The sequence below is a fragment of the Salarias fasciatus genome, chromosome 18 (genome assembly GCF_902148845.1).
Source record: "Salarias fasciatus chromosome 18, fSalaFa1.1, whole genome shotgun sequence".
Taxonomy (NCBI): Eukaryota; Metazoa; Chordata; class Actinopteri; order Blenniiformes; family Blenniidae; genus Salarias; species Salarias fasciatus.
Window position 1 is genome coordinate 1,864,849 of NC_043762.1, and position 68,517 is coordinate 1,933,365.

General features: G+C 48.8%; 6 protein-coding genes across 6 annotated transcripts; 3 read left to right on the plus strand and 3 right to left on the minus strand.

Moving 5' to 3' along the window:
* Positions 1–391: 391 nt before the first annotated feature.
* Positions 392–2,190, minus strand: LOC115405171 (pyruvate kinase PKM-like). Its single transcript, XM_030114661.1, has one exon. The coding sequence runs from the start codon at positions 2,120–2,122 to the stop codon at positions 527–529; it is 1,596 nt and encodes a 531-aa protein (XP_029970521.1). The 5' UTR covers positions 2,123–2,190; the 3' UTR covers positions 392–526.
* A 5,617-nt stretch (positions 2,191–7,807) lies between these two features.
* Positions 7,808–14,339, plus strand: LOC115405376 (potassium voltage-gated channel subfamily H member 2-like). Its single transcript, XM_030114942.1, has 17 exons — positions 7,808–8,037; positions 8,376–8,448; positions 8,686–8,805; positions 9,009–9,181; positions 9,288–9,426; positions 9,576–9,713; positions 9,820–9,974; positions 10,061–10,302; positions 10,419–10,618; positions 10,736–10,823; positions 10,915–11,079; positions 11,219–11,340; positions 11,964–12,035; positions 12,413–12,503; positions 13,097–13,295; positions 13,477–13,858; positions 14,304–14,339. Exons 1-17 carry the CDS (start codon positions 7,808–7,810, stop codon positions 14,337–14,339), a joined length of 2,625 nt encoding a protein of 874 aa, XP_029970802.1.
* A 6,763-nt stretch (positions 14,340–21,102) lies between these two features.
* On the minus strand, positions 21,103–22,901 carry LOC115405175 (pyruvate kinase PKM-like). The gene has a single exon (XM_030114665.1). The coding sequence runs from the start codon at positions 22,831–22,833 to the stop codon at positions 21,238–21,240; it is 1,596 nt and encodes a 531-aa protein (XP_029970525.1). The 5' UTR covers positions 22,834–22,901; the 3' UTR covers positions 21,103–21,237.
* A 5,018-nt stretch (positions 22,902–27,919) lies between these two features.
* On the plus strand, positions 27,920–34,439 carry LOC115405377 (potassium voltage-gated channel subfamily H member 6-like). Its single transcript, XM_030114943.1, has 17 exons — positions 27,920–28,149; positions 28,488–28,560; positions 28,798–28,917; positions 29,121–29,293; positions 29,400–29,538; positions 29,688–29,825; positions 29,932–30,086; positions 30,173–30,414; positions 30,531–30,730; positions 30,848–30,935; positions 31,027–31,191; positions 31,331–31,452; positions 32,076–32,147; positions 33,048–33,141; positions 33,213–33,411; positions 33,575–33,956; positions 34,404–34,439. Exons 1-17 carry the CDS (start codon positions 27,920–27,922, stop codon positions 34,437–34,439), a joined length of 2,628 nt encoding a protein of 875 aa, XP_029970803.1.
* Positions 34,440–40,533: 6,094 nt separating this feature from the next.
* On the minus strand, positions 40,534–42,321 carry LOC115405177 (pyruvate kinase PKM-like). The gene has a single exon (XM_030114669.1). The coding sequence runs from the start codon at positions 42,251–42,253 to the stop codon at positions 40,658–40,660; it is 1,596 nt and encodes a 531-aa protein (XP_029970529.1). The 5' UTR covers positions 42,254–42,321; the 3' UTR covers positions 40,534–40,657.
* A 6,344-nt stretch (positions 42,322–48,665) lies between these two features.
* Positions 48,666–61,353, plus strand: LOC115405379 (potassium voltage-gated channel subfamily H member 6-like). Its single transcript, XM_030114945.1, has 17 exons — positions 48,666–48,732; positions 48,859–48,950; positions 49,188–49,307; positions 49,511–49,683; positions 49,790–49,928; positions 50,078–50,215; positions 50,322–50,476; positions 50,563–50,804; positions 50,921–51,120; positions 51,238–51,325; positions 51,417–51,581; positions 51,721–51,842; positions 52,466–52,537; positions 53,438–53,531; positions 53,603–53,801; positions 53,983–54,364; positions 61,333–61,353. Exons 1-17 carry the CDS (start codon positions 48,666–48,668, stop codon positions 61,351–61,353), a joined length of 2,469 nt encoding a protein of 822 aa, XP_029970805.1.
* Positions 61,354–68,517: the final 7,164 nt, after the last annotated feature.

Below are 68,517 nucleotides of genomic sequence, written 5' to 3' on the forward strand. Positions count from 1 at the left end.
TTTTTTTTTTTGCTCTGCTCCCACTTTCTCTTTGTTGAGCTAGGGACTGTCTTCCTCTTCCTCCAGCATTTTTTTTTTCTCTGCTCCCACTTTCTCTTTGTTGAGCTAGAGACTGTCTTCCTCTTCCTCCAGCATTTTTTTTTCCTCTGCTCCCACTTTCTCTTTGTTGAGCTAGAGACTGTCTTCCTCTTCCTCCAGCATTTTTTTTTTCCTCTGCTCCCACTTTCTCTTTGTTGAGCTAGAGACTGTCTTCCTCTTCCTCTTCCTCTTCCTTGTTTTGAATGAAGAGACTCGACGTGAGAGGAACGGAAACGTTATGTGGAATCGTTCCGAGCAGGGCTCCACTCCCATCCGACATGGCTTTTGGGCCACGGATACTGAACTCCACTTCTTTTATAATTTCCTACGTGCCTGACTGTTTAAGGGTCGAGTCTGTTGGCCCGGGTGTTGGATGGGAAGGGAGGAGAGTCGTGTTGTGGAGCGCTATGGAAGACAGATGAGGTGGAGATGGAGACAGCGGAGCCACTTAGACCACCAGGACCACGCGCATGGTGTTGGTGTAACCGGAGCCTGGACGCCAGCCGGTCAGGACGATGACCACGTCGCCCTCTTTGAAGAAGCCTCTGACCTTTCCCATTTCCATGGCGAAGTTGACGCGCATGTCGACGTCCTCGGCCCACACGTCGTCGGCGGGCTTGGTGTAGAGGACCGGGAAGATGCCGCGGTACAGGTGGGCCTGGCGGGCTGTCTGGGCGTTACGGGTCACGGCGAGGATGGGGGCGCGGGGCCGGTACCTGGAGATCAGGTGGGCGGACCTTCCGGAGCCCGTGAGCACAATGATCGCTGAGGCTAAGCTCTTTAAGGAGGCCTCCACTGCGCCGATTGCAATGGCCTCGGCGGAATCTTTGCAGTGCGGCGTGGAGCGCTGCAGGTCCTCAAACACCTGCCGGTGGAACATGGCTGCCTCGGCTTCGCGGGCAATCATGTGCTGTGTGCGCACCGCCTCCAGAGGGTAGTCTCCCTTGGCAGTCTCGCCACTCAGCATGACGCAGTCGGCTCCGTCCAGGACGGCGTTTGCTACGTCGCTACCCTCGGCACGAGTGGGTCGGGGCTTCTTGATCATGCTCTCCAACATCTGAGTGGCACATGTGATGGGCTTGCCAGCCCTGTTGCAGCGACCAATCATCATCTTCTGGGCGAGGAAGACCTTCTCTGTGGGGATCTCGATACCCAGATCGCCACGGGCCACCATGATCCCGTCGCTGGCGTCCATAATCTCATCGAATCTGCGGACACCCTCGTGGTTCTCCAGCTTGCTGATGATCTTGATGTTCTTGCCCTTCTCTCCCAGCACTGCCCGGACGGCGTGCACGTCGTCGGCTTTGCGGATGAAGGAGGCAAACACCATGTCGACTCCCTGTTCCACACCGAACTGCAAGTCCTTGATATCCTTATCGGAGACAGCAGGCAGGTCCACGGCGGCTCCGGGCAGGTTCACACCCTTCTTACTGCCCAGAGTGCCGCCATTCTCAATCTGGCAATTGAGGAAATTGGAACCAATCTCCTTGACCTGCAGAGAAATGAGTCCATCGTCAATGTAGATCTTGCTGCCGATTTCCACCACTTTGGTAATGTTTTTGTAGTCGAGCCAGAGGATGTCTTCGCTGCAGTTGTCTTGGTAAGAGTCATCCAGGGTGAGCTTGATCATCTTGCCCTTCTTCAGCTCCACCTCAGCTGTGCCACTTCCCTGGATAAGGCCGGTCCTGATCTCTGGGCCCTTGGTGTCCAGGGCAATGCCGATGGGCCTGTACTGAATGCTGCCGGGCTCGAAGCTCTCGCATGCCTCACGCACATTCTTGATGGTTTCTGCATGGTACTCGTGCGTGCCGTGGGAGAAGTTCAAGCGAGCAATGTTCATTCCAGACTTGATCATCTCCTTGAGCATGTCCACAGATCGAGAGGCCGGCCCGATGGTGCAGATGATGCCGGTGTTACGTGCGGTGGTGGGCTCAGAGTCGATGTCCAACAGGCACACGTGTTCCAGGAAGGTGTCTGCCATGGCAGCGTTGAGCTGCTGTGTCTGGACGAAGGCAGAGCCCATGTCACACTTTGAATGAGGCATGGCGATCACTGGTGCAACCTGAGGAGTACTTGAGGCGCTGAGTGTGCCTCGACCGCAGTTCGTGTCGTAACACTGAGGGTCGTTGCCCTCTTGTTCTTCTTCTTCCTCTGCTGACACAAACTTGTCTTTGTCCTCAGAGCTGCAGAACTTCTGCAGCGCTGTCTTCATCTCTTCACCTTTGTCGCAGAGCCCAGAGATGTCCTGAGGGGCAGTCTCTTCAGGAGGCTTCATGTGAAGATAGTCATGTCCCAAAGATAAGAGTTTTCCCACCTGCTGACTCAAGCGCTCGTACACTTGTTCAAGACCTCTTGTCTGGTCGCACAGCTCATCCATCTCTCTTCTCAGCTCTTTGCAGTCCTTGAGACAGGAATGTGCATTTTCATACTGCTGGCAGAGGGCAAGCATTTCTATCTGCAGTTTGTAATTTTCCTCCAGCTTTTCATCCCTTTCCTGCTTCACTTGTGAATACTCCATTTCCATTTGTCTGTGGTTCTTCAGTTTTCCATTAATCTCCTGAATCTGTCCCTGGAGGGCTGCGGTGACTTGCTCTAACGCTCGGTTTGTCTCCTTCTTGCGTTTGCATTTTTCCTCCAAGTAATTTTGCTTGGAGACTTCCAGCCGGAGGTCTCGAGCTGTCTTCCCCAGAGTCTCATTTCGTTTTCTCAGGGTTCGAGTTGCCGCCTTTGCTGCCTTGTAGTCCTTTTCCAGAGCTTTTCTGTGTTTCTGTGTTTCTGTGTTTGACGTTTCTCTTCGATGCAGCCTATGATCAGGTCAGCTAGGGATTCTAAACTAAACCAAACTAAACTAAACTAAACTAAACTAAACTAAACTAAAACAAACCAAACCAAACTAAAGTAAACCAAACTAAACTAAACTAAACTAAACTAAAACAAACCAAACTAAAGTAAACCAAACCAAACTACAGTAAACCAAACTACAGTAAACCAAACTAAACTAAACTAAACTAAACTAAACTAAATTAAATTAAACTAAACCAAACCAAATTACACTAAACAAAATTAAACTAAACCAAACTAATTTAAACTAAACTAAACTATACTAACTAAATACTAGTTTAAACAGTTAAGTATCCACAAAGCTGCCCCAGGAGCTAGAATGCTGTGGGAAGTACGGTGCACTGAGCCCTGTCCTCTAATGTCTGAATGTTATTCCCTTTAGTCCGTTCATTGCTTTTCACCTGCTGTCCCCCCCTTCGAGGGGGAGTCTTCTCCAGTTTCAGTTGCTGACTCCACTATTACGAAGGCCTATGAACAAGCTCCGTCCGGACCGGGAGGACACCCCTGTCGGTCCTGCCCGTGGACTGGCTTCGGTTCTACTGCTGGGATCCGTGGTTCTTGTGCTGGACCGTCCAACGAACTGTCCTCAACATTGTCCTAGGCTTTACTTCTTATTGTCTCATGCTAGCTGTTGCCAAAGCTGTCCGTCCCTGGGAGAGGGATCCCTCCATACTGTGGTTCTCCCCAAGATTTCTTCTTTTCCCACTGGGTTTTTGGAGTTTTTTCTTGCCGGATGTGAGGGTCGAAGGCGGTGGTTGCTTCGTTCTGTCTCGTTACTGTAAATATTGACATATTACCATTATGCTTATTCACTGTTTTTACTTTTACCGACAAATGTAACATCTTGAAGCCCTCTGAGGCAACTGTTGTTGTGATACTGGGCTATACAAAAATAAATTGATTGATTGATTGATTGATTGATTGTTTCAGTTTGCTGCACACCTCCTGGATTTGCTCCTGGAGAGTTTGGTTGGCCTGCAGGAATTGATCTCTCTCTTTCTGTGCAGCCCTGCATTTCTCCTCCAAGGCTATCTGAGCCTGGAGTCTGCTGCTGAGCTCCTGCACTTGCTTATTCAGCAGCTTGTTTAAACTGCTGGCCGCTTCCCTCTCAGCTTTCAGCTGTTTGTACCTGTACTGGGCTTCCTGGGTGCTGGTGAGCTGGCTGTGGAGCGCCTCCTTCTGGACACTCAGTGCTCTGTTCTGTTCTTTGATGGCTTCTGTTTCCTCAAGAACAGAACAAGACTTTTTGGCGTTCGCTGTGTTTACAGGCTCGCCTCTCTACCACGTTAAGATCTTTCCCATCAGAGGACCCCATTACAGCGTTTACATCAGGGGTGTCAAACTCATTTTAGCTCAGGGGCCACATGGAGTAAAATCTAATCCCAAGCGGGCCGGACCAGCAAAATCATGGTATGTAACTTAAAAACAACAGCTTCAGATTGTTTTCTTTGTTTCAATACTGTCCAAAGTAGGACAAACACAACACTGGCATTAATCATAAAAACTTCAAGTTACTTCAAAATTCTGAGGACAAAGAACACACAAACACACAATGCCTCAGCGATTCACAGAACCAAAACAGTATCACAGACCACAGAACTATATCAGGGTGTTATTTCTCAGGCAGAAATGTTGATAAAAATGATAAAACTCTGTTGCCCAAACAAGTGCAAGAACCACAGTCACAAATCATACATAGGTTCAATGTGCAAAACAATAAAATACAATAAAAAAAAAATTGCACAACATAAAAAACATATGAACATAAAGCTGGAGCCTGGGGTCAGTGCGTCCAAAATAGTGCAAACACAACATCACTATTCAGCATAAATCCCATCAAGTTATTTAAATATTCTGAGGACAAGTAACACACAAACACACAATGCCTCAGCGATTCACAAAACTGTATAAAGGTGTCTCGGGCAGCAGTTTAAGTGGGGTTGCATTGTTTATTTGACTCCTGATACCTGGCGTCTTTCAGCTTTCACCAGCGCATCAATATCAGGCGTCTCATTCTGAGTGACAGCCAGCTTCAGGATGTGATTCAAGAGGCTGTGCGTGAGCCTTGAGCACAGCTTTGTTTCATTAATGCTCATTATAGAGAAAACCTGCTCACAAAGATGTGGTTCCAAACATGGACAACAGCTTTGCAGCGAGGGATGTCAAGTTGGGGCAACCTGGCAAGAGGTTCTGGTAAAATGTCTCCAAGCTGACTGCGGCAAATTTGCCCTTCAAATCTGAGTCGCACTGCAAGTTAGTTATTTCAAGTTGGATGTTGACGGGCAGATCAGAGGGATTCACGGTGAATGGCGAGCAAAACACTTTGAAGTCTTTCTCCAGTTCACCAAAGATCTGAAAACGTTGCTCAAACTCCTGCAACAGTCCCGTTATTTTATCTTTGAACCGCTTCATGTCCGCGACACGTTGGCTCGCGCACACACGTTTCAGACGGGGGAAGTGCGCCGCATCGCCACCGGAGAGTTGCGTCTCCCACAGTGACAGCTTCAACTTGAAAGCGGATGCTGTCGTAATACTGTGTGACAACTTTGTTGCGCCCTTGTGGCTGTTTGTTCAAGTTCTTCAGGAGCTCGGGAACATCCACCATAAATGCAAGGTCCTGCATCCATTCTTCAGGATGAAATTCTAACACCGGTTTGCCCTTTCTTTCCATGAACTGATGAGTTTCTTCTGGTAAGTCACAGAAACGCCTCAGCACAGCACCTCGGCTTAACCACCTTACCTCAGTGTGGTATGGCAAGCCATAGATGTGGTCTTTCTCTTTGAGAAGGCTGTCAAACTGACGGTGATTCAGCCTTCTGGATCGGATGAAATTCAGCGTTTGGATGACCACCTTCATGACGTGATCCATGTTTAATGACTTGCAACACAAAGCCTCCTGCTGCAAAATACAGTGAAAAGTCCAAAAATCACGTCCTCCATTTGCAGATTGCACTTTCTCTTTGAACTTTGTCACAACACCTGCTTTTCTCCCGATCATTGAGGGCACACCATCCGTAGCCAGGCTGACAGCGGGACCAATCCACTCCCACCCTGTCCAGGGCGCCGACGAGTGCGGTGAAAATATCATCGGATGTTGTTGTACCTGACATTGGCACCATCTCCACAAACTCAAATTGAGGCAATGAGAGCGAAAAAGCATATAATGGTAAAGGTAGAATCTGGCAGGCAAAATACAAAGGAGCTCACCTGATTGGCTCTTGCTCAACCGACTTGCTCTGCCCTGGTATAAACAGTTTGCTTGCAGAACACAATTGCTGTTGCGCCATCCAGTGGACACATTTAGAACAGCAGTTTATTGAAAAATTGCAGCTCATATGTACTTGACATAATCATCTCTCGGGCCAAATTAAATCCTTTTGCGGGCCTGATCCGGCCCGCGGGCCGTACGCTTGACACCTCTGGTGTACATGAAAACTGAATGTGGTAACTGGAATACTCAGTTTTTATGGCGTAAGATGTGACCCCATCAACTGACGGGGCTGACATACGCATGAAGCTCCGACTGTAGGAAATAGCCCCATGTGCTGTTTACATGGACTGTGATGGGGTCAAAACCTGACTGACATTTATCTCTCAGCTGGATGAATTCCACAGAGAACATTGCTGAACTTCAAATATCTCCACAAATAAAGCAACAGCACACTGTTTGAACCTTTTAATTCATTTTAGTTTGAATTTGTGTTTGCAAATGTGCACGCTGTAACTTTTTTATGCACATATATGTGTGTGTGTGTGTGTGTGTGTGTTGTCTCCAGTCTCACAGCTTTTAGCTCTGTTTCTGCTGTGTATTTTATGCTCTGAATGTGTCTCAGAAGAAAGACTGTTTCCTGTTTGAACCTGATCTGCATGTCGAAATGATGGAACCTGTGATGACAACAAGTCCGATGAGCCACATAGAGACCAAAGCAACACACTGTTTGTAAGACGCTAACATGTGATCCGAGGCTGTTAGATATGCCAGTCTGGTTGTCTTGTTTCTGATACAAGTGTTTATTCCATCATTCATGCAAGTTAGGGACACATTTTTATAGTCAGATTAACTTCTGCTTTTTTAAAATAGTCTCAGTAAATGAACTGTGCAGGAATCACTCTCAGTTTTGAGTTCCCTCCCGGGAAAAACAGAAAAATGAAAAATGGCAGCAATCCTAAACAATAACTCTTAATGTCTTGTGAAAATGGATAAAAAGATGGATGTTTTTCATTTGTTCTCTCACCACAAGGAGTGTGTTTCCAGTGTGCGATCGATGTTGTTCCAGTTAAGAATGAAGACGGTCTGGTCATCATGTTCATTCTGAACTTCGAGCTTCCCACTGATCCCAGAGTACCCAGCAGCTCTCCGGTTCAGGAACTCAGCAGAGTGCTGCAGATCCCCTGGCTGACCTCAGGTACGCTCCAAACACTCTGCTGTCACTCCAGGAGTGTGGACAGTGTTCGCCACTCTCCCACACTGCCTCATGAGTCTTCTCATCTCCTTGGTTTTTTCTAATTCTTCCACCATTTCCAATTTGGATGAGCTGTAGCTCTACACAGAAAAGAGAAGAATAAATAGTATTGAAGGTAAAATATCAGAATGACAGGGTAAAGCTAAGAGTAATGTTAAATATTTGAACCAATCAATCTGTATTTTCATTCTTCAGCCTGTAGAGTAACTTCTCCATGTTTTCCCTCCGTCTGCCGTCCAGCTCGACGTCGACGTCTCCGCCGCCTCCTGCGCTCCCTCAACCCCAGCGTGGGGGTCCTGTCACAGGACAGCGAGCTGGGCGCTCCCCACCCGGACCTCCTTCCTCTGGGACACGAGTCCGTGGCCCTGGACAAGCTGCTGTCCCTCCCTGAGAGGCAGCAGCTGGGAGAGGCTGCAGCCGAGCTCATGCTGTGGGACAGCGAGGAGGACGAGGACGAGGACGAGGAGCCGCCGCTCAGACCCCACGACTCCCGCCCTGCCAGGCGACGGAGCGAGGGTGATGGGAAGAACAGAGATAAAGGGGAAGGCTGTGGGGTGCCGGTGGACACCAGGGCAGCAGGTAGAGCCGCTGCCGCCCCGGCTTCTGCCCCCCCGACAGTGGCGCTGCCGCTGGCCTCCGCCCACGCTCCTCAGAGGTAACCCCACCTCCAGAGGCACAGCACACACTGGTCAGGGTACATGTGTGAATCTGTGGGAGTTTCTGGGATGGCCACTGGCTGTCTGGGCCCTGAGGGCCTCTCTGGCCTGCTTCTGATCTTCACAGAGGTCAGAGGTCGTATGCATGACCTTCAGTCACTCTCCGTGGCCCTGGTCAAGCTGCTGTCCCTGGTGAGAGGAAACACACTTCATTCAATAGACTGTCATCAGCAGTTACCACTGCGCAGAATGCAGTAATTTTACCCTTTGAGCTGAATGACGTCAGTAGTAAAACACTGAGGCTGTGCTCTCCCTCAGTCGGCATGGTAACCATTAGAAAGAGCAGCGTTCCCGTCGGGACGTCGGACTCTGATCTGCGCTGCCGGACAAACAGCCAGGTACACACACCAGTCAGAGCCATTCAAGTACTGTTTAAATGAAATGCTTTGGGAGCGTGGAGCTTGACTTCAACTTCTCCCAACAAGATTCTGTCCTTTTAAAGTTTGAGAATGAATCTTACAAAGTCAAGGAGAGCACAACCATGCTGTGTAGAATTTTCAAACGCTCGTCTTGTTGCTGTCAGTGAAAATGCTGAACTTTCTCTCTGATGTTTGGTATGTTCTTTCCTGGCGTTTGTACGGATTCAGCAAATGACTCAGAGCTTACTGGACACCAAGACTGAGGCCTACGTGACTCTGCCCGATGGGGAAATCAGACCTTGCAAACTGATGGACAGAACGCACCACGTCACAGAAAAAGTCACCCAGGTTGGTCCAGCTGATGCGCCACACACTTTTTCAAATATCCCTCTCACATCAGTGCCTTCACCGAGGGCCTGGAACCGCCCTGAGGCCACCAGAAACTTCAAGGAAGATTAGAAATGTCTTGAAATGCGGCCTTTTGGCCAGGAGAAGCTCCTCTTAAGTGTGTTTACCTGAGTGTAAACTCTGTGGCCGTTTGAGCTGTGCAGGTCCTCTCTCTGGGCGCTGATGTGTTACCTGAGTACAAGCTCCAGACCCCGAGGATCCAGAAGTGGACCATCCTTCACTACAGTCCCTTCAAAGCGGTGTGGGACTGGGTCATTCTGCTTTTAGTCATTTACACCGCCATATTCACACCGTACTCTGCTACCTTTCTGCTGAGGTGGGTCCAGATTCTCTCCAGCCTCCAACCGCTTGAAGATGAAGCTGCGTTTTAACAGGTTTGATTTCTCCACTTTGTCTGGATTCCTCCTTTTCCTGGTGCTCAGTGAGCAGGAGGAGGCAGCCATGCAGAGCTGCGGTTACTCCTGCTCTCCGCTGAGCGTGGTGGATTTCATCGTGGACATCATGTTCATTGTCGACATTATCATCAACTTCAGGACCACATACGTCAACTCCAATGATGAGGTGAACTGATCCGATTGTCCGAGTCACTTCAGATCCTGTGCTCTCCTCACAGCTGAGATCTAACTGGATTTTTCTGTAGATGTATTAAAGGATCGTGTCCCTGCAGTGAAAATGAGGCTTGCTGTTTGTCTGTGGTGGATTGTTGAAAGGTGGTGAGTCAGTCGTCTCGCATCGCCGTCCACTACTTCAAAGGCTGGTTTCTCATCGACATGGTGGCAGCCATTCCCTTCGACCTTCTGATCTCGCGCTCTGGAGAGGAAGTGGTTCGGGCCGGTGGCGAGGGAGAGGTATGAGCAGGGTGAAAAACAGTGATGGCGGGTCAAGAATACTGAGAAGAAGCACAAGACTTTAGAGGACGGGATGATTTCTGTCATCTGGACCTTTTCCTTAAAGACCACCACTCTGATCGGTTTGCTGAAGACGGCTCGGCTGCTGCGGCTGGTGCGTGTGGCGAGGAAGCTGGACCGTTATTCAGAGTACGGCGCCGCCGTCCTCTTCCTGCTCATGTGCACGTTTGCCCTCATCGCCCACTGGCTGGCCTGCATCTGGTACATCGCTCCACCTCACCAGCCAAGCGCATTCACTCGTGTGTTTCACTCCCTGGCGGTGAACCGGTTTGCTTCCTCGGCCTCAGGTACGCCATCGGTAACGTGGAGCGGGCCACGTCGGCCGGGATCGGCTGGTTGGATAACCTGGGAGACCAGCTGGGGCGGCCGTACAATGACTCGGTGCTGGGTTCGGGTCCTTCCGTTCGGGATAAATACGTCACGGCTTTGTACTTCACCTTCAGCAGCCTCACCAGCGTGGGCTTCGGAAACGTCTCACCAAACACCAACTCGGAGAAGATCTTCTCCATCTGCATCATGCTGATTGGAGGTGATTTCATGGAGGGTGTTGGAGTGGTTCCTCCTCATATTTTGGGGTTGTGGACTCAGCAGACCCCCCTGTGCCTGCAGCAGCTGACTGATCCAGCGCTCGCGTCTCTCCTGCAGCTCTCATGTATGCCAGTATTTTTGGAAACGTGTCCGCCATCATCCAGAGGCTTTACTCCGGCACGGCCCGTTACCACGCTCAGATGATGAGGGTTCGAGAGTTCATCCGCTTCCACCAGATTCCCAATCCTCTCCGGCAGCGGCTGGAGGAGTACTTCCAGCACGCCTGGTCCTACACCAACGGCATCGACATGAATGCAGTGAGTTGGATTTGACTGGTCTTTGGAGAAGCTATCCAAGCCTGTTAGGCTCAGACGGTCTTTGAATCAAAATGAAGCGAGACGTTAACCTTCTGTCTCTGACGTCTACATTCGTAGGTGCTGAAAGGCTTTCCAGAGTGCCTGCAGGCAGACATTTGTCTCCACCTCAACAGGACTCTGCTGCAGAACTGTAAAGCCTTCAAAGGTCGTAAATGAAGCGACAAGTATATGAATCTCTAAATGTTTCTGAATTCAGCTGTAAAAAAGACCACGCACTTGTTTTTGCTCTTGTCCAGGATCTACTAAGGGCTGTCTTCGGGCCCTGGCTATGCGGTTCAAGACCACCCACGCCCCTCCAGGAGACACTCTGGTCCACGCCGGAGACCTGATATCGGCGCTCTACTTCATCTCCAGAGGCTCCATCGAGATCCTCAGAGGAGACGTGGTGCTCGCTATCCTGGGTATGGCTGTATGTTCTCTCAGTCTGTGGATACATGAATTTGTCTTGTTGAAATAATCTGTTGGTTTTGAGATTGTGGGTTCAGCTCCAGCAGGCCATGAAAGTCAAATTGAACACATCCACCGTTTCTCCTGCTCCAGGTAAGAACGACATATTTGGGGAACCCATCAATCTGTATTCACTGCCTGGGAAGTCCAGCGCTGACGTCCGAGCTCTGACCTACTGCGACCTGCACAAGATTCAAAGAGAAGATGTGCTGGAGGTAACAGCTGTCGCAGTCCGGCCGGAGTGTGTTTGGGTGGTGGCGTCAGTAGCCTCCGCACGCAGAGGCTGTACTCATGGATTTGAATGTTACGTTTGGTTTCAGTCAGGACTTGAACACGTCTGCAGGAGTCAGATCTTTCCTCAACCTCGACTCTCTCTGTGACTTCATTTCTCTCTGAAGAAACCGCTGATAAATGCAGTGACTGTTTCTGGTGTTTCGGAGACTCGCGTCGCTCTGGGAAGCTGTGACTCGGTGCCCTTGAGCATTGCGCTGAACCGTCACCGTCACTGTCTGTTTGACGAGGTGACTGACTGATGCTGTGGGGCTGCTGCAGCAGAGAGGAACCAGCTGGATAATGAAATCCTGATACTATTTATACGGCATAATATAGTCAGCATGGAACACAGGGCTATATAACAATAACATGAAATAAAACAAAACTGAGTTTCATAAAGAAATCAATTGATCCAATAGTCAAATGTGTAAAAGATTACAAGAAGGTGTTAAACAAAGACAAAAAAACATGCAGGGATCCGTTTTTATATGCAGCCTTTACTGCCCATAGGTTTTTTTCTTTATTTCAATAGTGCAGCTCACTCTGGTCGGTGTCTGTGTTGCAGGTTCTGGATATGTATCCTGAGTTTTGTGAACACTTCTGGTCCAACCTGGAAATAACCTTCAACCTGAGAGATGTATGTTTCACCGGCGCCTCCTGCTGGACACATCAGACTGTCTGTCAGGGAAGCTGCTGGAGGTTTCAGTGATCTTGACTTGAAAGGCATCCTTTCTTCTGCAGGGACAAATTCATTCGTTTTAAACTCCACTTTTTCATTCAAGCTGCTTTTTAATTCATGATTTCTTTAAAAACAAGAAATAAACGATGGTCAAGTCAATCAAAGCCCCTCTGCTGTCTTCACCTGCTGCACCCTGCTTGTTACTGATTCTGCTTAGTGCAGTCCTGATGGATTATTTCCGGTATTAACTGAGTGAACCTGGTGAATATTGACCCAAAGGTTGTGTAGTTTGTGGCAAATGACCACGTTGTTCCCGTGCTGGTGCTCCTGTGCAGGTGAATAATGACGCTGTGAGTCTTCTCAGCGGAGACGACGGTGACGGAGGAAGCCGGCCTCACAAACACAAACTGTCCTCCGCTCACACAGGTCAGGACTCCGGCCTGCTCGTCTAAAATGCTCCTTTTTTCACATCCGTGGCTTATTAAGTGACATTGAGTTGAATATCGAGACGGACCACATCACCGTCATCACAGTGTATTTTCACTGCTGTGTGTGTTTGCAGGGGACAGCGTTTCCATGAGGGGTCAAAGAGCGGCGTCTGGATGGAGGAGGAAGCAGTGGGAGCACCGCGGCAGCAGCAAACCAGACCAGCATCAACATATCTTGTATGTTTTGTTATTCACGTCCTAAAAAGTTTAGTGTCTCCATTTTAAATAATCGTGACCATGCTTTCTCTTTTCATCTGAGGCCATGATTTTTACATAACTGACCAAACTGTCAACTCTTGAATGAGGAAGCAGCAGTTTGTAAGAGAGAGTGTGTGCAGATACGGCCCGGTGTTCTCCGGTGAGGAGGCCCACCCGGGAGATCCAGAGGGAACCAGTCCCGTCCAGACCTGCAGCACCAGGGGCCGCTCCAGCTGCAAGGACGAGTCCCACAGAACAGGCGGTAAACGTTCAGAGACGATCTGAATCACCGGCACGACGCCACACTCGGCTCAATACCTGCTTCACCTGCAGGAGACTCCGGCGTCTGTCCGCTCTGGAGCGCAGAGCCCCCCAGGACCCCCTCTCCACTCTGCCCTCCTCCTCCCCCCCGGACCTCCCACTGGCCCTCCAGCCCCACCACCCCCCCCTGCTCTCCTCCGCCTGTCGTCTCCTGGAGGCAGAAGGTGGATTTAGGCGACCGACTGGAGGCCCTGCAGCAGCAGATCAGCAGGTGGGCTCAAACTCTCATCCACCGTCACACCCAACCACTTCCTGTTTCTCTGTAGAAAATAAAAGTTGACTTCATCTAATAAAGTTAAAGGACACACACACACACACACACACACACACACACACACACACACACACCGTGGAAGCTGATCTGTATCCCATAGATGGTGTCTGTGTTGCAGGCTGGAGTCTGGCATGTCAGCGAACATCGGGGCCATCATGCAGCTTCTTCAGAGTCACATGTCCGTGGTCCCGCCTTCCTACAGCACCATGACGTTAACCCCCACCCTCCCCTCCTCTGCGTCCCCCGGGGACCGCTCGGCTCCGCCCTCCCCCTCGGACCGATCAGCAGACTCCGACTTCCAGCAGCTCAGAGACGATCAAGCCTTTTTTCCCCCCGAGTCAGACACCTCCGCCTCCCGACCCCGTCAGACCCGTCAGGACCCTTCCTTCCATCTGTCGCCCCTCGTGGCCCCCCTCAGCACCCAGACCCCCCCGCTGCCCGTCAGCCTCCAGCCGTCCTCCGCTCCGGTCTGCTCACACAGCTCCGTCTCTGTTCTGCAGGTAAGAGCGACATTAGAGCTGTCAGCTCGCCACAGATAAAGAAACTTGACTTATTTCCACAAAACCTGAATAAGAGGAAGAATTTAAAGAGCAAGAAGTTCAGTGTCAGGACATTTTCTCTCCTGACTCCCATTCCTTCAAATGTTTGCACACACCTTCTAATTCAGTGTTTTTACTTTATTTTCTTGATTATTCACCGAAGGCATCAGAACTATTGACGAACACAGATGGAATTATGTTGTGAACACGAGTGTGAAATAAGTGAAACCATCTTTCATATTTTGGTGATATAAGTTACCATGACCGACCGTCAGCCTTAGAGGTGTGAGGCATGAAATGAATGATTCAAATAAAGTCAGCATGATGGAGCTTAAGCGTTTGCTATTGCAGATGGGCGCTGATATAACCAGGATCTCTGCTTGATGGTCTTTCTCTTTGGTCATAGAGTGGACACAAGGCGCCAGAGGAGCAGGGCCTGTGAATCCTGAGTCTGGAGGTCTGCCATCGTCTCTGGAGAGCAGCAAGGCCCGGACACCACCTCAGGGGTCTGCAACTTCCTGCTCCACAGCCCCTCTGGTGACTGCTTCCCTGCTGCTGAACATTATGTGTAGATACTCAGAGTATTTACTTTCATTTTCTGCATTAACATGTAACCGGCACGGTGAAACGTGTCTAATAAATCAATATTCACCTTGATGAAGAAGCCAGAAACGTGATATTTACTTTTAGTTTTTGTTGTAGGCAACGTGCAACATTTTTTTATCATCAATTCTTAATTTATTTGAAATATTATGAACAAAATCAAACCCCATGAGTTGAAATGTTAGAAAAAAAACATATTTTGGTACTCTATTGTTGATGATTTTAAATATGAAAATGTTTTCTGTCATTTATTGTATTTTTTTTCATGAACATATTGTCATTTATATGAATCCAAACTCTGAAATGGTCCAAAGTGATCTGGATTCAAGTGATTTGTGTTTGAGTTCAGTGGAGATTCAGCCGAGAGGTCATGAAATGATGACAGCCCTTTGATTGCATTTTGGGGGCCTGTTTCCACGACAACGGCGCTCCTCAGGTGGAACTTTCCTTATGTGTTTTCTTTCCAAAAACATCCAACAGCGCCCCCCATTGTTTACAGAATTTGTGCTGTTGTCATGGAGACAGACATTGTTTTGGGACCTGAAACTGTCTCCTGATCACAGTGAATGTGTTTTTCTTTCTCGTGAAAAGTACAAATAATCAAGTCTCCGCCATGTTTCTAGTTTTAAGTGAACTTTTGTAAAGTTTCTGGAGCTTTGTTTCAGCTCTCTGTCACTTCCGGTTCATCCTTGTTGTGAGGAAGACGATGAGGGAGGAGGAAGACGAGGGCGTCTTCATGAAGTTATAAATGTACTGTGTGTTTCTGGTTGACTGGAGTGCTTTCAGTTTTCTCAGATGACATTCCCTATGTTGCATGAAAACTTTAGTTTGTTCCAAATAAAACGAAAGGATTTCACTTAAAAGATTTCACATGGATCATACCTCTAACAAATTTCAACCGGAAGAAAACTCCACTGGACAGCTTGACCTCGAGTGTCTGACTGTACATCGAGCATGGAAGCTCGAGACAAGACGAAAGAATCAAGAATCAAAATCAAGACCAACACTTAAAGGTGTAATACAGGATTTTCTATTTGCTTTGAGTTCCGGGTGGATCATCAAAATAACTGGTGGGTCTGTTTGTCAGTCATTCTGACGAGCTGCTTTCCTCAAGCCGTTGTGTGCTCGCTCCCAATCACGTTCTACGTATTGCGCATCCAGAGTGTTTATGTAGCCGTGAGCCTCCGTTTCAGCTAGTGCTTACCGATGGCGAGTCTGACATAATGAAACTGTAACTTTTTCGGAAAACAAGCTTTATGAGCGAGGCCGATCGCAGAAACTGTAAACAGAGCCGTGCACGCCCGGAGAAGATGAGGACGTGCTCGCACGCTTCCGCCATTGATAGGCGTTCCCTGGGAGAAGCAGGAGAGCCGGGCGGATGGTCTGGTAAATGCGTGTTGTTCAAAAAGTGAGTAACAGACGTTTGGCTTCGTCTTTTCGAGACAATCCAGTATTACACCTTTAAGGGACTGAGACCAAGTCAAGACCATGGTCTTAAAAACGACTGCTCTCCACAACACTCTATCTGGTCTTTGCATCATGAGGCTGAATCTCTTGTATGTACGCCATAGATTTGGTCAGTGGTTATTTTTGGGAATGATTCCTCTATCCTCTGGTGGGCTCCACCCGCCGAGGGAACCGTAGGGGCCGGGTGCAGTGTGGATTGGGTGGCAGCCGACGGCAGGGTGCCCGGCGACCCGATCCTCAGACACAGAGACTGGCTCTAGGGACATGGAATGTCTCCTCGTTGGGGGGGAAGGAGCCTGAACTTGTGAGGGAGGTTGAGAGGTGCCGGCTAGATATAGTCAGACTCACCTCCACACAGCCTGGACTCTGGAACCCTCCTCTGGAGAAGGGCTGGACTCTCCACTTCTCTGGCGTTGCCCGCGGTGAGAGGCGGCGGGCTGGTGTGGGTTTGCTTATAGCCCCACAGCTCAGCGCCAGGTGTTGTTCGCATCCCTGGTCCTTCAGGTCGGGGACAGGTGCCTCACTGTGGTCTCGGCTTACGGGCCGAACAGCAGTGCAGAGTACCCGGCCTTCTTGGAGTCCCTGGGAGGGGTGCTGGACAGTGCTCCGACTGGGGACTCCATGGTTCTACTGGGGGACTTCAACGCCCACGTGGACAGCGACGGTGAGACCTGGAGGGGGGTGATTGGATCACACGGCCTCCCTGATCTGAACCCGAGTGGTGTTCTGTGGTCCGGTTCGGGGACCACAGGATTTCATCTCTGCTTTTGCAGATGATGTTGTCCTGTTGGCTTCATCGAACCTGGACCTACAGCATGCACTGCGGCGGTTCACAGCCGAGTGTGAAGCGGCAGGGATGAGGATCAGCACCTCCAAATCCGAGGCCATGGTCCTCGACCGGAACAAGGTGGCTTGCCCCCTCCAGGTCGGTGGAGAGACTCTGGCCCAAGTGGAGGAGTTTAAGTATCTTGGGGTCTTGTTCACAGTGGGGGGCGGGCGGAGGTGAGATTGACAGGCGGATCGGTGCAGCGTCTGCAGTGATCAGTCGTTGTATCGGTCCGTTGTGGTGAAGAAGGAGCTGAGCCGAAAGGCAAAGCTCTCGATTTACCGGTCAGTCTACGTTCCCACCCTCACGTCTGGTCTTGAGCTTTGGGTCATGACCGAAAGGACAAGATCCTGGATACAAGCGGCTGAAAGGAGCTTTCTCCGTAGGGGGGCTGGACTCCCTGAGAGACAGGGGGAGGAGCTCAGCCACCAGGGAGGAGCTCGGAGTAGAGCCGCTTCTCCTCCACATCCAGAGGGCCAGCTGAGGAGGCTCGGGCATCTGGTTAGGACGCCTCCTGGACGCCTCCCTGGGGAGGAGTTCTGGGCATGTCCCACCAGGAGGAGGCCCCGGGGAAGACCCAGGACACGCTGGAGAGACTATGTCTCTCAGCTGGCCTGGGAACGCCTTGGGATCCTCCCAGAGGAGCTGGAGGAAGTGTCTGGGGACAGAAAGTCTGAGCATCTCTGCTGAGACTGCTGCCCCCGCGACCCGGCCCTGGATAAGCGGTTGAAGATGGATGGATGGATGGATGGGTGATTTAAAAAATGTAGCTTGTATTTTTCACAGACTGTCACTGATACCTTATTTCTACTGCTCCACTCTGGACTCAAAATAAAAAAACACCCCACATATTTTTGAGCTGAATTATTATTAAATTGCAGGGTAAATTATAACAAAATGGTTTCTCTTCTGTACTGTAGTGGTTACATTTTCTGACAGAGTCCTCACAGTCCGCGAAAGGCAACAGTCGCTGAAATCAGTTTTGATTTTGTAACCCTCCCCTCGTGTCTGCACCAGGTTTTGGTGTGGTCTAGGTTCGGGAGGGAGGTTGGTTGGAAATTTCTTTTATCTATTTAACTGGACCTTCTGTCCTTCATTCAAACACGACAACAATTGGCAGTTCAAAAAAATATATTGAAGGAACAACAAAAGAATCAACTATTTACAATAATCATTTCACCCACATCTTCTTGTTTCAGTCAAGATAAATGTCCAATACACACTGGCCGGCCAGGCAATCAAAACCAGAAAACCAATAAAGGAAAAAAACTATTGAGTGCACTCAGAAAAATCCTACCGCCCCTTTAAAACGAGTGTCCATGGGATGGCCCAAGATGGTGGAGATGGGGGATGGAGACGATGAAGAAGGGGACGAAGATGGACATCACCCAGAGTGGCACGCTCTGAAGAATGGGGTCGCTGAACGGGATCCAAAAAAAACCAGCCGGGACATCTGTTCACACGGGGTTCAATGGGGGTCTGGTGCATCTGGTCAACTCCTGCAGTCCTGGAGTCGATCTCGGTCACACAAATAATCTGAATCTTATCTCTTGTCTAAAATAATCAAAGCTTCTGCTCAAAAACGTCTGAATAGTCTGGCGCAGGCCAGGGGAGAGAACCAAGATGGCGGATCTCAGTGAGATAGCCACTCCCACCCTTTTTTTTTCGTGCACCAGAATCTCTTTCTAGGGACAATGACAGCTCTCTACTGACACCTAGTGACCAACTTGAAGCACTAATTTTGAACAATCAATGGGAAATCAGAAATATACAAGAACAGACAAAATAATTAACTTCGGGGTCATTAACCCTGGTTACAATTTGAATTATTTATTTATTTATTTTTGGACATTAAGAATTCAAGGAATGTATTGCAGTAAATGTCCACAGTTCTCAAACTGGGATCATCACACAGTTATCTCTGTGTTGGCAGAGAATATAGTGAAAAAGAGAAAACTATCCAGTGAGAGGAGGATGGAAAGGGATGAGTTAGAAATGATAGAAAGGCAACAGCAGCTCAAATGAGTTTTGATTTGAATTATTTATTTATTTGGGACATGCAGAAATAAAGGAATGGGTTTCACGTGATCCTTAAAGGGGCTGCATCATGCAAAATTCACTTTTTGCATGTTTCAACCTTGTTATATAGTTATTTACTCAGCACCCCCCCCCCCCCCTCCCAAGCGGGTTTTTCCTTTGTGCCTGTGTGCTTGAGCTTTCCTTATTTTCCTCCTGCTCAGAGAGGCAGCCCCTCCCATACCCGTGAAAACGGTCTGTCTCTTCCAGTTACGTCACTCGGAGAAGAAGAGTTTTTTCTGACCATATTTATGTTCTTCCTTTAGAAATTCCAGACATTTCATTTTTTTCAAGCTTGTTGTGTCACTTTTTCTCTCATTTCTTGTGGTTGTAGCTATTTTTCCCAGTGTTGCTTGTACATTATTTTGAATCCCTTTTTGACTCTGCATGCGCTGGAAGTGGTGATGGTTCCACTCTGCTCCTCTCACATCATGTCTGTGAGGCGTCCTGTTCACGCTATGTTTGCTGCCTCTGTCCCCTGATTGGTCAGGTTGTGTCCTGGTTGTTACTCTCTAGGATCTGACCCCGACCCCATCTCATCAGGCTGGTACAGCTTGTCTCCGTTTTCCTCTGACATCCTTTTGTTCTGCTCCCACTTTCTCTTTGTTGAGCTGGAGATTTTCTTCCTCTTCCTCCAGCATTTTTTTTTGCTCTGCTCCGACTTTCTCTTTGTTGAGCTGGAGATTGAGATATTGAGGACATCGGAGTGCCGTGGACCTCTTGTTCTCTTTCTTTTAGAAATTCCAGACATTTCATTTTTTTCAAGCTTGTTGTGTCACTTTTTCTCTCATTTCTTGTGGTTGTAGCTATTTTTCCCAGTTTCCCAGCATTCACTCATAGACTTAATTACACCAGTGTCTGAGTGAATAAATACAGCATTTTCTGGCCAGGGTGCATCAGCTGGAGATTTTCTTCCTCTTCCTCCAGCATTTTTTTTTTTGCTCTGCTCCCACTTTCTCTTTGTTGAGCTAGAGACTGTCTTCCTCTTCCTCCAGCATTTTTTTTTTCCTCTGCTCCCACTTTCTCTTTGTTGAGCTGGAGATTGAGATATTGAGGACATCGGAGTGCCGTGGACCTCTTGTTCTCTTTCTTTTGGAAATTCCAGACATTTCATTTTTTTCAAGCTTGTTGTGTCACTTGTCTCTCATTTCTTGTGGTTGTAGCTATTTTTCCCAGTTTCCCAGCATTCACTCATAGACTTAATTACACCAGTGTCTGAGTGAATAAATACAGCATTTTCTGGCCAGGGTGCATCAGCTGGAGATTTTCTTCCTCTTCCTCCAGCATTTTTTTTTTTTGCTCTGCTCCCACTTTCTCTTTGTTGAGCTGGAGATTTTCTTCCTCTTCCTCCAGCATTTTTTTTTTTCCTCTGCTCCCACTTTCTCTTTGTTGAGCTGGAGATTTTCTTCCTCTTCCTCCAGCATTTTTTTTTGCTCTGCTCCCACTTTCTCTTTGTTGAGCTGGAGATTTTCTTCCTCTTCCTCCAGCATTTTTTTTTTCCTCTGCTCCCACTTTCTCTTTGTTGAGCTGGAGATTTTCTTCCTCTTCCTCCAGCATTTTTTTTTGCTCTGCTCCGACTTTCTCTTTGTTGAGCTGGAGATTGAGATATTGAGAACATCGGAGTGCCGTGGACCTCTTGTTCTCTTTCTTTTAGAAATTCCAGACATTTCATTTTTTTCAAGCTTGTTGTGTCACTTTTTCTCTCATTTCTTGTGGTTGTAGCTACTTTTTCCCAGTTTCCCAGCATTCACTCATAGACTTAATTACACCAGTGTCTGAGTGAATAAATACAGCATTTTCTGGCCAGGGTGCATCAGCTGGAGATTTTCTTCCTCTTCCTCCAGCATTTTTTTTTCCTCTGCTCCCACTTTCTCTTTGTTGAGCGAGAGACTGTCTTCCTCTTCCTCCAGCATTTTTTTTTTCTCTGCTCCCACTTTCTCTTTGTTGAGCTAGAGACTGTCTTCCTCTTCCTCCAGCATTTTTTTTTCTCTGCTCCCACTTTCTCTTTGTTGAGCTAGAGACTGTCTTCCTCTTCCTCCAGCATTTTTTTTTCCTCTGCTCCCACTTTCTCTTTGTTGAACTAGAGACTGTCTTCCTCTTCCTCTTCCTCTTCCTTGTTTTGAATGAAGAGACTCGACGTGAGAGGAATGGAAACGTTATGTGGAATCGTTCCGAGCAGGGCTCCACTCCCATCCGACATGGCTTTTGGGCCACGGATACTGAACTCCACTTCTTTTATAATTTCCTACGTGCCTGACTGTTTAAGGGTCGAGTCTGTTGGCCCGGGTGTTGGATGGGAAGGGAGGAGAGTCGTGTTGTGGAGCGCTATGGAAGACAGATGAGGTGGAGATGGAGACAGCGTAGCCACTTAGACCACCAGGACCACGCGCATGGTGTTGGTGTAACCGGAGCCTGGACGCCAGCCGGTCAGGACGATGACCACGTCGCCCTCTTTGAAGAAGCCTCTGACCTTTCCCACTTCCATGGCGAAGTTGACGCGCATGTCGACGTCCTCGGCCCACACGTCGTCGGCGGGCTTGGTGTAGAGGACCGGGAAGATGCCGCGGTACAGGTGGGCCTGGCGGGCTGTCTGGGCGTTACGGGTCACGGCGAGGATGGGGGCGCGGGGCCGGTACCTGGAGATCAGGTGGGCGGACCTTCCGGAGCCCGTGAGCACAATGATCGCTGAGGCTAAGCTCTTTAAGGAGGCCTCCACTGCGCCGATTGCAATGGCCTCGGCGGAATCTTTGCAGTGCGGCGTGGAGCGCTGCAGGTCCTCAAACACCTGCCGGTGGAACATGGCTGCCTCGGCTTCGCGGGCAATCATGTGCTGTGTGCGCACCGCCTCCAGAGGGTAGTCTCCCTTGGCAGTCTCGCCACTCAGCATGACGCAGTCGGCTCCGTCCAGGACGGCGTTTGCTACGTCGCTACCCTCGGCACGAGTGGGTCGGGGCTTCTTGATCATGCTCTCCAACATCTGAGTGGCACATGTGATGGGCTTGCCAGCCCTGTTGCAGCGACCAATCATCATCTTCTGGGCGAGGAAGACCTTCTCTGTGGGGATCTCGATACCCAGATCGCCACGGGCCACCATGATCCCGTCGCTGGCGTCCATAATCTCATCGAATCTGCGGACACCCTCGTGGTTCTCCAGCTTGCTGATGATCTTGATGTTCTTGCCCTTCTCTCCCAGCACTGCCCGGACGGCGTGCACGTCGTCGGCTTTGCGGATGAAGGAGGCAAACACCATGTCGACTCCCTGTTCCACACCGAACTGCAAGTCCTTGATATCCTTATCGGAGACAGCAGGCAGGTCCACGGCGGCTCCGGGCAGGTTCACACCCTTCTTACTGCCCAGAGTGCCGCCATTCTCAATCTGGCAATTGAGGAAATCGGAACCAATCTCCTTGACCTGCAGAGAAATGAGTCCATCGTCAATGTAGATCTTGCTGCCGATTTCCACCACTTTGGTAATGTTTTTGTAGTCGAGCCAGAGGATGTCTTCGCTGCAGTTGTCTTGGTAAGAGTCATCCAGGGTGAGCTTGATCATCTTGCCCTTCTTCAGCTCCACCTCAGCTGTGCCACTTCCCTGGATAAGGCCGGTCCTGATCTCTGGGCCCTTGGTGTCCAGGGCAATGCCGATGGGCCTGTACTGAATGCTGCCGGGCTCGAAGCTCTCGCATGCCTCACGCACATTCTTGATGGTTTCTGCATGGTACTCGTGCGTGCCGTGGGAGAAGTTCAAGCGAGCAATGTTCATTCCAGACTTGATCATCTCCTTGAGCATGTCCACAGATCGAGAGGCCGGCCCGATGGTGCAGATGATGCCGGTGTTACGTGCGGTGGTGGGCTCAGAGTCGATGTCCAACAGGCACACGTGTTCCAGGAAGGTGTCTGCCATGGCAGCGTTGAGCTGCTGTGTCTGGACGAAGGCAGAGCCCATGTCACACTTTGAATGAGGCATGGCGATCACTGGTGCAACCTGAGGAGTACTTGAGGCGCTGAGTGTGCCTCGACCGCAGTTCGTGTCGTAACACTGAGGGTCGTTGCCCTCTTGTTCTTCTTCTTCCTCTGCTGACACAAACTTGTCTTTGTCCTCAGAGCTGCAGAACTTCTGCAGCGCTGTCTTCATCTCTTCACCTTTGTCGCAGAGCCCAGAGATGTCCTGAGGGGCAGTCTCTTCAGGAGGCTTCATGTGAAGATAGTCATGTCCCAAAGATAAGAGTTTTCCCACCTGCTGACTCAAGCGCTCGTACACTTGTTCAAGACCTCTTGTCTGGTCGCACAGCTCATCCATCTCTCTTCTCAGCTCTTTGCAGTCCTTGAGACAGGAATGTGCATTTTCATACTGCTGGCAGAGGGCAAGCATTTCTATCTGCAGTTTGTAATTTTCCTCCAGCTTTTCATCCCTTTCCTGCTTCACTTGTGAATACTCCATTTCCATTTGTCTGTGGTTCTTCAGTTTTCCATTAATCTCCTGAATCTGTCCCTGGAGGGCTGCGGTGACTTGCTCTAACGCTCGGTTTGTCTCCTTCTTGCGTTTGCATTTTTCCTCCAAGTAATTTTGCTTGGAGACTTCCAGCCGGAGGTCTCGAGCTGTCTTCCCCAGAGTCTCATTTCGTTTTCTCAGGGTTCGAGTTGCCGCCTTTGCTGCCTTGTAGTCCTTTTCCAGAGCTTTTCTGTGTTTCAGTTTGCTGCACACCTCCTGGATTTGCTCCTGGAGAGTTTGGTTGGCCTGCAGGAATTGATCTCTCTCTTTCTGTGCAGCCCTGCATTTCTCCTCCAAGGCTATCTGAGCCTGGAGTCTGCTGCTGAGCTCCTGCACTTGCTTATTCAGCAGCTTGTTTAAACTGCTGGCCGCTTCCCTCTCAGCTTTCAGCTGTTTGTACCTGTACTGGGCTTCCTGGGTGCTGGTGAGCTGGCTGTGGAGCGCCTCCTTCTGGACACTCAGTGCTCTGTTCTGTTCTTTGATGGCTTCTGTTTCCTCAAGAACAGAACAAGAATTTTTGTTTTCCCTCCTATCGTCATCCACTGGGGGGAGTGAAGTGGAACGCTCATCGGCTTTCCTCAAAAACCTCGGTTTTCTCATCTTAAACATGGTCTCTCCTGAATTCACGTTTCTCTGCAGAGTCTGATGAATGCTGTAGGCTGACACGAGTTCTCGAACCGTGTGACTGAGAACAGAGCTGCAGCAGGTAGAAGATGTGAGAGCTGTCAAGTCTGCGCTTTCATCTGCATCTATGATGTCACTCTGAGGGATGTTGCCATGGCAACGTCACTTTGAGTCACGTTGCCATGGCAACACATGTAACCTCAAATCATCAGGCCTGCAGGCTGTTGGATCCCTTGAGCCTGCCTCCACTAACTCTACACACTGAAAACCACAGAATGGCAGTGAGGGCCGCTCACGCCTGGCGTTCGCTGTGTTTACAGGCTCGCCTCTCTACCACGTTAAGATCTTTCCCATCAGAGGACCCCATTACAGCGTTTACATCAGGGGTGTCAAACTCATTTTAGCTCAGGGGCCACATGGAGTAAAATCTAATCCCAAGCGGGCCGGACCAGCAAAATCATGGTATGTAACTTAAAAACAACAGCTTCAGATTGTTTTCTTTGTTTCAATACTGTCCAAAGTAGGACAAACACAACACCTGGCATTAATCATAAAAACTTCAAGTTACTTCAAAATTCTGAGGACAAAGAACACACAAACACACAATGCCTCAGCGATTCACAGAACCAAAACAGTATCACAGACCACAGAACTATATCAGGGTGTTATTTCTCAGGCAGAAATGTTGATAAAAATGATAAAACTCTGTTGCCCAAACAAGTGCAAGAACCACAGTCACAAATCATACATAGATTAAATGTGCAAAACAATAAAATACAATAAAAAAAAATTGCACAACATAAAAAACATATGAACATAAAGCTGGAGCCTGGGGTCAGTGCATCCAAAATAGTGCAAACACAACATCACTATTCAGCATAAATCCCATCAAGTTATTTAAATATTCTGAGGACAAGTAACACACAAACACACAATGCCTCAGCGATTCACAAAACTGTATAAAGGTGTCTCGGGCAGCAGTTTAAGTGGGGTTGCATTGTTTATTTGACTCCTGATACCTGGCGTCTTTCAGCTTTCACCAGCGCATCAATATCAGGCGTCTCATTCTGAGTGACAGCCAGCTTCAGGATGTGATTCAAGAGGCTGTGCGTGAGCCTTGAGCACAGCTTTGTTTCATTAATGCTCATTATAGAGAAAACCTGCTCACAAAGATGTGGTTCCAAACATGGACAACAGCTTTGCAGCGAGGGATGTCAAGTTGGGGCAACCTGGCAAGAGGTTCTGGTAAAATGTCTCCAAGCTGACTGCGGCAAATTTGCCCTTCAAATCTGAGTCGCACTGCAAGTTAGTTATTTCAAGTTGGATGTTGACGGGCAGATCAGAGGGATTCACGGTGAATGGCGAGCAAAACACTTTGAAGTCTTTCTCCAGTTCACCAAAGATCTGAAAACGTTGCTCAAACTCCTGCAACAGTCCCGTTATTTTATCTTTGAACCGCTTCATGTCCGCGACACGTTGGCTCGCGCACACACGTTTCAGACGGGGGAAGTGCGCCGCATCGCCACCGGAGAGTTGCGTCTCCCACAGTGACAGCTTCAACTTGAAAGCGGATGCTGTCGTAATACTGTGTGACAACTTTGTTGCGCCCTTGTGGCTGTTTGTTCAAGTTCTTCAGGTGCTCGGGAACATCCACCATAAATGCAAGGTCCTGCATCCATTCTTCAGGATGAAATTCTAACACCGGTTTGCCCTTTCTTTCCATGAACTGATGAGTTTCTTCTGGTAAGTCACAGAAACGCCTCAGCACAGCACCTCGGCTTAACCACCTTACCTCAGTGTGGTATGGCAAGCCATAGATGTGGTCTTTCTCTTTGAGAAGGCTGTCAAACTGACGGTGATTCAGCCTTCTGGATCGGATGAAATTCAGCGTTTGGATGACCACCTTCATGACGTGATCCATGTTTAATGACTTGCAACACAAAGCCTCCTGCTGCAAAATACAGTGAAAAGTCCAAAAATCACGTCCTCCATTTGCAGATTGCACTTTCTCTTTGAACTTTGTCACAACACCTGCTTTTCTCCCGATCATTGAGGGCGCACCATCCGTAGCCAGGCTGACAGCGGGACCAATCCACTCCCACCCTGTCCAGGGCGCCGACGAGTGCGGTGAAAATATCATCGGATGTTGTTGTACCTGACATTGGCACCATCTCCACAAACTCATATTGAGGCAATGAGAGCGAAAAAGCATATAATGGTAAAGGTAGAATCTGGCAGGCAAAATACAAAGGAGCTCACCTGATTGGCTCTTGCTCAACCGACTTGCTCTGCCCTGGTATAAACAGTTTGCTTGCAGAACACAATTGCTGTTGCGCCATCCAGTGGACACATTTAGAACAGCAGTTTATTGAAAAATTGCAGCTCATATGTACTTGACATAATCATCTCTCGGGCCAAATTAAATCCTTTTGCGGGCCTGATCCAGCCCGCGGGCCGTACGCTTGACACCTCTGGTGTACATGAAAACTGAATGTGGTAACTGGAATACTCAGCTTTTATGGCGTAAGATGTGACCCCATCAACTGACGGGGCTGACATACGCATGAAGCTCCGACTGTAGGAAATAGCCCCATGTGCTGTTTACATGGACTGTGATGGGGTCAAAACCTGACTGACATTTATCTCTCAGCTGGATGAATTCCACAGAGAACATTGCTGAACTTCAAATATCTCCACAAATAAAGCAACAGCACACTGTTTGAACCTTTTAATTCATTTTAGTTTGAATTTGTGTTTGCAAATGTGCACGCTGTAACTTTTTTATGCACATATATGTGTGTGTGTGTGTGTGTGTTGTCTCCAGTCTCACAGCTTTTAGCTCTGTTTCTGCTGTGTATTTTATGCTCTGAATGTGTCTCAGAAGAAAGACTGTTTCCTGTTTGAACCTGATCTGCATGTCGAAATGATGGAATCTGTGATGACAACAAGTCCGATGAGCCACATAGAGACCAAAGCAACACACTGTTTGTAAGACGCTAACATGTGATCCGAGGCTGTTTGATATGCCAGTCTGGTTGTCTTGTTTCTGATACAAGTGTTTATTCCATCATTCATGCAAGTTAGGGACACATTTTTATAGTCAGATTAACTTCTGCTTTTTTTAAAATAGTCTCAGTAAATGAACTGTGCAGGAATCACTCTCAGTTTTGAGTTCCCTCCCGGGAAAAACAGAAAAATGAAAAATGGCAGCAATCCTAAACAATAACTCTTAATGTCTTGTGAAAATGGATAAAAAGATGGATGTTTTTCATTTGTTCTCTCACCACAAGGAGTGTGTTTCCAGTGTGCGATCGATGTTGTTCCAGTTAAGAATGAAGACGGTCTGGTCATCATGTTCATTCTGAACTTCGAGCTTCCCACTGATCCCAGAGTACCCAGCAGCTCTCCGGTTCAGGAACTCAGCAGAGTGCTGCAGATCCCCTGGCTGACCTCAGGTACGCTCCAAACACTCTGCTGTCACTCCAGGAGTGTGGACAGTGTTCGCCACTCTCCCACACTGCCTCATGAGTCTTCTCATCTCCTTGGTTTTTTCTAATTCTTCCACCATTTCCAATTTGGATGAGCTGTAGCTCTACACAGAAAAGAGAAGAATAAATAGTATTGAAGGTAAAATATCAGAATGACAGGGTAAAGCTAAGAGTAATGTTAAATATTTGAACCAATCAATCTGTATTTTCATTCTTCAGCCTGTAGAGTAACTTCTCCATGTTTTCCCTCCGTCTGCCGTCCAGCTCGACGTCGACGTCTCCGCCGCCTCCTGCGCTCCCTCAACCCCAGCGTGGGGGTCCTGTCACAGGACAGCGAGCTGGGCGCTCCCCACCCGGACCTCCTTCCTCTGGGACACGAGTCCGTGGCCCTGGACAAGCTGCTGTCCCTCCCTGAGAGGCAGCAGCTGGGAGAGGCTGCAGCCGAGCTCATGCTGTGGGACAGCGAGGAGGACGAGGACGAGGACGAGGAGCCGCCGCTCAGACCCCACGACTCCCGCCCTGCCAGGCGACGGAGCGAGGGTGATGGGAAGAACAGAGATAAAGGGGAAGGCTGTGGGGTGCCGGTGGACACCAGGGCAGCAGGTAGAGCCGCTGCCGCCCCGGCTTCTGCCCCCCCGACAGTGGCGCTGCCGCTGGCCTCCGCCCACGCTCCTCAGAGGTAACCCCACCTCCAGAGGCACAGCACACACTGGTCAGGGTACATGTGTGAATCTGTGGGAGTTTCTGGGATGGCCACTGGCTGTCTGGGCCCTGAGGGCCTCTCTGGCCTGCTTCTGATCTTCACAGAGGTCAGAGGTCGTATGCATGACCTTCAGTCACTCTCCGTGGCCCTGGTCAAGCTGCTGTCCCTGGTGAGAGGAAACACACTTCATTCAATAGACTGTCATCAGCAGTTACCACTGCGCAGAATGCAGTAATTTTACCCTTTGAGCTGAATGACGTCAGTAGTAAAACACTGAGGCTGTGCTCTCCCTCAGTCGGCATGGTAACCATTAGAAAGAGCAGCGTTCCCGTCGGGACGTCGGACTCTGATCTGCGCTGCCGGACAAACAGCCAGGTACACACACCAGTCAGAGCCATTCAAGTACTGTTTAAATGAAATGCTTTGGGAGCGTGGAGCTTGACTTCAACTTCTCCCAACAAGATTCTGTCCTTTTAAAGTTTGAGAATGAATCTTACAAAGTCAAGGAGAGCACAACCATGCTGTGTAGAATTTTCAAACGCTCGTCTTGTTGCTGTCAGTGAAAATGCTGAACTTTCTCTCTGATGTTTGGTATGTTCTTTCCTGGCGTTTGTACGGATTCAGCAAATGACTCAGAGCTTACTGGACACCAAGACTGAGGCCTACGTGACTCTGCCCGATGGGGAAATCAGACCTTGCAAACTGATGGACAGAACGCACCACGTCACAGAAAAAGTCACCCAGGTTGGTCCAGCTGATGCGCCACACACTTTTTCAAATATCCCTCTCACATCAGTACCTTCACCGAGGGCCTGGAACCGCCCTGAGGCCACCAGAAACTTCAAGGAAGATTAGAAATGTCTTGAAATGCGGCCTTTTGGCCAGGAGAAGCTCCTCTTAAGTGTGTTTACCTGAGTGTAAACTCTGTGGCCGTTTGAGCTGTGCAGGTCCTCTCTCTGGGCGCTGATGTGTTACCTGAGTACAAGCTCCAGACCCCGAGGATCCAGAAGTGGACCATCCTTCACTACAGTCCCTTCAAAGCGGTGTGGGACTGGGTCATTCTGCTTTTAGTCATTTACACCGCCATATTCACACCGTACTCTGCTACCTTTCTGCTGAGGTGGGTCCAGATTCTCTCCAGCCTCCAACCGCTTGAAGATGAAGCTGCGTTTTAACAGGTTTGATTTCTCCACTTTGTCTGGATTCCTCCTTTTCCTGGTGCTCAGTGAGCAGGAGGAGGCAGCCATGCAGAGCTGCGGTTACTCCTGCTCTCCGCTGAGCGTGGTGGATTTCATCGTGGACATCATGTTCATTGTCGACATTATCATCAACTTCAGGACCACATACGTCAACTCCAATGATGAGGTGAACTGATCCGATTGTCCGAGTCACTTCAGATCCTGTGCTCTCCTCACAGCTGAGATCTAACTGGATTTTTCTGTAGATGTATTAAAGGATCGTGTCCCTGCAGTGAAAATGAGGCTTGCTGTTTGTCTGTGGTGGATTGTTGAAAGGTGGTGAGTCAGTCGTCTCGCATCGCCGTCCACTACTTCAAAGGCTGGTTTCTCATCGACATGGTGGCAGCCATTCCCTTCGACCTTCTGATCTCGCGCTCTGGAGAGGAAGTGGTTCGGGCCGGTGGCGAGGGAGAGGTATGAGCAGGGTGAAAAACAGTGATGGCGGGTCAAGAATACTGAGAAGAAGCACAAGACTTTAGAGGACGGGATGATTTCTGTCATCTGGACCTTTTCCTTAAAGACCACCACTCTGATTGGTTTGCTGAAGACGGCTCGGCTGCTGCGGCTGGTGCGTGTGGCGAGGAAGCTGGACCGTTATTCAGAGTACGGCGCCGCCGTCCTCTTCCTGCTCATGTGCACGTTTGCCCTCATCGCCCACTGGCTGGCCTGCATCTGGTACATCGCTCCACCTCACCAGCCAAGCGCATTCACTCGTGTGTTTCACTCCCTGGCGGTGAACCGGTTTGCTTCCTCGGCCTCAGGTACGCCATCGGTAACGTGGAGCGGGCCACGTCGGCCGGGATCGGCTGGTTGGATAACCTGGGAGACCAGCTGGGGCGGCCGTACAATGACTCGGTGCTGGGTTCGGGTCCTTCCGTTCGGGATAAATACGTCACGGCTTTGTACTTCACCTTCAGCAGCCTCACCAGCGTGGGCTTCGGAAACGTCTCACCAAACACCAACTCGGAGAAGATCTTCTCCATCTGCATCATGCTGATTGGAGGTGATTTCATGGAGGGTGTTGGAGTGGTTCCTCCTCATATTTTGGGGTTGTGGACTCAGCAGACCCCCCTGTGCCTGCAGCAGCTGACTGATCCAGCGCTCGCGTCTCTCCTGCAGCTCTCATGTATGCCAGTATTTTTGGAAACGTGTCCGCCATCATCCAGAGGCTTTACTCCGGCACGGCCCGTTACCACGCTCAGATGATGAGGGTTCGAGAGTTCATCCGCTTCCACCAGATTCCCAATCCTCTCCGGCAGCGGCTGGAGGAGTACTTCCAGCACGCCTGGTCCTACACCAACGGCATCGACATGAATGCAGTGAGTTGGATTTGACTGGTCTTTGGAGAAGCTATCCAAGCCTGTTAGGCTCAGACGGTCTTTGAATCAAAATGAAGCGAGACGTTAACCTTCTGTCTCTGACGTCTACATTCGTAGGTGCTGAAAGGCTTTCCAGAGTGCCTGCAGGCAGACATTTGTCTCCACCTCAACAGGACTCTGCTGCAGAACTGTAAAGCCTTCAAAGGTCGTAAATGAAGCGACAAGTATATGAATCTCTAAATGTTTCTGAATTCAGCTGTAAAAAAGACCACGCACTTGTTTTTGCTCTTGTCCAGGATCTACTAAGGGCTGTCTTCGGGCCCTGGCTATGCGGTTCAAGACCACCCACGCCCCTCCAGGAGACACTCTGGTCCACGCCGGAGACCTGATATCGGCGCTCTACTTCATCTCCAGAGGCTCCATCGAGATCCTCAGAGGAGACGTGGTGCTCGCTATCCTGGGTATGGCTGTATGTTCTCTCAGTCTGTGGATACATGAATTTGTCTTGTTGAAATAATCTGTTGGTTTTGAGATTGTGGGTTCAGCTCCAGCAGGCCATGAAAGTCAAATTGAACACATCCACCGTTTCTCCTGCTCCAGGTAAGAACGACATATTTGGGGAACCCATCAATCTGTATTCACTGCCTGGGAAGTCCAGCGCTGACGTCCGAGCTCTGACCTACTGCGACCTGCACAAGATTCAAAGAGAAGATGTGCTGGAGGTAACAGCTGTCGCAGTCCGGCCGGAGTGTGTTTGGGTGGTGGCGTCAGTAGCCTCCGCACACAGAGGCTGTACTCATGGATTTGAATGTTACGTTTGGTTTCAGTCAGGACTTGAACACGTCTGCAGGAGTCAGATCTTTCCTCAACCTCGACTCTCTCTCTGACTTCATTTCTCTCTGAAGAAACCGCTGATAAATCCAGTGACTGTTTCTGGTGTTTTGGAGACTCGCGTCGCTCTGGGAAGCTGTGACTCGGTGTCCTTGAGCATTGCGCTGAACCGTCACCGTCACTGTCTGTTTGACGAGGTGACTGACTGATGCTGTGGGGCTGCTGCAGCAGAGAGGAACCAGCTGGATAATGAAATCCTGATACTATTTATACGGCATAATATAGTCGGCATGGAACACAGGGCTATATAACAATAACATGAAATAAAGCAAAACTGAGTTTCATAAAGAAATCAATTGATCCAATAGTCAAATGTGTAAAAGATTACAAGAAGGTGTTAAACAAAGACAAAAAAACATGCAGGGATCCGTTTTTATATGCAGCCTTTACTGCCCATAGGTTTTTTTCTTTATTTCAATAGTGCAGCTCACTCTGGTCGGTGTCTGTGTTGCAGGTTCTGGATATGTATCCTGAGTTTTGTGAACACTTCTGGTCCAACCTGGAAATAACCTTCAACCTGAGAGATGTATGTTTCACCGGCGCCTCCTGCTGGACACATCAGACTGTCTGTCAGGGAAGCTGCTGGAGGTTTCAGTGATCTTGACTTGAAAGGCATCCTTTCTTCTGCAGGGACAAATTCATTCGTTTTAAACTCCACTTTTTCATTCAAGCTGCTTTTTAATTCATGATTTCTTTAAAAACAAGAAATAAACGATGGTCAAGTCAATCAAAGCCCCTCTGCTGTCTTCACCTGCTGCACCCTGCTTGTTACTGATTCTGCTTAGTGCAGTCCTGATGGATTATTTCCGGTATTAACTGAGTGAACCTGGTGAATATTGACCCAAAGGTTGTGTAGTTTGTGGCAAATGACCACGTTGTTCCCGTGCTGGTGCTGCTGTGCAGGTGAATAATGACGCTGTGAGTCTTCTCAGCGGAGACGACGGTGACGGAGGAAGCCGGCCTCACAAACACAAACTGTCCTCCGCTCACACAGGTCAGGACTCCGGCCTGCTCGTCTAAAATGCTCCTTTTTTCACATCCGTGGCTTATTAAGTGACATTGTTTGAGTTGAATATCGAGACGGACCACATCACCGTCATCACAGTGTATTTTCACTGCTGTGTGTGTTTGCAGGGGACAGCGTTTCCATGAGGGGTCAAAGAGCGGCGTCTGGATGGAGGAGGAAGCAGTGGGAGCACCGCGGCAGCAGCAAACCAGACCAGCATCAACATATCTTGTATGTTTTGTTATTCACGTCCTAAAAAGTTTAGTGTCTCCATTTTAAATAATCGTGACCATGCTTTCTCTTTTCATCTGAGGCCATGATTTTTACATAACTGACCAAACTGTCAACTCTTGAATGAGGAAGCAGCAGTTTGTAAGAGAGAGTGTGTGCAGATACGGCCCGGTGTTCTCCGGTGAGGAGGCCCACCCGGGAGATCCAGAGGGAACCAGTCCCGTCCAGACCTGCAGCACCAGGGGCCGCTCCAGCTGCAAGGACGAGTCCCACAGAACAGGCGGTAAACGTTCAGAGACGATCTGAATCACCGGCACGACGCCACACTCGGCTCAATACCTGCTTCACCTGCAGGAGACTCCGGCGTCTGTCCGCTCTGGAGCGCAGAGCCCCCCAGGACCCCCTCTCCACTCTGCCCTCCTCCTCCCCCCCGGACCTCCCACTGGCCCTCCAGCCCCACCACCCCCCCCTGCTCTCCTCCGCCTGTCGTCTCCTGGAGGCAGAAGGTGGATTTAGGCGACCGACTGGAGGCCCTGCAGCAGCAGATCAGCAGGTGGGCTCAAACTCTCATCCACCGTCACACCCAACCACTTCCTGTTTCTCTGTAGAAAATAAAAGTTGACTTCATCTAATAAAGTTAAAGGACACACACACACACACACACACACACACCGTGGAAGCTGATCTGTATCCCATAGATGGTGTCTGTGTTGCAGGCTGGAGTCTGGCATGTCAGCGAACATCGGGGCCATCATGCAGCTTCTTCAGAGTCACATGTCCGTGGTCCCACCTTCCTACAGCACCATGACGTTAACCCCCACCCTCCCCTCCTCTGCGTCCCCCGGGGACCGCTCGGCTCCGCCCTCCCCCTCGGACCGATCAGCAGACTCCGACTTCCAGCAGCTCAGAGACGATCAAGCCTTTTTTCCCCCCGAGTCAGACACCTCCGCCTCCCGACCCCGTCAGACCCGTCAGGACCCTTCCTTCCATCTGTCGCCCCTCGTGGCCCCCCTCAGCACCCAGACCCCCCCGCTGCCCGTCAGCCTCCAGCCGTCCTCCGCTCCGGTCTGCTCACACAGCTCCGTCTCTGTTCTGCAGGTAAGAGCGACATTAGAGCTGTCAGCTCGCCACAGATAAAGAAACTTGACTTATTTCCACAAAACCTGAATAAGAGGAAGAATTTAAAGAGCAAGAAGTTCAGTGTCAGGACATTTTCTCTCCTGACTCCCATTCCTTCAAATGTTTGCACACACCTTCTAATTCAATGTTTTTACTTTATTTTCTGGATTATTCACCGAAGGCATCAGATTACTATTGACGAACACAGATGGAATTATGTTGTGAACACAAGTGTGAAATAACTGAAACCATCTTTCATATTTTGGTGATATAAGTTACCATGACCGACCGTCAGCCTTAGAGGTGTGAGGCATGAAATGAATGATTCAAATAAAGTCAGCATGATGGAGCTTAAGCGTTTGCTATTGCAGATGGGCGCTGATATAACCAGGATCTCTGCTTGATGGTCTTTCTCTTTGGTCATAGAGTGGACACAAGGCGCCAGAGGAGCAGGGCCTGTGAATCCTGAGTCTGGAGGTCTGCCATCGTCTCTGGAGAGCAGCAAGGCCCGGACACCACCTCAGGGGTCTGCAGCTTCCTGCTCCACAGCCCCTCTGGTGACTGCTTCCCTGCTGCTGAACATTATGTGTAGATACTCAGAGTATTTACTTTCATTTTCTGCATTAACATGTAACCGGCACGGTGAAACGTGTCTAATAAATCAATATTCACCTTGATGAAGAAGCCAGAAACGTGATATTTACTTTTAGTTTTTGTTGTAGGCAACGTGCAACATTTTTTTATCATCAATTCTTAATTTATTTGAAATATTATGAACAAAATCAAACCCCATGAGTTGAAATGTTAGAAAAAAAACATATTTTGGTACTCTATTGTTGATGATTTTAAATATGAAAATGTTTTCTGTCATTTATTGTATTTTTTTTCATGAACATATTGTCATTTATATGAATCCAAACTCTGAAATGGTCCAAAGTGATCTGGATTCAAGTGATTTGTGTTTGAGTTCAGTGGAGATTCAGCTGAGAGATCATGAAATGATGACAGCCCCTTGATTGCATTTTGGGGGCCTGTTTCCACGACAACGGCGCTCCTCAGGTGGAACTTTCCTTATGTGTTTTCTTTCCAAAAACATCCAACAGCGCCCCCCATTGTTTACAGAATTTGTGCTGTTGTCATGGAGACAGACATTGTTTTGGGACCTGAAACTGTCTCCTGATCACAGTGAATGTGTTTTTCTTTCTCGTGAAAAGTACAAATAATCAAGTCTCCGCCATGTTTCTAGTTTTAAGTGAACTTTTGTAAAGTTTCTGGAGCTTTGTTTCAGCTCTCGGTCACTTCCGGTTCATCCTTGTTGTGAGGAAGACGATGAGGGAGGAGGAAGAGGAGGACGTCTTCATGAAGTTATAAATGTACTGTGTGTTTCTGGTTGACTGGAGTGCTTTCAGTTTTCTCAGATGACATTCCCTATGTTGCATGAAAACTTTAGTTTGTTCCAAATAAAACGAAAGGATTTCACTTAAAAGATTTCACATGGATCATACCTCTAACAAATTTCAACCGGAAGAAAACTCCACTGGACAGCTTGACCTCGAGTGTCTGACTGTACATAGAGCATGGAAGCTCGAGACAAGACGAAAGAATCAAGAATCAAAATCAAGACCAACACTTAAAGGTGTAATACAGGATTTTCTATTTGCTTTGAGTTCCGGGTGGATCATCAAAATAACTGGTGGGTCTGTTTGTCAGTCATTCTGACGAGCTGCTTTCCTCAAGCCGTTGTGTGCTCGCTCCCAATCACGTTCTACGTATTGCGCATCCAGAGTGTTTATGTAGCCGTGAGCCTCCGTTTCAGCTAGTGCTTACCGATGGCGAGTCTGACATAATGAAACTGTAACTGTTTCGGAAAACAAGCTTTATGAGCGAGGCCGATCGCAGAAACTGTAAACAGAGCCGTGCACGCCCGGAGAAGATGAGGACGTGCTCGCACGCTTCCGCCATTGATAGGCGTTCCCTGGGAGAAGCAGGAGAGCCGGGCGGATGGTCTGGCAAATGCGTGTTGTTCAAAAAGTGAGTAACAGACGTTTGGCTTCGTCTTTTCGAGACAATCCAGTATTACACCTTTAAGGGACTGAGACCAAGTCAAGACCATGGTCTTAAAAACGACTGCTCTCCACAACACTCTATCTGGTCTTTGCATCATGAGGCTGAATCTCTTGTAGGTACGCCATAGATTTGGTCAGTGGTTATTTTTGGGAATGATTCCTCTATCCTCTGGTGGGCTCCACCCGCCGAGGGAACCGTAGGGGCCGGGTGCAGTGTGGATTGGGTGGCAGCCGACGGCAGGGTGCCCGGCGACCCGATCCTCAGACACAGAGACTGGCTCTAGGGACATGGAATGTCTCCTCGTTGGGGGGGAAGGAGCCTGAACTTGTGAGGGAGGTTGAGAGGTGCCGGCTAGATATAGTCAGACTCACCTCCACACAGCCTGGACTCTGGAACCCTCCTCTGGAGAAGGGCTGGACTCTCCACTTCTCTGGCGTTGCCCGCGGTGAGAGGCGGCGGGCTGGTGTGGGTTTGCTTATAGCCCCACAGCTCAGCGCCAGGTGTTGTTCGCATCCCTGGTCCTTCAGGTCGGGGACAGGTGCCTCACTGTGGTCTCGGCTTACGGGCCGAACAGCAGTGCAGAGTACCCGGCCTTCTTGGAGTCCCTGGGAGGGGTGCTGGACAGTGCTCCGACTGGGGACTCCATGGTTCTACTGGGGGACTTCAACGCCCACGCGGACAGCGACGGTGAGACCTGGAGGGGAGTGATTGGATCACACGGCCTCCCTGATCTGAACCCGAGTGGTGTTCTGTGGTCCGGTTCGGGGACCACAGGATTTCATCTCTGCTTTTGCAGATGATGTTGTCCTGTTGGCTTCATCGAACCTGGACCTACAGCATGCACTGCGGCGGTTCACAGCCGAGTGTGAAGCGGCAGGGATGAGGATCAGCACCTCCAAATCCGAGGCCATGGTCCTCGACCGGAACAAGGTGGCTTGCCCCCTCCAGGTCGGTGGAGAGACTCTGGCCCAAGTGGAGGAGTTTAAGTATCTTGGGGTCTTGTTCACAGTGGGGGGCGGGTGGAGGTGAGATTGACAGACGGATCGGTGCAGCAGCTGCAGTGATCAGTCGTTGTATCGGTCCGTTGTGGTGAAGAAGGAGCTGAGCCGAAAGGCAAAGCTCTCGATTTACCGGTCAGTCTACGTTCCCACCCTCACCTCTGGTCTTGAGCTTTGGGTCATGACCGAAAGGACAAGATCCTGGATACAAGCGGCTGAAAGGAGCTTCCTCCGTAGGGGGGCTGGACTCCCTGAGAGACAGGGGGAGGAGCTCAGCCACCAGGGAGGAGCTGGGAGTCGAGCCGCTTCTCCTCCACATCCAGAGGGCCAGCTGAGGAGGCTCGGGCATCTGGTTAGGACGCCTCCTGGACGCCTCCCTGGGGAGGAGTTCTGGGCATGTCCCACCAGGAGGAGGCCCCGGGGAAGACCCAGGACACGCTGGAGAGACTATGTCTCTCAGCTGGCCTGGGAACGCCTTGGGATCCTCCCAGAGGAGCTGGAGGAAGTGTCTGGGGACAGGAAGTCTGAGCATCTCTGCTGAGACTGCTGCCCCCGCGACTCGGCCCTGGATAAGCGGTTGAAGATGGATGGATGGATGGATGGGTGATTTAAAAAATGTAGCTTGTATTTTTCACAGACTGTCACTGATACCTTATTTCTACTGCTCCACTCTGGACTCAAAAATAAAAAAACACCCCACATATTTTTGAGCTGAATTATTATTAAATTGCAGGGTAAATTATAACAAAATGGTTTCTCTTCTGTACTGTAGTGGTTACATTTTCTGACAGAGTCCTCACAGTCCGCGAAAGGCAACAGTAGCTGAAATCAGTTTTGATTTTGTAACCCTCCCCTCGTGTCTGCACCAGGTTTTGGTGTGGTCTAGGTTCGGGAGGGAGGTTGGTTGGAAATTTCTTTTATCTATTTAACTGGACCTTCTGTCCTTCATTCAAACATGACAACAATTGGCAGTTCAAAAAAATATATTGAAGGAACAACAAAAGAATCAACTATTTACAATAATCATTTCACCCACATCTTCTTGTTTCAGTCAAGATAAATGTCCAATACACACTGGCCGGCCAGGCAATCAAAACCAGAAAACCAATAAAGAAAAAAACTCTTGAGTGCACTCAGAAAAATCCTACCGCCCCTTTAAAACGAGTGTCCATGGGATGGCCCAAGATGGTGGAGATGGGGGATGGAGACGATGAAGAAGGGGACGAAGATGGACATCACCCAGAGTGGCACGCTCTGAAGAATGGGGTCGCTGAACGGGATCCAAAAAAAACCAGCCGGGACATCTGTTCACATGGGGTTCAATGGGGGTCTGGTGCATCTGGTCAACTCCTGCAGTCCTGGAGTCGATCTCGGTCACACAAATAATCTGAATCTTATCTCTTGTCTAAAATAATCAAAGCTTCTGCTCAAAAACGTCTGAATAGTCTGGCGCAGGCCAGGGGAGAGAACCAAGATGGCGGATCTCAGTGAGATAGCCACTCCCACCCTTTTTTTTTCGTGCACCAGAATCTCTTTCTAGGGACAATGACAGCTCTCTACTGACACCTAGTGACCAACTTCAAGCACTAATTTTGAACAATCAATGGGAAATCAGAAATATACAAGAACAGACAAAATAATTAACTTCGGGGTCATTAACCCTGGTTACAATTTGAATTATTTATTTATTTATTTTTGGACATTAAGAATTCAAGGAATGTATTGCAGTAAATTTCCACAGTTCTCAAACTGGGATCATCACACAGTTATCTCTGTGTTGGCAGAGAATATAGTGAAAAAGAGAAAACTATCCAGTGAGAGGAGGATGGAAAGGGATGAGTTAGAAATGATAGAAAGGCAACAGCAGCTCAAATGAGTTTTGATTTGAATTATTTATTTATTTGGGACATGCAGAAATAAAGGAATGGGTTTCACGTGATCCTTAAAGGGGCTGCATCATGCAGAATTCACTTTTTGCATGTTTCAACCTTGTTATATAGTTATTTACTCAGCACCCCCCCCCCCCCCCCCCCGCCTCCCAAGCGGGTTTTTCCTTTGTGCCTGAGGGCTTGAGCTTTCCTTATTTTCCTCCTGCTCAGAGAGGCAGCCCCTCCCATACCCGTGAAAACGGTCTGTCTCTTCTAGTTACGTCACTCGGAGAAGAAGAGTTTTTTCTGACCATATTTATGTTCTTCCTTTAGAAATTCCAGACATTTCATTTTTTTCAAGCTTGTTGTGTCACTTTTTCTCTCATTTCTTGTGGTTGTAGCTATTTTTCCCAGTGTTGCTTGTACATTATTTTGAATCCCTTTTTGACTCTGCATGCGCTGGAAGTGGTGATGGTTCCACTCTGCTCCTCTCACATCATGTCTGTGAGGCGTCCTGTTCACGCTATGTTTGCTGCCTCTGTCCCCTGATTGGTCAGGTTGTGTCCTGGTTGTTACTCTCTAGGATCTGACCCCGACCCCATCTCATCAGGCTGGTACAGCTTGTCTCCGTTTTCCTCTGACATCCTTTTGTTCTGCTCCCACTTTCTCTTTGTTGAGCTGGAGATTGAGATATTGAGGACATCGGAGTGCCGTGGACCTCTTGTTCTCTTTCTTTTGGAAATTCCAGACATTTCATTTTTTTCAAGCTTGTTGTGTCACTTTTTCTCTCATTTCTTGTGGTTGTAGCTATTTTTCCCAGTTTCCCAGCATTCACTCATAGACTTAATTACACCAGTGTCTGAGTGAATAAATACAGCATTTTCTGGCCAGGGTGCATCAGCTGGAGATTTTCTTCCTCTTCCTCCAGCATTTTTTTTTTTTTGCTCTGCTCCCACTTTCTCTTTGTTGAGCTAGGGACTGTCTTCCTCTTCCTCCAGCATTTTTTTTCCTCTGCTCCCACTTTCTCTTTGTTGAGCTGGAGATTTTCTTCCTCTTCCTCCAGCATTTTTTTTTGCTCTGCTCCGACTTTCTCTTTGTTGAGCTGGAGATTGAGATATTGAGGACATCGGAGTGCCGTGGACCTCTTGTTCTCTTTCTTTTAGAAATTCCAGACATTTCATTTTTTTCAAGCTTGTTGTGTCACTTTTTCTCTCATTTCTTGTGGTTGTAGCTACTTTTTCCCAGTTTCCCAGCATTCACTCATAGACTTAATTACACCAGTGTCTGAGTGAATAAATACAGCATTTTCTGGCCAGGGTGCATCAGCTGGAGATTTTCTTCCTCTTCCTCCAGCATTTTTTTTTTCCTCTGCTCCCACTTTCTCTTTGTTGAGCTAGAGACTGTCTTCCTCTTCCTCCAGCATTTTTTTTTCCTCTGCTCCCACTTTCTCTTTGTTGAGCTAGAGACTGTCTTCCTCTTCCTCTTCCTCTTCCTTGTTTTGAATGAAGAGACTCGACGTGAGAGGAACGGAAACGTTATGTGGAATCGTTCCGAGCAGGGCTCCACTCCCATCCGACATGGCTTTTGGGCCACGGATACTGAACTCCACTTCTTTTATAATTTCCTACGTGCCTGACTTTTTAAGGGTCGAGTCTGTTGGCCCGGGTGTTGGATGGGAAGGGAGGAGAGTCGTGTTGTGGAGCGCTATGGAAGACAGATGAGGTGGAGATGGAGACAGCGGAGCCACTTAGACCACCAGGACCACGCGCATGGTGTTGGTGTAACCGGAACCTGGACGCCAGCCGGTCAGGACGATGACCACGTCGCCCTCTTTGAAGAAGCCTCTGACCTTTCCCATTTCCATGGCGAAGTTGACGCGCATGTCGACGTCCTCGGCCCACACGTCGTCGGCGGGCTTGGTGTAGAGGACCGGGAAGATGCCGCGGTACAGGTGGGCCTGGCGGGCTGTCTGGGCGTTACGGGTCACGGCGAGGATGGGGGCGCGGGGCCGGTACCTGGAGATCAGGTGGGCGGACCTTCCGGAGCCCGTGAGCACAATGATCGCTGAGGCTAAGCTCTTTAAGGAGGCCTCCACTGCGCCGATTGCAATGGCCTCTGCGGAATCTTTGCAGTGTGGCGTGGAGCGCCGCAGGTCCTCAAACACCTGCCGGTGGAACATGGCTGCCTCGGCTTCGCGGGCAATCATGTGCTGTGTGCGCACCGCCTCCAGAGGGTAGTCTCCCTTGGCAGTCTCGCCACTCAGCATGACGCAGTCGGCTCCGTCCAGGACGGCGTTTGCTACGTCGCTACCCTCGGCACGAGTGGGTCGGGGCTTCTTGATCATGCTCTCCAACATCTGAGTGGCACATGTGATGGGCTTGCCAGCCCTGTTGCAGCGACCAATCATCATCTTCTGGGCGAGGAAGACCTTCTCTGTGGGGATCTCGATACCCAGATCGCCACGGGCCACCATGATCCCGTCGCTGGCGTCCATAATCTCATCGAATCTGCGGACACCCTCGTGGTTCTCCAGCTTGCTGATGATCTTGATGTTCTTGCCCTTCTCTCCCAGCACTGCCCGCACGGCGTGCACGTCGTCGGCTTTGCGGATGAAGGAGGCAAACACCATGTCGACTCCCTGTTCCACACCGAACTGCAAGTCCTTGATATCCTTATCGGAGACAGCAGGCAGGTCCACGGCGGCTCCGGGCAGGTTCACACCCTTCTTACTGCCCAGAGTGCCGCCATTCTCAATCTGGCAATTGAGGAAATCGGAACCAATCTCCTTGACCTGCAGAGAAATGAGTCCATCGTCAATGTAGATCTTGCTGCCGATTTCCACCACTTTGGTAATGTTTTTGTAGTCGAGCCAGAGGATGTCTTCGCTGCAGTTGTCTTGGTAAGAGTCATCCAGGGTGAGCTTGATCATCTTGCCCTTCTTCAGCTCCACCTCAGCTGTGCCACTTCCCTGGATAAGGCCGGTCCTGATCTCTGGGCCCTTGGTGTCCAGGGCAATGCCGATGGGCCTGTACTGAATGCTGCCGGGCTCGAAGCTCTCGCATGCCTCACGCACATTCTTGATGGTTTCTGCATGGTACTCGTGCGTGCCGTGGGAGAAGTTCAAGCGAGCAATGTTCATTCCAGACTTGATCATCTCCTTGAGCATGTCCACAGATCGAGAGGCCGGCCCGATGGTGCAGATGATGCCGGTGTTACGTGCGGTGGTGGGCTCAGAGTCGATGTCCAACAGGCACACGTGTTCCAGGAAGGTGTCTGCCATGGCAGCGTTGAGCTGCTGTGTCTGGACGAAGGCAGAGCCCATGTCACACTTTGAATGAGGCATGGCGATCACTGGTGCAACCTGAGGAGTACTTGAGGCGCTGAGTGTGCCTCGACCGCAGTTCGTGTCGTAACACTGAGGGTCGTTGCCCTCTTGTTCTTCTTCTTCCTCTGCTGACACAAACTTGTCTTTGTCCTCAGAGCTGCAGAACTTCTGCAGCGCTGTCTTCATCTCTTCACCTTTGTCGCAGAGCCCAGAGATGTCCTGAGGGGCAGTCTCTTCAGGAGGCTTCATGTGAAGATAGTCATGTCCCAAAGATAAGAGTTTTCCCACCTGCTGACTCAAGCGCTCGTACACTTGTTCAAGACCTCTTGTCTGGTCGCACAGCTCATCCATCTCTCTTCTCAGCTCTTTGCATTCCTTGAGACAGGAATGTGCATTTTCATACTGCTGGCAGAGGGCAAGCATTTCTATCTGCAGTTTGTAATTTTCCTCCAGCTTTTCATCCCTTTTCTGCTTCACTTGTGAATACTCCATTTCCATTTGTCTGTGGTTCTTCAGTTTTCCATTAATCTCCTGAATCTGTCCCTGGAGGGCTGCGGTGACTTGCTCTAACGCTCGGTTTGTCTCCTTCTTGCGTTTGCATTTTTCCTCCAAGTAATTTTGCTTGGAGACTTCCAGCCGGAGGTCTCGAGCTGTCTTCCCCAGAGTCTCATTTCGTTTTCTCAGGGTTCGAGTTGCCGCCTTTGCTGCCTTATAGTCCTTTTCCAGAGCTTTTCTGTGTTTCAGTTTGCTGCACACCTCCTGGATTTGCTCCTGGAGAGTTTGGTTGGCCTGCAGGAATTGATCTCTCTCTTTCTGTGCAGCCCTGCATTTCTCCTCCAAGGCTATCTGAGCCTGGAGTCTGCTGCTGAGCTCCTGCACTTGCTTATTCAGCAGCTTGTTTAAACTGCTGGCCGCTTCCCTCTCAGCTTTCAGCTGTTTGTACCTGTACTGGGCTTCCTGGGTGCTGGTGAGCTGGCTGTGGAGCGCCTCCTTCTGGACACTCAGTGCTCTGTTCTGTTCTTTGATGGCTTCTGTTTCCTCAAGAACAGAACAAGAATTTTTGTTTTCCCTCCTATCGTCATCCACTGGGGGGAGTGAAGTGGAACGCTCATCGGCTTTCCTCAAAAACCTCGGTTTTCTCATCTTAAACATGGTCTCTCCTGAATTCACGTTTCTCTGCAGAGTCTGATGAATGCTGTAGGCTGACACGAGTTCTCGAACCGTGTGACTGAGAACAGAGCTGCAGCAGGTAGAAGATGTGAGAGCTGTCAAGTCTGCGCTTTCATCTGCATCTATGATGTCACTCTGAGGGATGTTGCCATGGCAACGTCACTTTGAGTCACGTTGCCATGGCAACACATGTAACCTCAAATCATCAGGCCTGCAGGCTGTTGGATCCCTTGAGCCTGCCTCCACTAACTCTACACACTGAAAACCACAGAATGGCAGTGAGGGCCGCTCACGCCTGGCGTTCGCTGTGTTTACAGGCTCGCCTCTCTACCACGTTAAGATCTTTCCCATCAGAGGACCCCATTACAGCGTTTACATCAGGGGTGTCAAACTCATTTTAGCTCAGGGGCCACATGGAGTAAAATCTAATCCCAAGCGGGCCGGACCAGCAAAATCATGGTATGTAACTTAAAAACAACAGCTTCAGATTGTTTTCTTTGTTTCAATACTGTCCAAAGTAGGACAAACACAACACTGGCATTAATCATAAAAACTTCAAGTTACTTCAAAATTCTGAGGACAAAGAACACACAAACACACAATGCCTCAGCGATTCACAGAACCAAAACAGTATCACAGACCACAGAACTATATCAGGGTGTTATTTCTCAGGCAGAAATGTTGATAAAAATGATAAAACTCTGTTGCCCAAACAAGTGCAAGAACCACAGTCACAAATCATACATAGGTTAAATGTGCAAAACAATAAAATACAATAAAAAAAATTGCACAACATAAAAAACATATGAACATAAAGCTGGAGCCTGGGGTCAGTGCATCCAAAATAGTGCAAACACAACATCACTATTCAGCATAAATCCCATCAAGTTATTTAAATATTCTGAGGACAAGTAACACACAAACACACAATGCCTCAGCGATTCACAAAACTGTATAAAGGTGTCTCGGGCAGCAGTTTAAGTGGGGTTGCATTGTTTATTTGAGTCCTGATACCTGGCGTCTTTCAGCTTTCACCAGCGCATCAATATCAGGCGTCTCATTCTGAGTGACAGCCAGCTTCAGGATGTGATTCAAGAGGCTGTGCGTGAGCCTTGAGCACAGCTTTGTTTCATTAATGCTCATTATAGAGAAAACCTGCTCACAAAGATGTGGTTCCAAACATGGACAACAGCTTTGCAGCGAGGGATGTCAAGTTGGGGCAACCTGGCAAGAGGTTCTGGTAAAATGTCTCCAAGCTGACTGCGGCAAATTTGCCCTTCAAATCTGAGTCGCACTGCAAGTTAGTTATTTCAAGTTGGATGTTGACGGGCAGATCAGAGGGATTCACGGTGAATGGCGAGCAAAACACTTTGAAGTCTTTCTCCAGTTCACCAAAGATCTGAAAACGTTGCTCAAACTCCTGCAACAGTCCCGTTATTTTATCTTTGAACCGCTTCATGTCCGCGACACGTTGGCTCGCGCACACACGTTTCAGACGGGGGAAGTGCGCCGCATCGCCACCGGAGAGTTGCGTCTCCCACAGTGACAGCTTCAACTTGAAAGCGGATGCTGTCGTAATACTGTGTGACAACTTTGTTGCGCCCTTGTGGCTGTTTGTTCAAGTTCTTCAGGAGCTCGGGAACATCCACCATAAATGCAAGGTCCTGCATCCATTCTTCAGGATGAAATTCTAACACCGGTTTGCCCTTTCTTTCCATGAACTGATGAGTTTCTTCTCGTAAGTCACAGAAATGCCTCAGCACAGCACCTCGGCTTAACCACCTTACCTCAGTGTGGTATGGCAAGCCATAGATGTGGTCTTTCTCTTTGAGAAGGCTGTCAAACTGACGGTGATTCAGCCTTCTGGATCGGATGAAATTCAGCGTTTGGATGACCACCTTCATGACGTGATCCATGTTTAATGACTTGCAACACAAAGCCTCCTGCTGCAAAATACAGTGAAAAGTCCAAAAATCACGTCCTCCATTTGCAGATTGCACTTTCTCTTTGAACTTTGTCACAACACCTGCTTTTCTCCCGATCATTGAGGGCGCACCATCCGTAGCCAGGCTGACAGCGGGACCAATCCACTCCCGCCCTGTCCAGGGCGCCGACGAGTGCGGTGAAAATATCATCGGATGTTGTTGTACCTGACATTGGCACCATCTCCACAAACTCATATTGAGGCAATGAGAGCGAAAAAGCATATAATGGTAAAGGTAGAATCTGGCAGGCAAAATACAAAGGAGCTCACCTGATTGGCTCTTGCTCGACCGACTTGCTCTGCCCTGGTATAAACAGTTTGCTTGCAGAACACAATTGCTGTTGCGCCATCCAGTGGACACATTTAGAACAGCAGTTTATTGAAAAATTGCAGCTCATATGTACTTGACATAATCATCTCTCGGGCCAAATTAAATCCTTTTGCGGGCCTGATCCGGCCCGCGGGCCGTACGCTTGACACCTCTGGTGTACATGAAAACTGAATGTGGTAACTGGAATACTCAGTTTTTATGGCGTAAGATGTGACCCCATCAACTGACGGGGCTGACATACGCATGAAGCTCCGACTGTAGGAAATAGCCCCATGTGCTGTTTACATGGACTGTGATGGGGTCAAAACCTGACTGACATTTATCTCTCAGCTGGATGAATTCCACAGAGAACATTGCTGAACTTCAAATATCTCCACAAATAAAGCAACAGCACACTGTTTGAACCTTTTAATTCATTTTAGTTTGAATTTGTGTTTGCAAATGTGCACGCTGTAACTTTTTTATGCACATATATGTGTGTGTGTGTGTGTGTGTGTGTGCTGTCTCCAGTCTCACAGCTTTTAGCTCTGTTTCTGCTGTGTATTTTATGCTCTGAATGTGTCTCAGAAGAAAGACTGTTTCCTGTTTGAACCTGATCTGCATGTCGAAATGATCGAACCTGTGATGACAACAAGTCCGATGAGCCACATCGAGACCAAAGCAACACACTGTTTGTAAGACGCTAACATGTGATCCGAGGCTGTTTGATATGCCAGTCTGGTTGTCTTGTTTCTGATACAAGTGTTTATTCCATCATTCATGCAAGTTAGGGACACATTTTTATAGTCAGATTAACTTCTGCTTTTTTTAAAATAGTCTCAGTAAATGAACTGTGCAGGAATCACTCTCAGTTTTGAGTTCCCTCCCGGGAAAAACAGAAAAATGAAAAATGGCAGCAATCCTAAACAATAACTCTTAATGTCTTGTGAAAATGGATAAAAAGATGGATGTTTTTCATTTGTTCTCTCACCACAAGGAGTGTGTTTCCAGTGTGCGATCGATGTTGTTCCAGTTAAGAATGAAGACGGTCTGGTCATCATGTTCATTCTGAACTTCGAGCTTCCCACTGATCCCAGAGTACCCAGCAGCTCTCCGGTTCAGGAACTCAGCAGAGTGCTGCAGATCCCCTGGCTGACCTCAGGTACGCTCCAAACACTCTGCTGTCACTCCAGGAGTGTGGACAGTGTTCGCCACTCTCCCACACTGCCTCATGAGTCTTCTCATCTCCTTGGTTTTTTCTAATTCTTCCACCATTTCCAATTTGGATGAGCTGTAGCTCTACACAGAAAAGAGAAGAATAAATAGTATTGAAGGTAAAATATCAGAATGACAGGGTAAAGCTAAGAGTAATGTTAAATATTTGAACCAATCAATCTGTGTTTTCATTCTTCAGCCTGTAGAGTAACTTCTCCATGTTTTCCCTCCGTCTGCCGTCCAGCTCGACGTCGACGTCTCCGCCGCCTCCTGCGCTCCCTCAACCCCAGCGTGGGGGTCCTGTCACAGGACAGCGAGCTGGGCGCTCCCCACCCGGACCTCCTTCCTCTGGGACACGAGTCCGTGGCCCTGGACAAGCTGCTGTCCCTCCCTGAGAGGCAGCAGCTGGGAGAGGCTGCAGCCGAGCTCATGCTGTGGGACAGCGAGGAGGACGAGGACGAGGACGAGGACGAGGAGCCGCCGCTCAGACCCCACGACTCCCGCCCTGCCGGGCGACGGAGCGAGGGTGATGGGAAGAACAGAGATAAAGGGGAAGGCTGTGGGGTGCCGGTGGACACCAGGGCAGCAGGTAGAGCCGCTGCCGCCCCGGCTTCTGCCCCCCCGACAGTGGCGCTGCCGCTGGCCTCCGCCCACGCTCCTCAGAGGTAACCCCACCTCCAGAGGCACAGCACACACTGGTCAGGGTACATGTGTGAATCTGTGGGAGTTTCTGGGATGGCCACTGGCTGTCTGGGCCCTGAGGGCCTCTCTGGCCTGCTTCTGATCTTCACAGAGGTCAGAGGTCGTATGCATGACCTTCAGTCACTCTCCATATTCGACATGTAGACTCGTCACCTTGTTGTTCTGTGGTGGGTTAGACTCCTGACGCTCTGGTGTAATTTCATACCTGGATCCTCGGCTTCACGCCCCAGACCACGACCGGCTGTGTTCTCCAGCAAAAGTCCGTAGGATGCCCTCTGTCTTACCTTGACGCAGGTGCAGGAGCCGGTCGTCTGGAGCGTCCACATTCATTGAAAGACCGTCGTATCTTTGCTCTCGTCCTTCTCTCTGCTCTGTTTTCTCTTGCTTGTTCACTCCCTTGTTTCTTTCACCCTCTGTCTCTCTCCCTGTCTTTGTGTCCCCCTGTCAGGTCCAGCAATGCCAGGTATCAGTATCCAAAATGAAGAAAGTGAGAAACCGTGGCATCAAGAGGAGCTTTAAAGGAAAAGCAAAGCAGAAAATTGTCTTGAAATGAATCAAATGACATGCTGTGTTGGAACACTTTCAGCCAAGAAACTCATGCTGGCTTCACTAATATCAGTTTTATGTTCCTGCAACTTTCATTAAAAGATACTTCACCTGGAGAGAGGACAAACCACCGAATCGTTATTTTTAGAAGAAAAAAAAAAAAGCTGGGCTTCCATTGCTCGTACATTGATCAATCCAGAAACACTATAAACACAAGATCTCTCACTGAGGAGTGCTTTCTGCTTGTTGGTGCCCAAACTAAAGAATGTTATACAGGACCTTGCATTCAGTTTTAAACTCATGACGATCCTTTTCTTCACCTTGATTTCCTACAGAATCTTCTTTCTGAATTGCAGTAAGACGAGCGTACCTTCTTTCCTTCAGCCGTCAGTTTACCGATGCACTCTGTGTCCAGGAGGCCAGAGGGAGGGAGAGGTCGAAGCGAAGGTGACGGGGACTCCAGGCGAGACGGTAACTGTGCAAACATAAAACATTCTTCATCGATGAACGACGTGAAGACGGAGCAGAACTGCCGGGAAAAGAAGATGCTGCAGAGGCGCAGCTGTACGGGTGAGAGGAAACACACTTCATTCAATAGACTGTCATCAGCAGTTACCACTGCGCAGAATGCAGTAATTTTACCCTTTGAGCTGAATGACGTCAGTAGTAAAACACTGAGGCTGTGCTCTCCCTCAGTCGGCATGGTAACCATTAGAAAGAGCAGCGTTCCCGTCGGGACGTCGGACTCTGATCTGCGCTGCCGGACAAACAGCCAGGTACACACACCAGTCAGAGCCATTCAAGTACTGTTTAAATGAAATGCTTTGGGAGCGTGGAGCTTGACTTCAACTTCTCCCAACAAGATTCTGTCCTTTTAAAGTTTGAGAATGAATCTTACAAAGTCAAGGAGAGCACAACCATGCTGTGTAGAATTTTCAAACGCTCGTCTTGTTGCTGTCAGTGAAAATGCTGAACTTTCTCTCTGATGTTTGGTATGTTCTTTCCTGGCGTTTGTACGGATTCAGCAAATGACTCAGAGCTTACTGGACACCAAGACTGAGGCCTACGTGACTCTGCCCGATGGGGAAATCAGACCTTGCAAACTGATGGACAGAACGCACCACGTCACAGAAAAAGTCACCCAGGTTGGTCCAGCTGATGCGCCACACACTTTTTCAAATATCCCTCTCACATCAGTACCTTCACCGAGGGCCTGGAACCGCCCTGAGGCCACCAGAAACTTCAAGGAAGATTAGAAATGTCTTGAAATGCGGCCTTTTGGCCAGGAGAAGCTCCTCTTAAGTGTGTTTACCTGAGTGTAAACTCTGTGGCCGTTTGAGCTGTGCAGGTCCTCTCTCTGGGCGCTGATGTGTTACCTGAGTACAAGCTCCAGACCCCGAGGATCCAGAAGTGGACCATCCTTCACTACAGTCCCTTCAAAGCGGTGTGGGACTGGGTCATTCTGCTTTTAGTCATTTACACCGCCATATTCACACCGTACTCTGCTACCTTTCTGCTGAGGTGGGTCCAGATTCTCTCCAGCCTCCAACCGCTTGAAGATGAAGCTGCGTTTTAACAGGTTTGATTTCTCCACTTTGTCTGGATTCCTCCTTTTCCTGGTGCTCAGTGAGCAGGAGGAGGCAGCCATGCAGAGCTGCGGTTACTCCTGCTCTCCGCTGAGCGTGGTGGATTTCATCGTGGACATCATGTTCATTGTCGACATTATCATCAACTTCAGGACCACATACGTCAACTCCAATGATGAGGTGAACTGATCCGATTGTCCGAGTCACTTCAGATCCTGTGCTCTCCTCACAGCTGAGATCTAACTGGATTTTTCTGTAGATGTATTAAAGGATCGTGTCCCTGCAGTGAAAATGAGGCTTGCTGTTTGTCTGTGGTGGATTGTTGAAAGGTGGTGAGTCAGTCGTCTCGCATCGCCGTCCACTACTTCAAAGGCTGGTTTCTCATCGACATGGTGGCAGCCATTCCCTTCGACCTTCTGATCTCGCGCTCTGGAGAGGAAGTGGTTCGGGCCGGTGGCGAGGGAGAGGTATGAGCAGGGTGAAAAACAGTGATGGCGGGTCAAGAATACTGAGAAGAAGCACAAGACTTTAGAGGACGGGATGATTTCTGTCATCTGGACCTTTTCCTTAAAGACCACCACTCTGATTGGTTTGCTGAAGACGGCTCGGCTGCTGCGGCTGGTGCGTGTGGCGAGGAAGCTGGACCGTTATTCAGAGTACGGCGCCGCCGTCCTCTTCCTGCTCATGTGCACGTTTGCCCTCATCGCCCACTGGCTGGCCTGCATCTGGTACATCGCTCCACCTCACCAGCCAAGCGCATTCACTCGTGTGTTTCACTCCCTGGCGGTGAACCGGTTTGCTTCCTCGGCCTCAGGTACGCCATCGGTAACGTGGAGCGGGCCACGTCGGCCGGGATCGGCTGGTTGGATAACCTGGGAGACCAGCTGGGGCGGCCGTACAATGACTCGGTGCTGGGTTCGGGTCCTTCCGTTCGGGATAAATACGTCACGGCTTTGTACTTCACCTTCAGCAGCCTCACCAGCGTGGGCTTCGGAAACGTCTCACCAAACACCAACTCGGAGAAGATCTTCTCCATCTGCATCATGCTGATTGGAGGTGATTTCATGGAGGGTGTTGGAGTGGTTCCTCCTCATATTTTGGGGTTGTGGACTCAGCAGACCCCCCTGTGCCTGCAGCAGCTGACTGATCCAGCGCTCGCGTCTCTCCTGCAGCTCTCATGTATGCCAGTATTTTTGGAAACGTGTCCGCCATCATCCAGAGGCTTTACTCCGGCACGGCCCGTTACCACGCTCAGATGATGAGGGTTCGAGAGTTCATCCGCTTCCACCAGATTCCCAATCCTCTCCGGCAGCGGCTGGAGGAGTACTTCCAGCACGCCTGGTCCTACACCAACGGCATCGACATGAATGCAGTGAGTTGGATTTGACTGGTCTTTGGAGAAGCTATCCAAGCCTGTTAGGCTCAGACGGTCTTTGAATCAAAATGAAGCGAGACGTTAACCTTCTGTCTCTGACGTCTACATTCGTAGGTGCTGAAAGGCTTTCCAGAGTGCCTGCAGGCAGACATTTGTCTCCACCTCAACAGGACTCTGCTGCAGAACTGTAAAGCCTTCAAAGGTCGTAAATGAAGCGACAAGTATATGAATCTCTAAATGTTTCTGAATTCAGCTGTAAAAAAGACCACGCACTTGTTTTTGCTCTTGTCCAGGATCTACTAAGGGCTGTCTTCGGGCCCTGGCTATGCGGTTCAAGACCACCCACGCCCCTCCAGGAGACACTCTGGTCCACGCCGGAGACCTGATATCGGCGCTCTACTTCATCTCCAGAGGCTCCATCGAGATCCTCAGAGGAGACGTGGTGCTCGCTATCCTGGGTATGGCTGTATGTTCTCTCAGTCTGTGGATACATGAATTTGTCTTGTTGAAATAATCTGTTGGTTTTGAGATTGTGGGTTCAGCTCCAGCAGGCCATGAAAGTCAAATTGAACACATCCACCGTTTCTCCTGCTCCAGGTAAGAACGACATATTTGGGGAACCCATCAATCTGTATTCACTGCCTGGGAAGTCCAGCGCTGACGTCCGAGCTCTGACCTACTGCGACCTGCACAAGATTCAAAGAGAAGATGTGCTGGAGGTAACAGCTGTCGCAGTCCGGCCGGAGTGTGTTTGGGTGGTGGCGTCAGTAGCCTCCGCACACAGAGGCTGTACTCATGGATTTGAATGTTACGTTTGGTTTCAGTCAGGACTTGAACACGTCTGCAGGAGTCAGATCTTTCCTCAACCTCGACTCTCTCTCTGACTTCATTTCTCTCTGAAGAAACCGCTGATAAATCCAGTGACTGTTTCTGGTGTTTTGGAGACTCGCGTCGCTCTGGGAAGCTGTGACTCGGTGTCCTTGAGCATTGCGCTGAACCGTCACCGTCACTGTCTGTTTGACGAGGTGACTGACTGATGCTGTGGGGCTGCTGCAGCAGAGAGGAACCAGCTGGATAATGAAATCCTGATACTATTTATACGGCATAATATAGTCGGCATGGAACACAGGGCTATATAACAATAACATGAAATAAAGCAAAACTGAGTTTCATAAAGAAATCAATTGATCCAATAGTCAAATGTGTAAAAGATTACAAGAAGGTGTTAAACAAAGACAAAAAAACATGCAGGGATCCGTTTTTATATGCAGCCTTTACTGCCCATAGGTTTTTTTCTTTATTTCAATAGTGCAGCTCACTCTGGTCGGTGTCTGTGTTGCAGGTTCTGGATATGTATCCTGAGTTTTGTGAACACTTCTGGTCCAACCTGGAAATAACCTTCAACCTGAGAGATGTATGTTTCACCGGCGCCTCCTGCTGGACACATCAGACTGTCTGTCAGGGAAGCTGCTGGAGGTTTCAGTGATCTTGACTTGAAAGGCATCCTTTCTTCTGCAGGGACAAATTCATTCGTTTTAAACTCCACTTTTTCATTCAAGCTGCTTTTTAATTCATGATTTCTTTAAAAACAAGAAATAAACGATGGTCAAGTCAATCAAAGCCCCTCTGCTGTCTTCACCTGCTGCACCCTGCTTGTTACTGATTCTGCTTAGTGCAGTCCTGATGGATTATTTCCGGTATTAACTGAGTGAACCTGGTGAATATTGACCCAAAGGTTGTGTAGTTTGTGGCAAATGACCACGTTGTTCCCGTGCTGGTGCTGCTGTGCAGGTGAATAATGACGCTGTGAGTCTTCTCAGCGGAGACGACGGTGACGGAGGAAGCCGGCCTCACAAACACAAACTGTCCTCCGCTCACACAGGTCAGGACTCCGGCCTGCTCGTCTAAAATGCTCCTTTTTTCACATCCGTGGCTTATTAAGTGACATTGTTTGAGTTGAATATCGAGACGGACCACATCACCGTCATCACAGTGTATTTTCACTGCTGTGTGTGTTTGCAGGGGACAGCGTTTCCATGAGGGGTCAAAGAGCGGCGTCTGGATGGAGGAGGAAGCAGTGGGAGCACCGCGGCAGCAGCAAACCAGACCAGCATCAACATATCTTGTATGTTTTGTTATTCACGTCCTAAAAAGTTTAGTGTCTCCATTTTAAATAATCGTGACCATGCTTTCTCTTTTCATCTGAGGCCATGATTTTTACATAACTGACCAAACTGTCAACTCTTGAATGAGGAAGCAGCAGTTTGTAAGAGAGAGTGTGTGCAGATACGGCCCGGTGTTCTCCGGTGAGGAGGCCCACCCGGGAGATCCAGAGGGAACCAGTCCCGTCCAGACCTGCAGCACCAGGGGCCGCTCCAGCTGCAAGGACGAGTCCCACAGAACAGGCGGTAAACGTTCAGAGACGATCTGAATCACCGGCACGACGCCACACTCGGCTCAATACCTGCTTCACCTGCAGGAGACTCCGGCGTCTGTCCGCTCTGGAGCGCAGAGCCCCCCAGGACCCCCTCTCCACTCTGCCCTCCTCCTCCCCCCCGGACCTCCCACTGGCCCTCCAGCCCCACCACCCCCCCCTGCTCTCCTCCGCCTGTCGTCTCCTGGAGGCAGAAGGTGGATTTAGGCGACCGACTGGAGGCCCTGCAGCAGCAGATCAGCAGGTGGGCTCAAACTCTCATCCACCGTCACACCCAACCACTTCCTGTTTCTCTGTAGAAAATAAAAGTTGACTTCATCTAATAAAGTTAAAGGACACACACACACACACACACACACACACACACACACACACACACACCGTGGAAGCTGATCTGTATCCCATAGATGGTGTCTGTGTTGCAGGCTGGAGTCTGGCATGTCAGCGAACATCGGGGCCATCATGCAGCTTCTTCAGAGTCACATGTCCGTGGTCCCGCCTTCCTACAGCACCATGACGTTAACCCCCACCCTCCCCTCCTCTGCGTCCCCCGGGGACCGCTCGGCTCCGCCCTCCCCCTCGGACCGATCAGCAGACTCCGACTTCCAGCAGCTCAGAGACGATCAAGCCTTTTTTCCCCCCGAGTCAGACACCTCCGCCTCCCGACCCCGTCAGACCCGTCAGGACCCTTCCTTCCATCTGTCGCCCCTCGTGGCCCCCCTCAGCACCCAGACCCCCCCGCTGCCCGTCAGCCTCCAGCCGTCCTCCGCTCCGGTCTGCTCACACAGCTCCGTCTCTGTTCTGCAGGTAAGAGCGACATTAGAGCTGTCAGCTCGCCACAGATAAAGAAACTTGACTTATTTCCACAAAACCTGAATAAGAGGAAGAATTTAAAGAGCAAGAAGTTCAGTGTCAGGACATTTTCTCTCCTGACTCCCATTCCTTCAAATGTTTGCACACACCTTCTAATTCAATGTTTTTACTTTATTTTCTGGATTATTCACCGAAGGCATCAGATTACTATTGACGAACACAGATGGAATTATGTTGTGAACACAAGTGTGAAATAACTGAAACCATCTTTCATATTTTGGTGATATAAGTTACCATGACCGACCGTCAGCCTTAGAGGTGTGAGGCATGAAATGAATGATTCAAATAAAGTCAGCATGATGGAGCTTAAGCGTTTGCTATTGCAGATGGGCGCTGATATAACCAGGATCTCTGCTTGATGGTCTTTCTCTTTAGTCATAGAGTGGACACAAGGCGCCAGAGGAGCAGGGCCTGTGAATCCTGAGTCTGGAGGTCTGCCATCGTCTCTGGAGAGCAGCAAGGCCCGGACACCACCTCAGGGGTCTGCAACTTCCTGCTCCACAGCCCCTCTGGTGACTGCTTCCCTGCTGCTGAACATTATGTGTAGATACTCAGAGTATTTACTTTCATTTTCTGCATTAACATGTAACCGGCACGGTGAAACGTGTCTAATAAATCAATATTCACCTTGATGAAGAAGCCAGAAACGTGATATTTACTTTTAGTTTTTGTTGTAGGCAACGTGCAACATTTTTTTATCATCAATTCTTAATTTATTTGAAATATTATGAACAAAATCAAACCCCATGAGTTGAAATGTTAGAAAAAAAACATATTTTGGTACTCTATTGTTGATGATTTTAAATATGAAAATGTTTTCTGTCATTTATTGTATTTTTTTTCATGAACATATTGTCATTTATATGAATCCAAACTCTGAAATGGTCCAAAGTGATCTGGATTCAAGTGATTTGTGTTTGAGTTCAGTGGAGATTCAGCTGAGAGATCATGAAATGATGACAGCCCCTTGATTGCATTTTGGGGGCCTGTTTCCACGACAACGGCGCTCCTCAGGTGGAACTTTCCTTATGTGTTTTCTTTCCAAAAACATCCAACAGCGCCCCCCATTGTTTACAGAATTTGTGCTGTTGTCATGGAGACAGACATTGTTTTGGGACCTGAAACTGTCTCCTGATCACAGTGAATGTGTTTTTCTTTCTCGTGAAAAGTACAAATAATCAAGTCTCCGCCATGTTTCTAGTTTTAAGTGAACTTTTGTAAAGTTTCTGGAGCTTTGTTTCAGCTCTCGGTCACTTCCGGTTCATCCTTGTTGTGAGGAAGACGATGAGGGAGGAGGAAGAGGAGGACGTCTTCATGAAGTTATAAATGTACTGTGTGTTTCTGGTTGACTGGAGTGCTTTCAGTTTTCTCAGATGACATTCCCTATGTTGCATGAAAACTTTAGTTTGTTCCAAATAAAACGAAAGGATTTCACTTAAAAGATTTCACATGGATCATACCTCTAACAAATTTCAACCGGAAGAAAACTCCACTGGACAGCTTGACCTCGAGTGTCTGACTGTACATAGAGCATGGAAGCTCGAGACAAGACGAAAGAATCAAGAATCAAAATCAAGACCAACACTTAAAGGTGTAATACAGGATTTTCTATTTGCTTTGAGTTCCGGGTGGATCATCAAAATAACTGGTGGGTCTGTTTGTCAATCATTCTGACGAGCTGCTTTCCTCAAGCCGTTGTGTGCTCGCTCCCAATCACGTTCTACGTATTGCGCATCCAGAGTGTTTATGTAGCCGTGAGCCTCCGTTTCAGCTAGTGCTTACCGATGGCGAGTCTGACATAATGAAACTGTAACTGTTTCGGAAAACAAGCTTTATGAGCGAGGCCGATCGCAGAAACTGTAAACAGAGCCGTGCACGCCCGGAGAAGATGAGGACGTGCTCGCACGCTTCCGCCATTGATAGGCGTTCCCTGGGAGAAGCAGGAGAGCCGGGCGGATGGTCTGGTAAATGCGTGTTGTTCAAAAAGTGAGTAACAGACGTTTGGCTTCGTCTTTTCGAGACAATCCAGTATTACACCTTTAAGGGACTGAGACCAAGTCAAGACCATGGTCTTAAAAACGACTGCTCTCCACAACACTCTATCTGGTCTTTGCATCATGAGGCTGAATCTCTTGTAGGTACGCCATAGATTTGGTCAGTGGTTATTTTTGGGAATGATTCCTCTATCCTCTGGTGGGCTCCACCCGCCGAGGGAACCGTAGGGGCCGGGTGCAGTGTGGATTGGGTGGCAGCCGACGGCAGGGTGCCCGGCGACCCGATCCTCAGACACAGAGACTGGCTCTAGGGACATGGAATGTCTCCTCGTTGGGGGGAAGGAGCCTGAACTTGTGAGGGAGGTTGAGAGGTGCCGGCTAGATATAGTCAGACTCACCTCCACACAGCCTGGACTCTGGAACCCTCCTCTGGAGAAGGGCTGGACTCTCCACTTCTCTGGCGTTGCCCGCGGTGAGAGGCGGCGGGCTGGTGTGGGTTTGCTTATAGCCCCACAGCTCAGCGCCAGGTGTTGTTCGCATCCCTGGTCCTTCAGGTCGGGGACAGGTGCCTCACTGTGGTCTCGGCTTACGGGCCGAACAGCAGTGCAGAGTACCCGGCCTTCTTGGAGTCCCTGGGAGGGGTGCTGGACAGTGCTCCGACTGGGGACTCCATGGTTCTACTGGGGGACTTCAACGCCCACGTGGACAGCGACGGTGAGACCTGGAGGGGGGTGATTGGATCACACGGCCTCCCTGATCTGAACCCGAGTGGTGTTCTGTGGTCCGGTTCGGGGACCACAGGATTTCATCTCTGCTTTTGCAGATGATGTTGTCCTGTTGGCTTCATCGAACCTGGACCTACAGCATGCACTGCGGCGGTTCACAGCCGAGTGTGAAGCGGCAGGGATGAGGATCAGCACCTCCAAATCCGAGGCCATGGTCCTCGACCGGAACAAGGTGGCTTGCCCCCTCCAGGTGGGTGGAGAGACTCTGGCCCAAGTGGAGGAGTTTAAGTATCTTGGGGTCTTGTTCACAGTGGGGGGCGGGTGGAGGTGAGATTGACAGGCGGATCGGTGCAGCAGCTGCAGTGATGCGGTCGTTGTATCGGTCCGTTGTGGTGAAGAAGGAGCTGAGCCGAAAGGCAAAGCTCTCGATTTACCGGTCAGTCTACGTTCCCACCCTCACCTCTGGTCTTGAGCTTTGGGTCATGACCGAAAGGACAAGATCCTGGATACAAGCGGCTGAAAGGAGCTTCCTCCGTAGGGGGGCTGGACTCCCTGAGAGACAGGGGGAGGAGCTCAGCCACCAGGGAGGAGCTCGGAGTAGAGCCGCTTCTCCTCCACATCCAGAGGGCCAGCTGAGGAGGCTCGGGCATCTGGTTAGGACGCCTCCTGGACGCCTCCCTGGGGAGGAGTTCTGGGCATGTCCCACCAGGAGGAGGCCCCGGGGAAGACCCAGGACACGCTGGAGAGACTATGTCTCTCGGCTGGCCTGGGAACGCCTTGGGATCCTCCCAGAGGAGCTGGAGGAAGAGTCTGGGGACAGGAAGTCTGAGCATCTCTGCTGAGACTGCTGCCCCCGCGACCCGGCCCTGGATAAGCGGTTGAAGATGGATGGATGGATGGATGGGTGATTTACAAAATGTAGCTTGTATTTTTCACAGACTGTCACTGATACCTTATTTCTACTGCTCCACTCTGGACTCAAAAATAAAAAAACACCCCACATATTTTTGAGCTGAATTATTATTAAATTGCAGGGTAAATTATAACAAAATGGTTTCTCTTCTGTACTGTAGTGGTTACATTTTCTGACAGAGTCCTCACAGTCCGCGAAAGGCAACAGTCGCTGAAATCAGTTTTGATTTTGTAACCCTCCCCTCGTGTCTGCACCAGGTTTTGGTGTGGTCTAGGTTCGGGAGGGAGGTTGGTTGGAAATTTCTTTTATCTATTTAACTGGACCTTCTGTCCTTCATTCAAACACGACAACAATTGGCAGTTCAAAAAAATATATTGAAGGAACAACAAAAGAATCAACTATTTACAATAATCATTTCACCCACATCTTCTTGTTTCAGTCAAGATAAATGTCCAATACACACTGGCCGGCCAGGCAATCAAAACCAGAAAACCAATAAAGGAAAAAAACTATTGAGTGCACTCAGAAAAATCCTACCGCCCCTTCAAAACGAGTGTCCATGGGATGGCCCAAGATGGTGGAGATGGGGGATGGAGACGATGAAGAAGGGGACGAAGATGGACATCACCCAGAGTGGCACGCTCTGAAGAATGGGGTCGCTGAACGGGATCCAAAAAAAACCAGCCGGGACATCTGTTCACACGGGGTTCAATGGGGGTCTGGTGCATCTGGTCAACTCCTGCAGTCCTGGAGTCGATCTCGGTCACACAAATAATCTGAATCTTATCTCTTGTCTAAAATAATCAAAGCTTCTGCTCAAAAACGTCTGAATAGTCTGGCGCAGGCCAGGGGAGAGAACCAAGATGGCGGATCTCAGTGAGATAGCCACTCCCACCCTTTTTTTTTCGTGCACCAGAATCTCTTTCTAGGGACAATGACAGCTCTCTACTGACACCTAGTGACCAACTTGAAGCACTAATTTTGAACAATCAATGGGAAATCAGAAATATACAAGAACAGACAAAATAATTAACTTGGGGGTCATTAACCCTGGTTACAATTCTCCCCCTCTTAACTGCATGAGTCCCTGCATGTAATTTAAACTTCACAAGACACTTGGTAAGAGTTAGATATTTGAGAAATACGATCTTGCAGGCTTTCAATGAATGAGTGAAGAGCCAGAATCAGGGGTTTTCCCAACTCATCATAGGTAAATTTGGGTGGGGGGTGTCTCTCCCTGTTGGAGCGTCTTGGTTGAACTGATGCAGTCTCTGGAGTGACATCAACTTCCTCTTGATGTTCCTGAGTAACAAGCACATGTTCCTGGTCAGACAGAGTTTTTTCAGTTTCTCTGTTAACTGTCAGAGAATCTTTGCTCCTCTCCTCTTCAAGTGATGTGTCACACAGACTGTTTTCTGGAATATCCACGATGACATGATCCCGTGACTGAGCAAGAGGTTGATCCACTCCTATGCCTGACCCAGTCAGCAACTCAGCAGAAGAATGTGCTTCGAACTCCGGGGCGTCAGGGTTCAGTTGAATCAGAGGTCGTGTCAGTGGTGTGCTCTCCATCTCCTGCACATAAGGGCCCCACACAGCAGGCTGCAGATGTCTGTCCAGGAAGCAGACTTCCTCCTCTTCATCCCTCCCATCTTCTTGTGAATCTTCATCTTCAGTCTGTGGAGGTTGAACTTTACTGCTCCTCAACTCCATTTTCTTTGGTTTCCCAAGCCCTGGTCTCTGTTCTGGAGTCTCCTCAACAGGCAGAAATCCACACGGCAGCAACAGATCTCTGAAGTGTACGGAGCGGGCCTCTGCTATTCTCTGGCTTCACCACATACACAGGGCCACCCTCAATTCGTTTCACAACAATATGAATGGGGTGCTCCCACTTGTCTGCCAGTTTGTGTTTCCCACGAATGCTGACATTTCTTACCAGGACCCGATCTCCATCAACTAAGTCAGCAGCTCTGACTTTGGCATCGAAGCGCATTTTGTTTCTATTTCCTGCCTTTTTGGAGTTCTCTGCAGCCAGTGTGTAGCTTTCGTGTAGACGCTGACGCAAGTTCTGCACATATTCAGAATGTGTTTTATAGGTCTCTGTAGGAGGACTGACACCCAGGACGAGGTCAACGGGCAGATTAGGCTGCCTGCCAAACATCAACTCGTATGGTGAATAGCCTGTTGTATTATTCCTTGTGCAATTGTAAGCATGTACAAGGGGCTCCACAAAGTCTCTCCAATGTTGTTTGTCTTTTTCTTCCAGGGTTCCAAGCATGCTCAACAAGGTCCTGTTAAAGCGTTCAACCGGATTTCCCTGGGGATGATAGGGCGTCGTTCGCACCTTCTCTGCTCCAATCAGTGAACACAGCTCCTTGATTGTATGGGATTCAAAGTCTCTTCCTTGATCACTGTGAAGGTGGCTTGGGAAGCCGTAGTGGACCAGGAAGTTCTCCCAGAGAGCTTTGGCGACGGTTTTTGCCTTTTGATCTTTTGTTGGTACTGCCACTGAAAACTTTGTAAAATGATCAGTAATGACCAAAATGTTCCTGGTGTCATGGCTATCAGGTTCAAGGGATAAATAGTCCATGCACACCAATTCCAGTGGGTAAGTTGTCTGTATGTTTACCATGGGAGCAGCTTTTTGTGGTTTAGCTTTCCTCCTGAAACATCGCTCACAGGTTTGACATTTTCTTTCAATGAACTCTGCCATTTTCGGCCAATAAAACCTGGCTCGAGCTAGACATAGCACACGCTCAGAGCCCAGATGACCAATTTCATGGTGCAAACCCTGTAGAGCTCTCTCTCTATACTGCTCAGGCAAGATGAGCTGATAGATCATGTCTCCTCGATCAAAACACCTTCTGTAGAGGATCCCATCTCTGAGTTCGAGCCTGTTCCACTCCCTGAGGAGCAACTTCACATCAGCCTGCTCATTACTCACAGTTCTGAAGTTGGGCTTTACTGTACTTTCCACCCAGGTGATGACTTTCTTAATTGATGGGTCCTCTCTTTGTGCTTTCCACCAGCTTTCCTTTGTCATTCCAGGCAGGGTGGTTTGGCCCTGGTCAGCAAACAGATCAGGCACTGATGAGGCTCCTATGGCAAGAGACTCTGCAAGAACAAGAAGTCGTGGTGACGTAGCTGAATGGCGCTGACGTACTGCAGAGATGGCCTCAGAGGGGATCTCCTGCGACTCCCCCTCTAAAACGCGTCTCGTCATTTCATTAATTCTGTCTTTCTCCTGCCGGAATTCCTCATCTTCTTCAGGTGCACTCTGTGGTCGCCTAGACAGACCATCCGCATCTTTGTTAGTATGCCCCGCTCAATACCTGATGTTAAAGCTGAAGGTGGACAGAGCGGCTAGCCAGCGGTGGCCCGCGGCGTCAAGCTTGGCAGAGGTAAGGACATATGTGAGCGGATTATTATCTGTCAGAACGGTAAAATCTGTGCCGTACAAGTAATCACTGAATTTCTCACAAATTGCCCATTTTAAGGCTAGATACTCTAGCTTGTGAGTGGGGTAATTTTTCTCACTCTTCGATAGGCCCCTACTGGCATAGGCTATCACTCGGAGCTTCCCGTCTTGTTCCTGATAGAGAGCAGCTCCCAGGCCACCAGAGCACGCATCTGAGTGCAACACATATGGGATTTTGGGGTCTGCGAAAGCAAGAACAGGAGCTGATGTTAGCTTATCAATGAGTGATCTGAATGCAATCTCACATTCGGTTGTCCACTCTGCACCAAAGGGGGCGTGAGGACTCACAAAGTTCTTGGGCTTTTCTCTTTTGTATGTTTTGCCCCTCTTTTGGGGTGGATAATACCCGGCAGTCAGAGTGTTAAGGGGTTTTGCGATCTTAGAATAGCCCTCCACAAAGCGCCTGTAATATCCTGCAAAACCCAGGAAGCACTTCAGCTCCTCTCTGTTCACGGGACGGGGCCAGTCTTTGAGGGCAGCAGTTTTGTCTGGATCGGTGTGGACCCCTTCAGCATCCACCACATGACCAAGGTATCTCACAGATGACCTGAAAAAATGACACTTCTCGGGTGACAATTTCAGACCATAGTCCTTCAGACGATGCAGCACCTTCATGAGTCTTATCTCATGCTCTTCAAGGGTCTCAGAGAAGACTATGAGATCATCCAGAAACACCAGAACTTCACTCAAATGCAGGTCTCCAACACACTTTTCCTTTAACCGCTGGAAGGTGCTTGGTGCGTTGGTGACACCTTGTGGCATGCGGTTAAACTCATAAAACCCCAAAGGACATGTAAATGCAGTCTTAGACTTATCATCCTCTGCCATCTCTACCTGGTAATAACCAGATTTAAGGTCCATAACTGAGAACCACTTTGCTCCGCTCAGGGCTGAAAATGTTTCTTCAATGTTAGGGAGAGCATATGCATCTTTCATAGTGCGGGCATTTAGCTTCCTATAATCGATACACAGCCTAATTTTCCCATTTTTGTTCTTCACCAATACCACTGGTGATGCAAAAGGGCTCTCAGACTCTCTTATTATTCCTGCATCCAGGAGTTCTCTTAGGTGCTGCTTTACAGCCTCCCAGTCACTGGGATGTATTGGCCTTGAGCGCTCTTTGAAAGGTGTCTGGTCTTGCAACCGAATATGGTGCTTCACAGCGGTTGTGTGACCGAGGGAAAGCTCATCGACAGCAAAGACCTCGGGGATAGAGTTCAGCTTGTCTGCAATTCGCTGCTTCCACTCTTCAGGCATTGGTGAGTCATCAAAGTCGAATGCAAGCTTCTCACCTGTAGAACCAGAATCTGTGGGCTCAGAGTGAGCAGAGCTCAAAGGCATTACACTCTGAGTAGCTGACACTTCACCAATGACAGATTTTGGAGCAAGAGTGACCTCGTGGTCTGTCACATTTCTGAGAACAACAGGGATCTTGCTTGAGGCCTTACAGTTGATGTTCATTAATGCACACTCAAGGATCAACCCTCCAGGCAGAGGAGAAGACTCATGGGGTTCAAGAATAAAGGAGGAGTGCAAGTTTGTACTCCCCACCCTGACATCTCCCAAGATGCACATTTTGTGCTTTGCTGGAATGGTGATGGGACTTTTTCCATGCAACTTAACAGGACAAGCTTTGATATCATCATTATGCAACCGAGCAACATGTTAAAGGAGCAATGCAAAGCTGTCTGATCTTTTCAAAAATGTTGGCTTATCACTGTCTACCCCGTGCTGGTAGAGCTGCAACAAGACATTTGTGCCAATCAATACTGGAATCTTGCTGTTGAAGTGGCACTCTGGAACAATAAGTGCTAAAGCAGTCATTTGGTCCTCTGCTCCAGTTACACTGTCAGGGAAAGTTAGGAGGATTTCAACATAACCCAGATAGGGTACAGACTGACCCTTGGCCCCTTCAACCTCAAGCAGATGAGAAATAGGCTGAATGGGGAGTGATGCCAAGTATCTGGAATGGAATGTCTCTGAAATAGTTGTGACTTGGGACCCAGTATCCAGGATAGATTCACATTTTGTACCTTCCACAGAGATTGTAGCGACACAGCGAGGACCCACAAGCCCTTGAGGAAGGTAGTAATCGCACCCATTACTGCTTTCAGAGACTTTGGCTTTCATCTTCTCGACATTGTGGATCATTGCTATGGGACTGTTTTGATCAACGCCCTCAGCTCCAGGTCGTCCCGCAGCAGGAGCTTCTACAAGTTTAAAGATGCTCCACGAGCTCCATGCTGGGCCCAAAATCTGTCACGTTTACCTCGGAGCTCTGCATGTTTCTTCTGGACAAGATCAGCATTAGGTTGGTTGATGCACTTTACTGCAATGTGGCCGTCTTCCCCACATCTGAAGCAGAACCATGCTCTGGGTGGGCCGCCTGTTTGGGATGACAGCTCAGGTTTAGTGACACGGACTGCTAGATTTTCACTCTGGAAGGGTGTTTCATTCCCTGTGCTGCTCTGGGTCTGTTCAGGTTGTGATCCCTTTCTCTCTTTCTGAATTAGTTGTGCCACCTGTTTCCGGAGTTGAGCAACCTCTTTTTCAAGTTGGGAGCTGGTATCTTGTTTCTTGGAAGCCGTGGCAACAGGTTCCTCATCAAAGTCTGGCATGCTCAACACTGAATGCACGTGTGATGCAGCCCTTGTACTTCCTAAATGCTTTTTCATTCGATCCATCTTAGCTGCTCGCCGGTCTTCTTCTGTTCTCAGAAGCAGCAACAATTCTGGAAACGACGGGGGATTGGATTTTCTGCACTCAAGTTGAAGGCCAATGAGTAAGCTCTGATCCCAGCACCCTCGACAGAATTGTCTGAGTAAGTATTTGTCAGACTCTTTGGCTGGAATGCCCCCCCGAGAAACAGCCTTCGTAAGGAGAGATTGGAGACGGTTCAAATAAGCAGAGGGGTTCTCTCCAGAATTCTGGTTTGAGCCCAAGAAGGTTGCAAATAACTCTTCACCATCTTCTACCACACCAAATGCTGACTCAAGCTGGGCGAGGTAAGCTTCAGGACGCGCATTGGTACCAAGGGGCTTGACAATGTCAGCAGCTGGGCTGAGCAGGCTCTCTAGAATTCTTCTCACTTTCTGTGAGTCAGGCAATGTGGTATCATTAAGAAGCAGATCCACTTGGGTGCGCCAGGCATCATAGTCGACCTCGCCATTTGACTTCGGGGTACGGCCAGAGAAAGTTCTGACTCTGCTCGGGCTTTAACTGGACAATGGTGCATCACTACGAATGAAGTGCTCAACGATGACTTTCTGAACTTGGGGTGGGTTAATTGTGCCCTCACTGAGAAAAGGGAGACTGGTGGGAGGAGGTGAGTCAGAAGATGGGTTTTCGCATGGACTGGTGGCTCTTTTCTCATTGCCAGATATAGGAGCAGACTGATCAGTGGATTCAAGGTGAGTATCAGGGCTTGGCGGGGGGCCCGAATCGAACTGAGCCAGTCGCATCTCACTCTGAAGCATAGCCCAAAAGCCAGCTTTGCTTTTTCCAGCAAAAGTACTAAGCTCGGCCAAGCATTTTTGGGCAAATTCTTTTCTGAGCTCCTCTTGACAGACTTCACGAATGGTACTCACATGCCAAATAACTGTGGGATCTTTGGGGCTTGGCAGGCGGCCAAGGATCGCAGGATCAAGTCTTGAAATGGTCCGTTCTGAGGAGTACTGTATGAGGGTCCTGCCCTTTGGCTGATCTGGTTCATCAGGGACCCTCACGATCGTAGCTATGGCTCCTTGAACTGCAAAGAAGTCACTTATCTCCTCATCTGTATATGCTTCTTCTACACCTGTGACATAGAGGGTGCTCGGCCCATGCAAGTCAAACTGATTGCAAAGCTCCATTTTCCACAATATGAATTCTTATTCAAGTGTGTCTGACTTCAAAGTAAACACAGTAGTTACACAATCATTCAAGTCAACAATCAAATATCCTTTATCAGTACAATTTGGGGTGGAACTCAATTTAAATTGCCCCGAGCCCCACGTTGGGCGCCACTTTTGTAACCCTCCCCTCGTGTCTGCACCAGGTTTTGGTGTGGTCTAGGTTCGGGAGGGAGGTTGGTTGGAAATTTCTTTTATCTATTTAACTGGACCTTCTGTCCTTCATTCAAACATGACAACAATTGGCAGTTCAAAAAAATATATTGAAGGAACAACAAAAGAATCAACTATTTACAATAATCATTTCACCCACATCTTCTTGTTTCAGTCAAGATAAATGTCCAATACACACTGGCCGGCCAGGCAATCAAAACCAGAAAACCAATAAAGAAAAAAACTCTTGAGTGCACTCAGAAAAATCCTACCGCCCCTTTAAAACGAGTGTCCATGGGATGGCCCAAGATGGTGGAGATGGGGGATGGAGACGATGAAGAAGGGGACGAAGATGGACATCACCCAGAGTGGCAGCTCTGAAGAATGGGGTCGCTGAACGGGATCCAAAAAAAACCAGCCGGGACATCTGTTCACACGGGGTTCAATGGGGGTCTGGTGCATCTGGTCAACTCCTGCAGTCCTGGAGTCGATCTCGGTCACACAAATAATCTGAATCTTATCTCTTGTCTAAAATAATCAAAGCTTCTGCTCAAAAACGTCTGAATAGTCTGGCGCAGGCCAGGGGAGAGAACCAAGATGGCGGATCTCAGTGAGATAGCCACTCCCACCCTTTTTTTTTCGTGCACCAGAATCTCTTTCTAGGGACAATGACAGCTCTCTACTGACACCTAGTGACCAACTTGAAGCACTAATTTTGAACAATCAATGGGAAATCAGAAATATACAAGAACAGACAAAATAATTAACTTGGGGGTCATTAACCCTGGTTACAATTTGAATTATTTATTTATTTATTTTTGGACATTAAGAATTCAAGGAATGTATTGCAGTAAATTTCCACAGTTCTCAAACTGGGATCATCACACAGTTATCTCTGTGTTGGCAGAGAATATAGTGAAAAAGAGAAAACTATCCAGTGAGAGGAGGATGGAAAGGGATGAGTTAGAAATGATAGAAAGGCAACAGCAGCTCAAATGAGTTTTGATTTGAATTATTTATTTATTTGGGACATGCAGAAATAAAGGAATGGGTTTCACGTGATCCTTAAAGGGGCTGCATCATGCAAAATTCACTTTTTGCATGTTTCAACCTTGTTATATAGTTATTTACTCAGCACCCCCCCCCCCCCCCCCCCCCCCCCCCCCCTCCCAAGCGGGTTTTTCCTTTGTGCCTGAGGGCTTGAGCTTTCCTTATTTTCCTCCTGCTCAGAGAGGCAGCCCCTCCCATACCCGTGAAAACGGTCTGTCTCTTCTAGTTACGTCACTCGGAGAAGAAGAGTTTTTTCTGACCATATTTATGTTCTTCCTTTAGAAATTCCAGACATTTCATTTTTTTCAAGCTTGTTGTGTCACTTTTTCTCTCATTTCTTGTGGTTGTAGCTATTTTTCCCAGTGTTGCTTGTACATTATTTTGAATCCCTTTTTGACTCTGCATGCGCTGGAAGTGGTGATGGTTCCACTCTGCTCCTCTCACATCATGTCTGTGAGGCGTCCTGTTCACACTATGTTTGCTGCCTCTGTCCCCTGATTGGTCAGGTTGTGTCCTGGTTGTTACTCTCTAGGATCTGACCCCGACCCCATCTCATCAGGCTGGTACAGCTTGTCTCCGTTTTCCTCTGACATCCTTTTGTTCTGCTCCCACTTTCTCTTTGTTGAGCTGGAGATTGAGATATTGAGGACATCGGAGTGCCGTGGACCTCTTGTTCTCTTTCTTTTGGAAATTCCAGACATTTCATTTTTTTCAAGCTTGTTGTGTCACTTTTTCTCTCATTTCTTGTGGTTGTAGCTATTTTTCCCAGTTTCCCAGCATTCACTCATAGACTTAATTACACCAGTGTCTGAGTGAATAAATACAGCATTTTCTGGCCAGGGTGCATCAGCTGGAGATTTTCTTCCTCTTCCTCCAGCATTTTTTTTTCTCTGCTCCCACTTTCTCTTTGTTGAGCTGGAGATTTTCTTCCTCTTCCTCCAGCATTTTTTTTTTTGCTCTGCTCCCACTTTCTCTTTGTTGAGCTAGGGACTGTCTTCCTCTTCCTCCAGCATTTTTTTTCCTCTGCTCCCACTTTCTCTTTGTTGAGCTGGAGATTTTCTTCCTCTTCCTCCAGCATTTTTTTTTTGCTCTGCTCCGACTTTCTCTTTGTTGAGCTGGAGATTGAGATATTGAGGACATCGGAGTGCCGTGGACCTCTTGTTCTCTTTCTTTTAGAAATTCCAGACATTTCATTTTTTTCAAGCTTGTTGTGTCACTTTTTCTCTCATTTCTTGTGGTTGTAGCTACTTTTTCCCAGTTTCCCAGCATTCACTCATAGACTTAATTACACCAGTGTCTGAGTGAATAAATACAGCATTTTCTGGCCAGGGTGCATCAGCTGGAGATTTTCTTCCTCTTCCTCCAGCATTTTTTTTTTCTCTGCTCCCACTTTCTCTTTGTTGAGCTAGAGACTGTCTTCCTCTTCCTCCAGCATTTTTTTTCCTCTGCTCCCACTTTCTCTTTGTTGAGCTGGAGATTTTCTTCCTCTTCCTCCAGCATTTTTTTTTGCTCTGCTCCGACTTTCTCTTTGTTGAGCTGGAGATTGAGATATTGAGGACATCGGAGTGCCGTGGACCTCTTGTTCTCTTTCTTTTAGAAATTCCAGACATTTCATTTTTTTCAAGCTTGTTGTGTCACTTTTTCTCTCATTTCTTGTGGTTGTAGCTACTTTTTCCCAGTTTCCCAGCATTCACTCATAGACTTAATTACACCAGTGTCTGAGTGAATAAATACAGCATTTTCTGGCCAGGGTGCATCAGCTGGAGATTTTCTTCCTCTTCCTCCAGCATTTTTTTTTTCCTCTGCTCCCACTTTCTCTTTGTTGAGCTAGAGACTGTCTTCCTCTTCCTCCAGCATTTTTTTTTCCTCTGCTCCCACTTTCTC

What these genes read in the sequence shown, in the direction of transcription:
- LOC115405377 (XM_030114943.1), top strand. Translation starts at nt 27,920, where the DNA reads ATGCTGTGGGACAGCGAGGAGGACGAGGACGAGGACGAGGAGCCGCCG. An exon ending in ACGGCATCGACATGAATGCA is followed by an intron (nt 30,731 to 30,847) that starts GTGAGTTGGATT and finishes CTACATTCGTAG; the next exon opens with GTGCTGAAAGGCTTTCCAGA. An exon ending in CTGCAGCAGCAGATCAGCAG is followed by an intron (nt 33,412 to 33,574) that starts GTGGGCTCAAAC and finishes TCTGTGTTGCAG; the next exon opens with GCTGGAGTCTGGCATGTCAG.
- LOC115405376 (XM_030114942.1), top strand. Translation starts at nt 7,808, where the DNA reads ATGCTGTGGGACAGCGAGGAGGACGAGGACGAGGACGAGGAGCCGCCG. An exon ending in ACTGTCCTCCGCTCACACAG is followed by an intron (nt 12,504 to 13,096) that starts GTCAGGACTCCG and finishes CTTCACCTGCAG; the next exon opens with GAGACTCCGGCGTCTGTCCG. An exon ending in CTGCAGCAGCAGATCAGCAG is followed by an intron (nt 13,296 to 13,476) that starts GTGGGCTCAAAC and finishes TCTGTGTTGCAG; the next exon opens with GCTGGAGTCTGGCATGTCAG.
- LOC115405175 (XM_030114665.1), bottom strand. Translation starts at nt 22,833, where the DNA reads ATGCCTCATTCAAAGTGTGACATGGGCTCTGCCTTCGTCCAGACACAG.
- LOC115405171 (XM_030114661.1), bottom strand. Translation starts at nt 2,122, where the DNA reads ATGCCTCATTCAAAGTGTGACATGGGCTCTGCCTTCGTCCAGACACAG.
- LOC115405379 (XM_030114945.1), top strand. Translation starts at nt 48,666, where the DNA reads ATGAACGACGTGAAGACGGAGCAGAACTGCCGGGAAAAGAAGATGCTG. An exon ending in GAACTGTAAAGCCTTCAAAG is followed by an intron (nt 51,326 to 51,416) that starts GTCGTAAATGAA and finishes GCTCTTGTCCAG; the next exon opens with GATCTACTAAGGGCTGTCTT. An exon ending in AAAGAGAAGATGTGCTGGAG is followed by an intron (nt 51,843 to 52,465) that starts GTAACAGCTGTC and finishes TCTGTGTTGCAG; the next exon opens with GTTCTGGATATGTATCCTGA.
- LOC115405177 (XM_030114669.1), bottom strand. Translation starts at nt 42,253, where the DNA reads ATGCCTCATTCAAAGTGTGACATGGGCTCTGCCTTCGTCCAGACACAG.